Source organism: Odontesthes bonariensis, chromosome 17 (assembly GCF_027942865.1).
Source record: "Odontesthes bonariensis isolate fOdoBon6 chromosome 17, fOdoBon6.hap1, whole genome shotgun sequence".
Classification (NCBI taxonomy): domain Eukaryota; kingdom Metazoa; phylum Chordata; class Actinopteri; order Atheriniformes; family Atherinopsidae; genus Odontesthes; species Odontesthes bonariensis.
This window is the reverse complement of record NC_134522.1, coordinates 24308804-24380892: the sequence shown is the minus strand read 5'-3', so window position 1 is coordinate 24380892 and position 72089 is coordinate 24308804. Positions and strand designations below refer to the sequence as shown.

At 40.7% G+C, this 72089-nt stretch overlaps 1 protein-coding gene and 1 gene segment (V, D, J or C); both read right to left on the bottom strand.

The window, feature by feature from the left end:
• Positions 1 to 12657: 12657 nt before the first annotated feature.
• LOC142402510 (T cell receptor beta variable 29-1-like) lies at positions 12658 to 13195 on the bottom strand. The segment is given in 2 exon segments: positions 12658 to 13022; positions 13138 to 13195. Coding segments are annotated over 2 exon segments (423 nt in total).
• A 24921-nt stretch (positions 13196 to 38116) lies between these two features.
• LOC142366807 (M1-specific T cell receptor beta chain-like) lies at positions 38117 to 55275 on the bottom strand. 2 transcript variants are annotated; one of them, XM_075448787.1, is made up of 7 exons: positions 55214 to 55275; positions 54730 to 55035; positions 51981 to 51988; positions 41160 to 41202; positions 38883 to 39245; positions 38567 to 38673; positions 38117 to 38396 (listed from the first exon to the last, which is right to left on the bottom strand). In XM_075448787.1, the coding sequence occupies exons 1-7, from the start codon at positions 55260 to 55262 to the stop codon at positions 38370 to 38372; spliced, it is 903 nt and encodes a 300-aa protein (XP_075304902.1). In that variant the 5' UTR covers positions 55263 to 55275; the 3' UTR covers positions 38117 to 38369. The 2 variants fall into 2 exon arrangements, 1 of the variants encoding a protein (XP_075304902.1); XR_012766882.1 differs by lacking the exons at positions 38117 to 38396; positions 38567 to 38673; positions 41160 to 41202; ... (1 more) ...; positions 54730 to 55035; positions 55214 to 55275 and adding exons at positions 42581 to 42697; positions 42903 to 43423 and having other exon boundaries at positions 39156 to 39245.
• Between the last annotated feature and the right edge of the window lie 16814 nt (positions 55276 to 72089).

Here is a 72089-nt window from a genome sequence, read left to right as displayed (position 1 = left end):
ACAGTTGTTCCTCCTCTCAGTTTATAGATTAGCATGAAGGTCTGATGCTGCCACCTAATGGATATAAATTACATATGTGGAGGCATCTGAGTTGTAATACACACATGGAAAATGCACATGAGGTTTTTGTATTGAGCAGCAGTGATATGTTACACTGTGGTAACTAGCAGCACAGAAGTAAACTGCACTGCTGTTCAGGCTGAGTCCTTCAATTGTTAATGTGCAGGTTTCTCCTTTATTTGCACCTCCTTTAATCTGCATATTCACTCCTTTCTCTACATTTCCAGCACCATAGCGAAAGTATCCAAGGAGCTGCAGGTGTGTGTTGGATTGCTTGTACCAGAGGATTTGGTTGTAGCTATCAACTTGGTGTGAGCAGTTCATTTCGACTGTTTGCTTCTCTTCTTTGTACAGATCAGGTGGAGTCTGGCTGACTGTCACTGAGAGAGGAACCTGTGGAAAAGCACAAAGAAAAAAACACACAACATTATACGATGAAGGAGTTCTTAGAAACTAAGAATAGGATCAATTTGCATTTTAAAAAACACAATTGAAGTAGATTTGGTTCATTACCTGAGACCCACATAAGATGAAAGGTTATGCAGAAGCCTGTGATGATCATGTGGTGTTTCAAGGCTGAATCTAAGGACATCCTTGTTACTGCTGCCTTGTTTGCAGTTCAGCTGATTATTCAGCTTTCATGTCAGGGCTCTTATCCATCAGGAAATGTGTTTTCAGGTGGGCGGGGCCTTCGAGCATTGTTCTCCTTTCAAAGTAACACAATACACTACAGACATACTGCCACCTTACTGTATGAATATTACTGAAATAACAAAGAGCTGAACTGAAGCCCAAACCCTGGTGTTTGTCCAGTCTGAAACTCGCATATTTCCATCAACTTCCTGGATCACCTGTTTGGATTAAACTAACACACTGATGTGCTGCAAACTAAAAACAGCTGAATGAGGACATAATGTAAATGTTGGTCATCATTCCTAAACCTCACAGGCTGCATTGCTCTGAAAACTTTGGCTACTTGATCATTAAAGCAGATATCTGATAATAACAGGGTTTCTTTTTCAGTCTGAAATGAACTTATATTGAACAGACTGAACCACAGTAATTCCATGATTATGTGCCAAGATATAATCAGTGATGATTTCCTCCCCAAACTACAATCTTTCTATCCTAAACTTTCATGATATTGAAAAGAAAGACAACAACTAAAAGCTCTTGTATTTGAGCTTTCTTTAGGGCTTTAGTGGTCTTGTTTGTTCTAAATGGGGATATCTAATGTCAAGCCAACCAGACAGGCAACAGGAAAAGGAGAAAATGAATTATTTTGATTCTTCTAATGTAAAAGTTTTTCAGAGGTCCTTTGATAAATATGTTTTTAGCATGTTTAGCTTGTATACTTGAAACCTCAAAGATAGGACTGCACAAAACATGTGAGTCACAGAGTAGAAATAATCAACAACCAGAAGCAGCAACTACTGACTATCAATGGTTGAGCTTGCTGCAGTTTATAAAGAGAGGTGGGGGTTAAAGTCACTCCTCTACAGTAAGAACCTCCCATTTTAATCTCTGAGTATAATCAGAGGAGACCAACACTGGTTAGAATGCAGGTGCAAGGAGCTGAGAGCTATAAGAGAGATGAGAACAGAGAAATGTGGGATCAGGAGGTTTTTGTATTGAGCAGCAGTGATATGTTACACTGTGGTAACTAGCAGCACAGAAGTAAACTGCACTGCTGTCCATGCTGAGTCCTTCAATTGTTAATGTGCAGGTTTCTCCTTTATTTGCACTTCCTTTAATCTTCACATTCACTCCTTTCTCTACATTTTCAGTGCCTGCTAGCAAGTATCCAAGGAGCTGCAGGTGTGTGTTGGATTGCTTGTACCAGAGTATTGTGTTATAATCATCAACTTGGTGTGAGCAGTTCATTTTTACTGTTTGCTTCTCTTCTTTGTACACATCAGGTGGAGTCTGGCTGACTCTGTCACTGAGAGAGGAACCTGTTGAAAAAAGATCAGCAAAAAGCATTATCAGCACCGATGAAACCAGAAAAGTGAAAGAGAGATTTATTTATTTTCTAAAATCCTGATGCAGCATTAACCTTAAACAGAAATGTCTGAATTATTTTGAGGTCGTTACCTGAAAGCAGCATGGTGATAAAAGCAATGCAAAGAAGAAAGATGAGCATTTTCTGTTCTCCAGATGTTTGGTGTTGAAGAATTTAGTTTATTTCCCTTAATGCATCAGCAGTTATACTGATTATTTCCAGCTTCTTTCTGAGTCAACCCTCCAACAGCATCACCAAACATACATGAAATCATCAGATGGGTGGTGTCACAGCTGTTCCTCCTCTTAGTTTTTATATTAGCATGAAGGTCTGATGCTGCCACCTAATGGATGGAAATTGTACTGATGTTTGGGCCTCTCAGATGTAATCCACACATGGGAAATGCTCATGACATTTTGTATTGAGTGATATCAGTAACAGTGATATGTTCCACTGTGGCAACGAGCAGCACAGAAGTAAACTGCACTGCTGTCTTTCAATAGTTCATGTAAACTGCATTTTTCCATAATCTTCCTGATCATCTACAACCCTTAAGCAACTGAATGATTTAAGGCTTCAGATATTTGCATTACTTCTGGTATGTGGTCGTCTGAGCAGATAACTGATAAATAACAGCTTTACTTTAACTTTTCAGTCCAAAATTCATTCATGCTGACCAGACTGAACTACTATAATTTCATGTTTTTATGCCTACAGACAAACACAATTCAGTTGTATTAACTAATTCAAAACAATGGTGCACAGTCGTGATTTTATATTATTACAATATCTAAATTTTGTTGACTTGAAACTGCAAAGATACCCACAAATGTTCATTATAAGATGATCGAATAATAATTGTCTGGATGTCTTTAATCCTTTTGATAAATTGATGTTAGTATTTTGGGAAGGAAAAAAACCAATTCATTTAAACTTTGTGTTTTTTTTTTTCCATCTTTGGCCTCCTCACAACACTGCCAAGAATTGGGGGAGAAAAAAAAATCATGAAGTGGGATTCTGTGGCATGGTAGGGGGGTCAAATTGGTGTCAAAATAGCAACATAACAATAACAACATAACATTGTCAGATTCCAGGGTTCCATGGCGCGCTGCAGGTGTTCAGATCTGTATCTGGATGCTGAGTTTTTGTATTGATTCAGGGGAAGTTGTTGCACTGTGCTGACTGGCAGCACAGAAATACACTGCACTGTCATTTACTGAAACATTAGAAATAGTCAGGTTTGAAAATGCACTGCCATCTCCATCAAAGCTGATCTTTCCTTTTACGTCGTCCTCTGGATAGGGGAACTTCAGATTCAGATATCCCAGGTACCTCAGAGCTCTGTTTTTGTCTTGTTTGTACCAAAGGATGCGCTCAAAGCCAGACACATCATGCGAACAGTGGATCTCACTGACCACAGATTCATCAGCTTTCTTAATCATGAAAGGAGGTGTTTGGAGGACATTGTAGGCTTTAGAAGCACCTGTGAAGGAAAAAAAAGAACAGTTGGGATTTTTTCTTATTTATATACCATGAAATTAGAAACTCTTTTAGGTCTTTTCATGGTGTAGCTACTCACCATTATTCACAGGCAGGTGAAGTAAGTGCAATATGAAGATCAGGAAGAACATGTTTATGGTATTTAGAGGTGCTTTCTCTTTCTCTCCCTCTCTTTCTGAGATATGACCTTTTAGTTTACACTTTATAGGCAGAGGACGGGATTTTGTCAAAAGTGTAAATGTTGGGCGTGAACATGTGTTTGTTTCCTCACTTTATTTGACCAGATTTGTCTCCCCCTGCTGGTGTTTGTGCCATGTTCAGGGACAATATACCCACCCACAAGTTGTCATTTGGGGTTTTGTCATCATTTAAGTATGTGTCATTCAAAATGGCGATAAAACAATCTTCCATACTTTATATCACCATTTATAAACCACCACAGAATTGTTTTATTGATGATTTCACTGAACTACTTTCAATTGTGTGCACTGCTTTTGACTGTTTAGTCATAACAGGGGACTTGAATGTGCATGTGGATGTGAAACTGCAGTAACAACTCTCGTGTCCTGTTTGCTACAGTAAACAGATTAGCAAACCCTCCAGTTTCACTGCCTTCAAAACTCATTTCTACATCCAAGTGTAATGAGTTTGCAATATACTTTAATGACAAAGTTCAAGGCATTAAAAATGCCATAATTTCCACAACACAAATAACTACTCTGCAGCCAACTAGACACCTAGAGCTGATACATTTCACACCTGTTACTGACAAAACTGTCGAAGAGATCATCTGCTGTCTGAGTTCATCAACGTGCTGCCTTGATGAGTTGCCCACTAGATTCCTAAAGTCTGTGCTGAGCAGTTTGTTACCACAACTCGCTCATCTAGTCAACATCTCACTCCAGACTGGAACATTTCCAAAGGCCTTAAAAACCGATGTCATTAAGCCTCTTCTAAAGAAGAGCAATCTTGATGCCACAGTACTGAACAACTACCGGCCCATATCAAACCTGCCATTCTGTGGGGGTTCCCCAGGGGTCAATGCTGGGACCCGTATTGTTCAATCTGTACGTGCTTCCACTAGGCCAGCTAATACGCAGCTATAATGTGTCCTACCACAACTATGCAGATGACACTCAGATCTACGTGTCACTGACGGCAGGAGAACACGGGCCTGTAGATACACTGTGTCGCTGCATCGAACAGATCAGTGTGTGGATGCAAAACAATTTTCTCCAGCTAAACTCAGACAAAACTGAAATCATTGTCTGTGGCCCACAGAAACAAAGAGAAAGTGTTATCAGTCACCTTGAGACTCTCTCTCTAAAACCTAATTATCAAGTTAGAAATCTCGGGGTTATATTGGACTCAGACCTGAATTTTAACAGCCACATTAAATCAGTAACATCAGCAGCTTTTTACCATCTAAAAAGCATTGCCAGAATCAAAGGAATAGTGTCTAAACCAGACTTAGAAAGACTAATCCATGCGTTTTTCTCCAGCAGGTTAGACTGCTGTAACGGCCTGCTCACTGGGCTCTCTAAACGGGCTGTAAGACAGCTGCAGTACATCCAGAATGCTGCTGCTCGAGTCCTGACTAGAACCAGGAAATACGACCATATTAGTCCAGTACTCAGGTGTTTGCACTGGCTTCCTGTCGCTCAGAGAATAGACTTTAAAACAGTTCTGCTTGTGTACAAGTCTCTTCATGGTCAAGCGCCAAAGTACATCTCTGACATCTTAGAGCCATATGAACCAACTCGGGCTCTGAGAACCTCAGGGAGGGGTCTCCTGCTGGGGCCCAGAGTCAGGACTAAACAAGGTGAGGCTGCGTTTCAGTTTGATGCTCCTAAAATCTGGAACAGTCTTCCAGAAGATGTGAGACAGGCCTCAACTCTGACAATGTTTAAATCCAGGCTGAAAACAGTTCTATTTAGCTGTGCATATGACACATGAAAGTATTTTATCTGCACTCTTCACTTTTAAAATAATTAATTAATGATTATTTTCTATGTTTTTCTTTTCTTATTCTTGTCTTTTATTGCCTTCTTGTGATTTTATATAGCTGTAAGGCGCTTTGAATTACCTTGTGTACGAATTGTGCTCTATAAATAAAATTGCCTTGCCTTGCCTTGCCTTAATAATAATGAGCGTTTATCAGTTGAATGTTCCTTATTTCGGTGTGTTAGTAATACCACGACTTTTGGATTTCATGTTCATTCATTTCTTTTTCTCTCTTTCCCTCCACATTTGCTCCTGTTTTTGTGCTCTTCTGCTTGATCAGTGTGTGTCCTGAGTTCTGTTTGTGGATGTACTTTGATAACCTGCCCTGCCGTGTCTTTGCTTTCTTTGTCTTTCTCTCAGATAAATCCGATCCCTAGTTTAGTCTACGTCTGAGTCCGACACATTCCTTAACAGGACCTTGCTCGATTAGAGAAAAGGTGGGTGTTCATATCTCCACAATTAAATTTCTGATCGGGTTTAGATGAAAGACCAACATCAGCTGGAGAGGGTGATACAGGTGCACGGAGCTGGGAGCTGAACAGAAGAAGATGAAAGAATTCTATTGTTGAGAGGTTTTTGTACCGAGAAGCAGTGACACGTAGCACTGTGGTGACTAGCTGCACAGAAGTAAACTGCACTGCTGCTCGCAGTCAGCTCCTCAGTTGTTAATGTGCAGCTTTTGCCTTTAGTTGCACCCCCGTTTATCTCCACTTTCACTCCCGTCTCTGGATGTCCATCATTTACATTCATGTATCCCAGGAGCTGCATCCGACTCTGCTTTGATTGTTTGTACCAGAGGATACGTGTGTAGTCCTGAATATTGTGTAAACAGCTGATATTGGCCTTTTCTCCAGGTGTGCAGTACATCTCAGCTGGAGTCTGGTGGACTTGATCGCTGAGAGAAGAACCTGTTGAAAAGAAATATTAAAAAAAAAAAAAAAGAAACTACATGGAAACACTTTAAGATAGAGACAGACAGGATTGCAAATGAAAAGAGAGACCTGTTACATATTGTGGGGGATAACTGATGTGATCCTTTGATTGAAATGAACAATTCTCTGCAGCCCAATTTCCAGCCAAAGAACCATAAACACAGCTTCTGGAAGAGCAAATAAAACTACATTACCTGAAACTAGCATGAGGTTAAAAGTTATGCAGAAGAAAAGGATCATGATGTTGAGTTTACTGAAGAATTTCAGCATCAGAACATGTGATGCCCTGTGTCTATAACAGCATAAACTGCGATGCTGATCTATCTCTGAATCTGAAGAAAGCTCAGACAAACAGAACCCTTTTTTGGGTGGGTTGAGTAAATGTGCCTCCGCCCCTTCCGAACATTAACACCAATCAACCAGCCCCACACTCCTCCTTCTGTGGTTTGCTATGGCTGTTGATCTGAGTGTGGTAGCTTTGTTATCTTAGAGACAAAGAGGAGGGAGGACGATGAATGTTTAAGGCTTTAGAGTCCTTCGGAGGCAGAATTTACAGAGAAGAACTTAAACTCTAGAAGATGATGGGTTTTTGCTTGAGCTCATTTAGTCAAAGAGTACTTCTGTCTCAGCGATAGAAATTTAAATGCTAGAAGAAAATACAAATAAAACAGCGAGAATGATGCATTGTGGTACGTTTGTTTGCTTGGCAGTGAATAAACTGAGCTGATGATGTCACATGCAGCCCTGGCAGGTAACAGAGGTGAACTCTCTCTGCAGACAGCATGGCTGAAACTCATCGCTCACAGTTCCCTATCTATTCCATATAAAGATATAATAAAATGTCCAGGATCTACCTTCTGTTGTTAAAAAGCTCTGCAATGCCTCCACCTTCACCCTAACCTCTCTGCCTGTAATCTCTTTCTGCCCAGATAGTCTGGCAGCTGTACAGAGAGACTGAAATCTCATTCAAGTCTGGGACATTTTCCTGGAGTCATCAACGGCGACTCCACTTGAACTCGTCTGAATTTGGGATCTTAATCCAGGAATTATTTGGGCTTTGTTAAGGTCAACCAGCTTCTTCCACATGTGAACAACTTTCCCACTGGCACAGTAAATCATCACAATAGATGTTAAGAAGTGCGAGCAGAAATATTTCTGCAACACTTTTTAAACCAGCACCGAAAATACTTTTTTCAGTGTTTTCAAGAAGATAAGAAAATATGACCAGAGCAATAAGTTATACATCAGTTCTATTTGTAACACACTATGCATTTAATGAACCTGTCTATTTACATCATCAGTTCCACAAAGTTCAAATATTGTGTATTCAAACTATTTTACAGCATTTCAGTGAAAAACTAAACCTCAGCTGTTTCATTTATGCAAGAATTTTATTAATTATGTTGAAATTAGACACAACTTAACATAATAAAACTCGTGTTAAAATATCTTCTCTTTATAAGACAAAGGAGCAGCATTGGTTAGAATGATTGTTGCAGGTGTGGGGGGGCTGTGAGCTGCAGTGATGCCATCGTTTGAAGAGGAGGTTTTTGCACTGAGGATCAGTCCCATGTGATGGAGAAGAAAATGATCACATGTTGAGCTTTGTGTTTCCATGATTGTATCTGGTATGGTTATGTCCTCTTCTCTGTCTGAGGAAAGGCTTTGATGTGGAAAACAAACACAACACACAAGCTTAGCCTGTCATTCACCAGTACACACCAGTGAGTGTGTGAGGACATACTGCCATCTAACAAAAGAAAAGAAGTTGCATTCCTGCAGCTGTTTACAGTCTTTTATTTCCTATGCTGCATTTAACTCCTCCGTGCATATGGAAGCAGTACCAGATGCCACCTTACAGGGATTATCTCTGATATCATTACATCAGTAACATGTATGCTTCTAACAGGACACACTTGCTTTTGTTTGCAGGTTAAAGTCACATCAGTTGATGCATTAACTTGAGGAAGACGTAGTTATTTTTCCAATCTTAGTCCTCTTGTTCAAAAACACACAGATTTTGAATCAATACAAAGTTCCCGTGATATAGTTGGAACTCTCTTTGTCACCATCCTGCTAGATTCTGCTGCAGCAGATATTAAATCCAGAAGAAAGTGGAATTAGAAAAGGTGTGTGGTAGAAAGAGCTAACACAGCTGCGGCAGCTATGATACAGAGATAAAAGAATAGCGCTGAGGAGGTTTCTGTATGAGGAGCAGGCATATGAAGCACTGTGGTAGCGAGCAGCACAGAAGTAAACTGCACTGCTGCTCAGATTCAGTCCTTCAATGGTTAAAGTGCAGTTCTGGCCTGTTCTTGCACCTCCTTCCATCTTCACCTTCAGTCCAGCTTCAGGATAACTGCTGTCTGTGTACATGTATCCCAGGAGTTGCAGCTGTCTGTTTTCTGATCTCTTATACCAGAGGATTTGCTCGTAGCTCTGAATACTGTGAGAGCAGCAGATTCTGGCTGCTTCTCCTGGATTTGCCAGAATATGAAATGGAGTCTGGTGGACTTGATCACTGAGAGAGGATCCTGAGGAAAAAAAAACAAAAGGGAATGCATTTCAATGGGAATTAAGTCATTCATGTAATAAGATCAAATGGAGGGAAAAAAGAAGCAAAATGACTATTGTTTTGACATTTTTGTCATAAAAATTCTGATGTTATTACCTGAAACCAGAGCAGTGGTGAAAGTAAATAGTAATAGTACGGCATTCATGCTGTTGTGGTTGTTGTTTGGTTTGGTGATAGATTTCCTGTTGCTATGAGAAATATTCTCAGTGTCCCAGCAGCTGAACTGATCTCTCCTTTGAGGAAAGCCTCCTGTCAGCAAAATGAAGGTGTGCTCTGTGAGTGGGCGGGGTCACAGCAGCTACACAACTCAGCATCATATTCATCATGGAAGCCTCTGCTGCACCTCATCAAAGAACAGAATACAGGTGCAAGGAGCTGGGAGCCGTAGGAGATGCAGAACAATGATGAGGAGGTTTGGTCCTGAGGAGCAGGGATATGAAGCACTGTGGTACCCAGCAGCACAGAAGGAAACTGCACTGCTGCTCAGACTGAGGCCTTTAACTGTTAAAGTGCACGTCTGCTCTCTGTTTGCACTTCCATCCAGCGTCACATTCAGTCCGCTCTCTGGAACTCCGCTGTCTCCTGTCATGCATCCCAGAAGCTGCATCTGATTGTTCTTTGACTGTTTGTACCAGCGGATACGATTAGAGCTTTCAATTCTGTGTGAACAGCTGAATTCTGCTGCTTCTCCTGGATTTTTGAAGGTGTGAGTTGGCCTGGATAATTTGGTCACTTAGAGAGGAACCTGTGGAAAAGACAAGAAAAACAGGCCACAATATATTAATGATGAGTCTTCATAAGTGAGAGAGCCAGGTTTAACTCTGGATTCAACTGGAACTGTTCTGTCTTTAATGATTGTGCAAGATAAATGTTTTTCTTGGAAAAGTGTGGTTGTAGAAGTCTAAAAAGCCTTTTCTTTACTTTACCTTAAACCAGGATGAGATGCAAGGACATGAAGCAGACAATGAGGACCATCATTCTGTGTTCACCTCAGTTTGTTCCTACTTGTGTATCAATGAGTGCTTCTGCAGAAAACCACGGTGGGTGGTGTTACTGCGCCCCCTCCTCTCCTGTCAGATAAAACAAGGGTCCTGATTGTTGGTGAGACCGTTCTGTGTGATGTGTGGCAGCACCACACACCTCTGAGTCAGAGTCAGGGCTCAAAGACATGCTGTCAGCTCATCAGAAGGAGCAGTGACTTGCAATATTAATGGTAACACATAAAGAAGAGTGGATTTAATCTGACAGGATCAAACATGAAACAGCAAATCTCTATAAACTTGAGCTCACTGGTGTAACAAAGAGGGTAAATTCCCACCTGGTTAAACATGAAGTGTTTCTTCTGCATGTGTATCCTCAGTAATACAGAGGTTTGCTGTGAGGTTGGTTTTTGTGGAGCTGTACACCTGTGCTCTGTGAGAAACTTTCTTGTAATGTGACATTAAATACATGACTAATGCCAGCAGCATAAATCTGTCTGTCCCTCCGCGGTGAGCTTTCTGTTGAGTCCTGCAGACTTTTATTCACACATGCACTAAGGTCTTAACGTGTGTCACAACGTTTGACACGCAGGTATCCAGAACCCATATTTCTACTGAATAAATAATCAGATATTTAATCAATTTTCTGAGAGAATGAAAATAAGATAATAATATATTAAAGTGATGTTAATGAAACCTTTTGAAAATAAATGCTGATCATAAAATGAACCAAATCAAGAACTTACACAGAGTACATTTCAGTCAGGCAGAGAGAAGACCATCATATCTACTGTTTGTGATTCCTTCACTCCCAATTAAACTCATTTCTGCAAAAGCAAAACATCAGTTTAAACAGCTCTATGTATCCACATGTTTGTAAAGCCAACACAATTATTCATGATGAACTTAAATCCTTTTTCATTTTGTGTCGCATAAAAAGAAATGCAACACCACAGGATGTGTTGGGGAACACTGCCCCCTACTGGATGAAATGAGCTCTCTGATCAGTCATTCAGTGGTGGTTTACTTGTTGCTCATGTTGTTATCAGCAGGGGAATGATTGTTACTGTCTGCAGCAGAGGAGGTTTCTGTTGTAGCTGGAGGCTTCATGCAGCACTGTGCATCGCTGGCAGCACAGAAATATACTGCGCTGTCCACAGACTGTCTCAGCTTTGGAATAACAAGAGATGACAGACTGCGGCCATCACCGGTCACATTATAGGAGGTTTTGAATGAATCTTCAACAGCTAGAGAAGAATAGTGAGCATAACCAATCAGAGCCATATCAGTTTCCCCAGGAGACTGTTTGTACCACTGCATCATATAAAAATTGGTGTTTGAATGGCTGCAGTTTATCTGGATCTCTTCTCCATGTCCTCTGATCACAGCAGTGGGAGTCTGTTGAACGCTGTTTGGTGAGAGTTCTACAGGATGAAAAAGAGAGCAAACAGGTTTAGAGCAGAGAATAACTTTTACCGAGGATGATTTGATTTAATGTTACCTGTTAAACAGAACGGCAGAGCTGCTAAATGTACGAGGAGCCTGATCATGATCCCAGAGCAGAGAAAAACAAAAGGATAATGAGAAGTTCAAACTGAACAGAGCTGCCTGGATGGAAAGGAGGAGGAGGGATCAACACATGGGCGTCACATGTGATCAGTGGATCTGTGCAGCATCCTGCTGTGTGGGTTAACACAGGAAGAGGAGGCTTCAGTGATGAGATCTTTATTTATTTGCTGCCATTAACTGTGCTCAGATGCAGGTGTCCTCTTCTTCTGTGTGTTTATGTGGTGAATTCAATTTACTGGATGATTTCTTTCACATTAAAACATTTAGAATGCTCTTTTCAGGAAATGTGTTTGGCATAAAGAACGTGTTTATTTGACTCTTTAAACGTGATGTTGTGCATGCTTTCTGCCCTCCTATGCATTCATTGATAAGAACAGAAAACTAAACATTTTGGAAGAGAATTTTCTCCATTTCATCATTGGGGTGTTTAAAATAAAGAAAGTTACTGCCACTAATATCATGTATTTGCAGACCACCTGAACAGACTGACCCATCCAGCAGCAACCAGGAGGTCCGATGGGACCCATAACTCCAACATGGAGCCGAAGCATCAGACAAACTGTTTCAGAAGCTTTACAGCTTTTTGTTGAAAAGATTAATAGTTTTTGAAAACTGTAGTTTTACACCATCAGGAACACAGAGCAGAAAAATGTTATTTGGATCTGTTCAGCAGACATATCACTGTTCCACTGAGGAGTCATAAACAGCCACTTGTCTCTCACATGTTTTTAATTGCTGTCACAAAGCATGAAGCAGCTGTGAAGAGAACATTGGATTTGGTGCTTGGATGTTCATACTATTGTCATTTCCAGTATGCAGTACAGAAAAGGTCAATCTATACGAGGTCAATCAGAAATGAGAGTGATGAAAAGAAGGAGAAAATAATGACATATTTGATCTATAGAATTCAATGAGAGACTGAGCTCTGTGTTAAAAAGACATGGTGTTTGAAATATATCAAAATATATATGTTGAAAATATCCTGGACATGTCGTGTGCTCCCCCTTCAGGAACTGAAGACGTGATGTCTTTGGTTCACTGTGACACCAACAGCTGGGTTTTTGTGCAGCTCTTTGAGTCACCTGCATCACTGTGTTGGCTCACAGCACAGAAATACACTCCGCTGTCCTGAGGCTGCAGCTTCTTTACTGTCAGAGATCCAGTCTGAGCGTCCTTCTTCTCTGCTGGAAATTTGTCCTCACTGAAGCCGCTTTCATATCCATGTGGAGGAGATGTAGTGGTGAAAACTATCTGACTCATTCCCTCCCCAGGCAGCTGTCTGTACCAGTACATCTGGTAATAGTCAGCAGCCTTTGTGTGGTTACAGTGTATTGTTGCATTTTCACCCTGCTTCTCCCACAGTATGGGAGTCTGGTAGACATCACTTCCATCAACATAACCTGTGAGTACAACAGTGAGAGTTTCCAGAAGTGAACATCTTAATAGTTGACAGTTTCAGAAATATTTTCCTCTTCTAACTGCTGAATACAATCTGCTGATGTCACTGTACTTTACCTTGTATCCAGAGTACAAGCACCAACAAGCTGAGGAGACCCTGTCTGATAGAGGTCATGTTCTAAAGACGAGAGTCTCAGTTATCTTTCAGTGCAGTCACACAGATATGAAGAGATGCAGGATGGTGTGTCACTGCAGCAGTGACGTCTAATGGTGTCATCTGAGCAGGAGGCTACATTTCTCATCTGTGATGGGTTGAGCTGTTGAATTGTGAGGGATGAGGATCAACATGAAACATCAGTCAGCTCCTTAATGTTTTGCTGCCAAATGTCTTACTTTCAACATTTGATCTGTTTTCTATGTTTTATTGCACATGAAATCTTGGTTTTATGCAGTTTTGTAAGTTATTGCATACTTTTTGTATTTACATTTTACACAGCGTCCCAACTTGGTTGGATATGCGGTTGGTTCAATCATTTGAAAGACAGATAGTGAACTCATCTTGTATTTTTCTGTGATGTTATCTTTTTTAAGAAATAACTCTTCTCATATTCTTTTATTGTTTAAACTGTTCATTTGTTATATTCTAATAATATATGTTTGATTATTTTACTTCATTACAACATTTATAAAAAATTTTGGTTCATGAATGCACATACTCCTACACTGTACAACAGATACTACTACTACTAAGACAATAACAGCTACGACAACTGCTGATAATATGATCATTTTTATAGTTATGATTGTCATTTTAGAAACTCCACCACTAAATATTGATGGACCAAGGTCTCATAAGTTTTATTTACACTTTGTCAATTTTCTGCTGTTCTGCATCAGCATGGAACAGGCCCTTAAACTCAGTTAAAGCTGACAGGGGCACAAACGTGAATTGTTCAGAGCAATCTGCTTTTCTGCCATCTGTTGGGGCAGCAGCATTACAGCCAGTGACTCAAACTTAAAGAAGGCTGGCACTGTGCTGACGACTGCTCTGGAGATGATTGTGCAAAGAAGAATGCTGCAAAAGTTGCTGAACAATACTGCCCATCCTCTACATAACACAGTGATGAGTCATTCAAGTGTGCTTAGTCAGAGGCTTCTTCAGCTTTGCCGCGATAAGGAGATTCCTGCCAGCAACAATAGCCATATGCAACGGTTGCTTATGCTGAATAATTCTGAATTACATACTAATGACTATTATTGACTACTAAGGCTACAACTTTCTTTTAAAAAGAGTATTAATTTCATTCATTTAATTCACAACAGGATCAAACACCAATGGAGGGACATGTATGTGCCTTGTTGCTAACAAATATTGCTGGAACCTTTGCACGAGTCCTCCACAAGTCCAACATTTCTTTGCACAGAGGTTTTGGTGTCTGTAACCCAATAAATAAAGCTTGGCTTCAAAGTCAATGGCTCCTTGAAATGAACGCTTACAACATGAATAAAGTAATGTAAGTTGCACTCTCACGCATACCCAGCCTCTGTCTCTTTGAATGTGCAGTATTGATTTATAAACAAATCCATTCATTCAAAATTCATTATTATCATTTTATTTTAATATGATAAATACAATAAATGGAAAAAACAGTCCATGATATGACCTGAATCGTGCATATTTCTGTAAACATAGATACGGTGCTGACGTATCGTCCGCTTTTTAAAAATGATTCCGAGATCATCAGATATTCAGCGCTGGTCGTCAGCGCACGCGGGACGTCAAGAAACTTCATGCATTGAAACAATGTTTAAACAATACACGCATTATATTCAAACTTCATGCATGATTTGCTTGCATTTTATTGTATTTCAAGCTTGTACCACGTGACACAATCACCCGGTCATGTCCTTGAAAGCGACCTGTACGTGTCCATGTGTACACCAGCCGCTTCTATTCAGAGGCAACACGGGAAGCCGGGCAGCCTCTCCCATTCTCTGGTGAAATTGCCACATCTTCAATGTTAAATTGACGATAAAACAGTTATTCACAAAACATAAGATATGCCCAATACTGCATTTACTTTCATAACTACAACATGTTGTCCTGTAGCTTAATGAAGGGATTTGTTCTGAAATTGCCGCCGTTCACTGAGGAAATCATGTTATGAAGTCGCCATTAACAGCCAGGCTTCCGAGCCGAGGGCTGCCCGGCTTCAGGAGGGGGCGGGAGAGTCAAGTTTTTTTCTACAATTCTCAGTCATCATTGGCTAAATCGACAAAAAGTCATCACTTCCGAGGCTGCTCGGCATCTCTGGGGTTAGATTAGACGTGGGCGTGTCAATATGAGGGGCTGTGTTGTGATGATTGGAGTTATTATTTTTCCATCATGTGGCAGCCGAATTTTTAAGCGGAGAGAAGCACGCTGGAACTTCAGTCCCAAAGCGGATACGAAAGAGACTGGTTGTCTGTGAAAGTGCTGTAATGCTTTTAGTTGTTTCTTTCCAGAATTCATGCTGCCCATTCACAAATGTTACCTTTTTTAAGAATACTTTACCACCACCATCAAACTCTAAGTATTCATTATGACAGGGAAAAATGCTCCACAGATTCTGATCCAGCCACAGATCCAGCCATTTACAGGCCTTAGATTCCATCATACTTGATTTTGGCCTTGCTGTGTGAATTTTCAAAGTCTATATCTTCTTTCTGTGTATTTGCTGGGCATAGTTGTCATACTAGACACAGCTATGTTATAACTAATTCTTTTTAACTTTGCTATGTTCTGCTTTGGGATGGCACGAGCCACTACAACCCTGAAGGCGTAATATGGGCTTCCCCTGTTTTAAAAGTCAGCAGCCACCACTGGTGGACACATATCACCCGATACAGGTTTTCGGATTTTTTATTATGTTGTCAATTTTTTTAAGTTGTTTTTTTGGACATCCACTTTGTACCAGTTACTTATAACATAAAATGTCTTTATTTTTGTTTACATTCAGTATCACAGCAACAGTGGGCGGGGCATTCCGAACATGGCCTAATCGCCACCAAAACTCAAATGTAAACATTCCTTTGAAACCACAGCAAGCACAGACCAAATTCCCATGCTTGTATGACCATTGTTGGAGAAGATCCATTGAGTTGAGAGAAGATTTGCATTCTTTTGACCATAGACAACCTTCAGAAATGGCAGCTTCAAAAAATACCAAGAGAAGAGAGAAACCACTGTATACTGTACAGAAAAACGTTGTTCTGACTGGAAATTCAAGTGGATACCACATTGAGGATTTCCTCGGTGAGGGCGGTTTTGGAAAAGTGGCCAAGAGCACAAAGCTGGATACAGGAGAGATTGTGGCAGTGAAAATTGTACGAAAAGACCGTTTCAGAGAAGGCAGAAGAGAGGCCAGAATGCTGAAAAAACTCAGACAGTTTGACCCTGACAAGAACAACTTGGTGAAGTTCTGGGAGCACTTCAAATTTAAAGGTCACTTCTGTCTGTTTTTTGAAAAGCTGGATTTAAGTATTTTTGACCTAATCAAAAGCAAGAATTTCATGCCACTCCTTGTTTCTGATATCAGAGTGATTGCTCAGCAGATGCTGGTGGCTTTGGATGCACTGAAAAGCATCAGCATGGTTCATGGTGACATAAAGCCAGACAATATAATGCTCGTGAACCATCAGTCTCAGTCCTACAAGGTAAAGCTGATTGATTTTGGATTGGCTACAAAGACATCCAAGCTGTGGTGGGGAGGCACCCTTCAGGCTATTGGTTACAGGGCTCCTGAGATCATCCTGGGGATTCCAATGGATGAAGGTATAGATATATGGTCTCTTGGATGTACTTTGGCCTACATGTATCTTGGCCAGAATCTCTATCCTACACACTGTGAGTACGAGGCTGTAAGGATAATTGTACAGTTGCAATGTCAACCAACAAAGGATCTCCTGAAATCAGGATTCAAAGTAAAGCACTTCTTTACTCAGGTCCAAGACCCCCCTGACCGTATATTTAGGCTGAATACACCAGCTGAATACACAAACGCGACAGGTTTCAGTACAGAGGAGCTTCAGGGCATCTATAACGGTCTATACTCACTTGATGATCTGCCAAAGATGAACCCAGAGCCTTTGGATCCCTCTGAATGTACACAAGCATTTATAAGCCTGCTCAAGCAGATGCTGACTGTGGATCAGGGTAAACGGATCACTCCCAGAGAAGCCCTTGGACACTATTTCCTCACTATGAAACTCCCAGCCTCTTCCTTCAAAGAAAAGGAACCCTCTTATCTAAACTCAGAACAAACAACTTTGAAAAATTGTCATCGAGGGAAGACAGAGATGAAGTCAGCTGGAAAATGCTCCAAAGACGGCAGGTGGAATAGAAGAACCATTATAAAAGTGAGGCCCCTTTATCCTATTGATAAAGAATCTGAAGACAGAGCAGAGAGTGCAACAACCGTCAGCAAAGATGAACCATCGGTAAACGTCACAACTGCCGGGACCCATGAGAAGCTCACTGTGGCAGAGAATGAATCCACTACATGCAAAGAAGTGAAAACCTCTGAACTTGTTGAAGTAAAAACCCACAAGAAACCTTTCAAAAGGATTCAAAACTTCTTCTCCAGGATATTCAACTCCATCACAAGCTGCAGAGGAAAGAAGCGAAAGAGGACACTTTCACCAGCAATTTCCACCACACAGACAAGAGTTCCACTTTAATCCCACCATCAACAAGATGAGACCTAAAAAAACAGCAGTGTGTCTTATTGCAACAACTTGATGAATCGTGACAAACTATTTATTGTAAATTCTTCTTAAGGTATAAAATGTGTTGTTACAGCTGTCCTGTACAGGGTATATTTCCCTCAGACATGTACATTTTCAGACATTTCAGTAGTTTCTACAGACGCTGACTGTATTTAACCCAGTATCATAGGATGGTCTCTATGTATGAATACAATTGCTACTGCATTTTTTAAATCTGTGTTTAGTAAATGCCCATTTGCTGCTCAAAGTGTGTATTTTTTCTTATTTTCTAAGAGGTTTATGGCGTTACACAAAGCCACAAATCTGTTCGGTTTCAGGAATCAATCTCACTGCTGCCTTAGTGAAAACGATTTTTCCAACCTGAAGAACAAGAAGTGATTAGTACAGTATCAAATCAGATCAAATCAAATCAAATCAAATTTATGTATATAGCACATTTCATGTACAAACAATTCAAAGTGCTTTACATAAAATAAAAGCATTGCAGCAGGGAGTGGAAGAAGCATTAAAATACATAAAAGACAATAAAGAGAAACAAATAAAATAATCTAAATGAATTTCAAAACAAGCAACAGTCCAGATAAATTAAAAGATACCGTGCAGATTTCATGCATAGACACATGAGAACAGAAATGTTTTTAACCTGGATTTAAAAATGTCTACATTTGGTGAGAGTTTAATCTCCACTGGCAGTTTGTTCCACTTGTTTGCAGCATAACAGCTAAATGCTGCTTCTCCATGTTTAGTCTGGACTCTGGACTGGACCAGCTGACCTGAGTCCTTGGATCTAAGAGCTCTGCTGGGTTTATATTCTCTGAACATGTCACAGATGTATTTTGGGCCTAAACCGTTCTGGGATTTCTAAACCATCAGCAGGCTTTTAAAATCTATTCTGTGACTGACTGGAAGCCAGTGTAAAGATATTAAAACTGGTGTGATGTGTTCAGATCTCTTAGTCCGGGTTAAAACTCCAGCAGCAGCGTTCTGGATGAGCTGCAGATGTTTAATGCTCTTTTTGGGAAGTCCAGTTAAAAGAGCATTACAGTAATGGAGTCTACTGGAGATGAATGCATGGATGAGTTTCTCCTGGTCTTTTTGGGAGAGGAAACCTTTAATTCTGTTGGTGTTTCTGAGATGGTAAAAAGCTGCCTTGGTGACAGCTCTGATGTGGCTGCTGAAAGTCAGATCTGAGTCTATCAACACTCCAAGGTTACCAACTTGGTCAGTGATTGTAAGGGCCCGAGTCTCAAGATATTTACCAACGCTGACCCTCTTCTCTTTGCTACCAAACAGAATGATCTCAGTTTTGTCTTCATTTAATTGTAGAAAATTCTCTCTCATCCAGGTGTTTACTTCCTCCAGACACTGACACAGAACGTCAGCTGGGCTGCAGTCGTCCGGTGACAGAGACACATTAAGTTGTGTATCATCTGCATAACTGTGATAATTGATGTTAAATAATCACAGATATTTAATGAATTTTCTGAGAGAATGAAAATAAGATAATAATATATTAAAGTCATGTTAGTGAAACCTTTTGAAAATAAATGCTGATCATAAAATGAACCAAATCAAGAACTTACACAGACTACATTTCAGTCAGGCAGAGAGAAGACCATCATACCTACTGTTTGTGATTCCTTCACTCCCAATTAAACTCATTTCTGCAAAAGCAAAACATCAGTTTAAACAGCTCTATGTATCCACATGTTTGTAAAGCCAACACAATTATTCATGATGAACTTAAATCCTTTTTCATTTTGTGTCGCATAAAAAGAAATGCAACCCTACAGGATGTGTTGGGGAACACTGCCCCCTACTGGATGAAATGAGCTCTCTGATCAGTCATTCAGTGGTGGTTTACTTGTTGCTCATGTTGTTATCAGCAGGGGAATGATTGTTACTGTCTGCAGCAGAGGAGGTTTCTGTTGTAGCTGGAGGCTTCATGCAGCACTGTGCATCGCTGGCAGCACAGAAATATACTGCGCTGTCCACAGACTGTCTCAGCTTTGGAATAACAAGAGATGACAGACTGCGGCCATCACCGGTCACATTATAGGAGGTTTTGAATGAATCTTCAACAGCTAGAGAAGAATAGTGAGCATAACCAATCAGAGCCATATCAGTTTCCCCAGGAGACTGTTTGTACCACTGCATCATATAAAAATTGGTGTTTGAATGGCTGCAGTTTATCTGGATCTCTTCTCCATGTCCTCTGATCACAGCAGTGGGAGTCTGTTGAACGCTGTTTTGTGAGAGTTCTACAGGATGAAAAAGAGAGCAAACAGGTTTAGAGCAGAGAATAACTTTTACCGAGGATGATTTGATTTAATGTTACCTGTTAAACAGAACGGCAGAGCTGCTAAATGTACGAGGAGCCTGATCATGATCCCAGAGCAGAGAAAAACAAAAGGATACTGAGAAGTTCAAACTGAACAGAGCTGCCTGGATGGAAAGGAGAAGGAGGGATCAACACATGGGCGTCACATGTGATCAGTGGATCTGTGCAGCATCCTGCTGTGTGGGTTAACACAGGAAGAGGAGGCTTTAATGATGAGATCTTTATTTATTTGCTGCCATTAACTGTGCTTAGATGCAGGTGTCCTCTTCTTCTGTGTGTTTATGTGCTGAATTCAATTTACTGGATGATTTCTTTCACATTAAAACATTTAGAATGCTCTTTTCAGGAAATGCGTTTGACATAAAGAACGTGTTTATTTGACTCTTTAAACGTGATGTTGTGCATGCTTTCTGCCCTCCTATTCATTCACTGATAAGAACAGAAAACTAAACATTTTGGAAGAGAATTTTCTCCATTTCATCATTGGGGTGTTTAAAATAAAGATGAATACAGGAACTCAGCGAGTACCTGGTCACTGTTGATACCGGCTCCTCTGAAAGTTACTGCCACTAATATCATGTATTTGCAGACCACCTGAACAGACTGACCCCTCCAGCAGCAACCAGGAGGTCCGATGGGACCCATAACTCCAACATGGAGCCGAAGCATCAGACAAACTGTTTCAGATGCTTTACAGCTTTTTGTTGAAAAGATTAATAGTTTTTGAAAAGTGTAGTTTTACACCATCAGGAACACAGAGCAGAAAAATGTTATTTGGATCTGTTCAGCAGACATATCACTGTTCCACTGAGGAGTCATAAACAGCCTCTTGTCTCTTACATGTTTTTAATTGCTGTCACAAAGCATGAAGCAGCTGTGAAGAGAACATTGGATTTGGTGCTTGGATGTTCATACTATATTCATTTCCAGTATGCAGTACAGAAAAGGTCAATCTATACAAGGTCAATCAAAAATGAGAGTGATGAAAAGAAGGAGAAAATAATGACATATTTGATCTATAGAATTCAATGAGAGACTGAGCTCTGTGTTAAAAAGACATGGTGTTTGAAATATATCAAAATATATATGTGGAAAATATCCTGGACATGTCGTGTGCTCCCCCTTCAGGAACTGAAGACGTGATGTCTTTGGTTCACTGTGACACCAACAGCTGGGTTTTTGTGCAGCTCTTTGAGTCACCTGCATCACTGTGTTGGCTCACAGCACAGAAATACACTCCGCTGTCCTGAGGCTGCAGCTTCTTTACTGTCAGAGATCCAGTCTGAGCATCCTTCTTCTCTGCTGGAAATTTGTCCTCACTGAAGCCGCTTTCATATTTATGTGGAGGAGATGTAGTGGTGAAAACTATCTGTCTCATTCCCTCCCCTGGCAGCTGTTGGTACCAGTACATCTGGAAGTAAGTAGCATCCTCAGTGTGGCTGCAGTTCATCGTGGCAGACTGACCCTCGTTCTTCCACAGCAGAAGAGTCTGGGTCACATCACTCCCGTCAGTTAGACCTGCAGGAGTCAAAGTCACATTGTGTTACAGAAGCTCCAACAACTCTTCTGTATGCAGTTTAAAAAGAACAAGATGAAAATATGATTATGAATTAAAAGAGAAGAGAACTTCTTCTCCTTTCAGTCCTCAGCATCATCATGTGCATAAAGTACCTGCAATACAGAGCAGAGCTGAGAGTTTGATCAGAGCAGCTGGGATCATTATTGTGTTGGGAGAAGACTGAACTTGGAGACCACAGTCACTGTCAGTGTGTGTGATGGCAGCTCTGACATCACAGCACAGATATGAAGACTTGCATATGGGAGTGTCACATGACTGTGAGACATTGTGAGCTTGTACTTGAGCTCCTCCTACAGGAGAGCAGATAAATACAGATGGGAACAGTGTGCAGAGGTTTTTGTTCAGTGTTCATGTGTTTGGATCACTGTGTTGACTCACAGCACAGAAATACCAGCCTTTATCTTCTGGCGGCAGATTCTTTACTGTGAATGTTCCTCTCTCAGCTTCAGTCTTGGTGGCTAAGAATTTGTCTTTGCTGAATTCTACAAAGTTGTGATCTATTTTAGCTGTAGTTGTGAACACGATAAGTTTCATAGTTTCTCCAGGCAGCTGTCTGTACCAGTACATCTGGAAATAGCCTCCACCCTTTGAGTGGTTACAGTGTATTGTTGCATTTTCACCCTGCTGCTCCCACAGTATGGGAGTCTGGTAGACATCACTTCCATCAACATGACCTGTGAGTACAACAGTGAGAGTTTCCAGAAGTGAACATCTTAATAGTTGACAGTTTCAGAAATATTTTCCTCTTGTAAATGCTGAATACAATCTGCTGATGTCACTGTACTTTACCTTGTATCCAGAGTACAAGCACCAACAAGCTGAGGAGACCCTGTCTGATAGAGGTCATGTTCTAAAGACGAGAGTCTCAGTTATCTTTCAGTGCAGTCACACAGATATGAAGAGATGCAGGATGGTGTGTCACTGCAGCAGTGACGTCTAATTGTGTCATCTGAGCAGGAGGCTACATTTCTCATCTGTGATGGGTTGAGCTGTTGAATTGTGAGGGATGAGGATGAACATGAAACATCAGTCAGCTCCTTAAAAGATTTGGCTAAGTGATTATTTCTGAGCACATTTTTTGGCATGTATCAAGGCTCCGTACTCGGACCTATTTTATTTGATTTTTTTGCAACATTGTAATTCAGACCACATCCCTGCACCAAGTTAGCCACTTACATGGCTTCTGGTATCCCTGCTATGCAGATGATATCCAACTGTCACACTCAATCTTGACCCATAACAACACGATTACAGCACAAACCTCAGCTTGTCTCTCTGACATCACCACATTGATGAAGGAACTCCACCTTCAACTAAGACTCTCTGACACTGATCTGTTGGTCATAGGCCAGATAATCATTTGTCCAGTGGAACATCTGATAAAAAACTCCAATTCAACTATTTTCCAACAAACATGGTGAGAAACCCTTAAAAAACTAGGCTGTGCTTGATTTAGTGGTACGGCCCATGGTCATCTCTCACCTCGACTGTTGCAGTTCTACTCCAGCAGGCGTCTCAGCATGCACAGGGAAACACCTACAAATGGTACAGAACCTGGTGAACATCAAAATAACAAATGCCACTCCACTACTCACTGAATTCCACTGGCTACCCATGGCAGCCCACATCACATTCAGGTTATTAATGCTTCCTACAGTGTTCCTAGACTCAATGTTTCCCCAATCCCTTGGTTTTGTAATCTGACTCACAGATTGTCTGATTTTGACTCCTGCCTTGAGCACAAAGAGGTCTAGAGCTCCCCCTACAGATAGATAAAGACGGTGATTTCCTCAGTTTGCCATGTGACACCAACAGCTGGGTTTTTGTGCAGCTCTTTGAGTCACCTGCATCACTGTGTTGGCTCACAGCACAGAAATACACTCCGCTGTCCTGAGGCTGCAGCTTCTTTACTGTCAGAGATCCAGTCTGAGCATCCTTCTTCTCTGCTGGAAATTTGTCCTCACTGAAGCCGCTTTCATATCCATGTGGAGGAGATGTAGTGGTGAAAACTATCGGCCTCATTCCCTCCCCTGGCAGCTGTTGGTACCAGTACATCTGGAAGTAAGCAGCACCCTTTGAGTGGTTACAGTGTATTGATGCATTTTCACCCTGCTGCTCCCACAGTATGGGAGTCTGGTAGACATCACTTCCATCAACATGACCTGTGAGTACAACAGTGAAAGTTACCACAAATGAGCATTTTACCAGTTAACTGTTTCACCGGTGCAGACACCATCTAACTGCTGAAATGAATCTGCTAATAACATACTACTTTACCTTTGATCCAGTGAGCAAGCACCAATAAGCTGAGGAGCCGATGTCTGATAGAGGTCATGCTGTAAAACTCAGGGTCTCAGTTACAGTATCTCACTGTGTAGTCACAGATATGAAGAGATGCAGGGAGGTGTGTCACTTCAAGGTGTGACCTTCTCTGATCCTGTGAACCAACAGGAGGCCACGTTTGTTATGTGGGAGGAGCTTAACTGAAGTGAACACAGCTGTGAAACCAGGAAGATTAGACTGTGTGAAGTATGAATCAGCTGATGGAGAAGTTCTGTTATTGACGTGCACACTTGTAACACTTTGAAATATTGGAATGAGCATTTTTCTGTCCTTAACAAATATTCAAACAAGTTAAACGGAGGCGGGTTTGTGTGTGGTCGGTACAGGAGTTCGTCAGTGTCTTTGGACATGTTGACGGAGCTGATGGTGCTTTAAAGACAGAGGCAGATGTACTATTTGATATACTACAGATATAGATATACTATTTGGGGTTTGTCACAGAACTTCTGAGCTTTTTGTCTATTTTGTTTGTTTCACTGTCTGCACATTCACCAGTTTTCTTCACCGTGAAGTTAAGTTTGTGAATGACTCACCGTTGGTGTAGAAGACATCTTATTTCACAATGAAACAATCGGTACCTGTGAGGAAATGATAAATAAGAAATCTGATGATCCTGTAGAAGTCTGACATGAGTGCAGTCACTCTGACGTCAGCAATGAAACACAGGAGTTAAATCATGACAGGGTTTCTCCTTTTAACTGAACTGAGAGTGATTTCATGAGCCAACCAATGTGATGTCAAGAGAGGAGTGGCTTCCTGTGGCTGTAAACCAGACTGATGGCTCCCATTGCTGCTGCAGTTATCCATCATTTACCTGCATTCTTAAACTTTTGCTTTTTCAGAAAACATGAAAAAGGCTCATTACATGAAATGACATGAAACCTAAGATTTAATCCCCCTTTTCTTTTTCTTGGCAAACTTCATTACATTAGAAATTCTGTTTGTCTTAAGGATCTAGCATTTATACCCTCACACCCCATTATAATAAAACCACTCTTTTTTTGCTGCTGTTACGGTGGGACGTGTTCACAAATGAACATAAATGTATGTTTTAAATAAACCAACAAACCAACAATAGGCACACACATATGAACATTATGTTACATAGTGTCCAGTAGTAATCACTATAGGTCAAGGCTGAACCTCTTCAGTGGATGCTCTGAACAATTGGATCTTTTTTTCTCTCCTTAACCAGATGTGCATAATGAACTTTGTGGTATGTTATGATCATCTGACTGATCTGTTTCCTCGTCATTGTTATCTTTGCTACCATGATCACCGCTTTACATTTATATTTAGTCTTTTTACGATCAGTCAACCTGCTCTCTTTGCAGTTGTGATTCGGGATGTTTGTCCAGTGAACATCAATGACTATTGTAAGTCAAACACTCATATTCCCATATTGCAAGTGCTCGTGTCCGTGGCACCTTCTGCTATTATAGCAGGCAGTGTTGTCATTGCAAATTTCACTTGTATATTAGTAGTGGAAGCACTACTGATGGATGTCCATAAAAAAAAACAATATCAGAGACACCACCTTTACCATAATACTTATAGTGTGCTTGACCTTTTCTGTCCTTTTCTGTCCCATTAGGACAAAAAGGAACCTAAAAGAAGCCAATAAACACACAACTACTGAAAGGAATAGCTAGGATCCAGGAATCATTGATTTTTTTTTGTTAATGAACATCTCTGTTTTTCTGGCTATATGTTCCAGACAGGAACAGCATTACCTAACCTTTACATGCCAGCCATTTTGTTATGCCCTTACCAGAACTTACAATCCAGTAACTAGTCATTTTGTAGGATATGTTAAAACGTGTGCTAACTTCTTTTTATTGGTTGGAATAAAGAAGGTAAGCAGTTTCTTTAAAAGCAGTCTCAGAAAGACCCAACACAGAATACGACACCAGAAACAAGCAAATTACCTTGTGCTTATCTTTCAAATTGTTCCATTCTTTTCTGCCTGTTTGGGGGTAATGTGCAGCCCACTGCAATTTGTGATTGTCTCTTGGTCAAATTCACCTCACCACCTCTGTAGACATATAATAGACATACAATACATATATAGTAGACATATAAGACCAGCATTCAAAGCTAATACTAGTATATGCTTGTGGACGAATTGTGCCAGCCAGTAAAAGGTTTTAACGGGCTACTTGCCTCTCAGTCAAATCCTGGGTTTCCTATGAGCACCCTTAATTAAAATGTAGTGTACATTTTAATTCCATTTTAACAAGTGCATATAATAGGAAACAATTGCAAGCAAACAACCCATTTTTATTGATACAGGCAGCTCAGCTCAGGTCAGCAACATCTGAATAAAAAAAATGTAAATACCTCTACAAAGCCCTGAACTTATTGATCAATGGATCAATAATATGCCATTGATCGATTAACAGTAGAGAGCCCTGATGAAGACATAAGACAAATATGTTTTATGAATTCTTCTGATATTTAAAAATAAGAATTGAAAGAGATGCGCTTTCTGTCTCGCACAATGTTGTTTTGAGACAAGACCCCGATTAACCGCCTCTGAAAACAGTTCTAAGTTTAAAATAGGTCATGTCTGCAAATAAATGGCAACAAGTGCACAAATGCCAATAAAAGCTGTGATACAAATCCCCATCAGATCGGCTCCTGACATTTGGACCACATCTGGCCCACACCACACTTGCCAATGCCGTAACTGGAAGTGCCAAAAGTAGCCCAGATTGGGCCCTAACGTATCTGTTAACTGGGCTCTACCGTGAGTCAACCATCTTGTGGTGGCGTTCAGAATTTCAACTGAAACTTCTCATTCACGACATAGTGCATAACATACAGAGGGGAGATATGTTCACTACATGGGTTCAAAGAGGATATCATGCATTGCACCCTGAAGCCAGGAGCTGATTGAGAGCGCAATAGTTAACACTAGCTGGAGCCAAAATCTACGGCTCAATGCAATTGTTTTCTTACCCATTGCAAATGCCTGGTGAGAAATAATACCCCTCAAACGTTTCAACCATGTAGAGGCTCATCTCTTTTGCCTGACACCTGGTATTTATTTGTAAAATATGCACATGAACCATTCTTAAAACTGAGTAAGTTGTCATGAAACCCATTTAATAAGTAATAATAAATGCATCTGAGCTACAACATTGTGGACACTGAGACTGGAAAGAAACAAAAAAAGGAAATTCAAACCGATATTATATGTTGAAACATTTTTATTTTAATTGTTGGATATACACACACACACACACACACACACATATAAAACACTGAGATCAAACAGCTAAATGTGTTCAGCAAAAGGCTTCTTTGGTTTCCCTGCAGTATGGACTGGTACATGAGGCATTCCTGCCCACATCAACAGTTTCATACAATGAATCTCAACATAACCTTCAGTTCTTTTTTGCATTTCAAGTTTGATTGTTTTTTTGGGAGGCAATAATGTATTTTTTAACAGCATAATTTCACTTTGGGATCATTCTATTGAATGGTATATTGATATTCTGAACAAAACAATACCTTTCAGATCATCATGACTGATTCTTTTTATTTATTTATTCATGTGAATCACTGATCATTCACTATTTTCCTGCAATAGCTGTCACCCTAATGAAGGAATGTTCTATTCTATTCTGTTCTATTCTATTCTATTCTATTCTATTCTATTCTCTAGAATTCTAAGTCCTCTGATTGCTTGATGACTTTTTACTCTGACAGAACATTTCACCCAGGCTTATACATACACTTACATTTACTTTTATAGAAGTAACATCTTAGACACCATAATGACAAAACAAAGTGAAGACTTGATTCTTAGAATTTTTTGTTTTTAATTGTTGTATTTTTATTGTTGTTGTCATAAATAATGACTTTGTTTTTTATCTTTTTGCTGAAAAGGAAATCATTTTCAAATTTCGTTAGATTAGATGAAGGCCTGATATGCTGCATAAGAAATTTAAGAATGAAAAAAAAATTAAAAGTTAGTTTAAAAAAATATATGAAAAGAAAGGAAAAGAAAAAGAAGAAAAAAAAAGAAAAAAAAGAAAAGAAAAGGAACTTTATGAACCAGTCATCTTTATGTTCTTCCTCAAAAACATGACGGCTCTTTCCAAAGATGTTCCAATCCTGGAGAAAAACCTCTCTATCTTGGTCTTCTTTTTGGGCAGTAATGTCAGAGGGCCCCTGTTTTATCATTGTGACCAGTCTTTGCTGTGTGGTCACAGCGGATTTTTCGGGTTCGGGAGAGTCTGGTATACACCCCAGTAAAATGAAGTCGGACGGTACGTTGGATGTTGACTCATGCTCTAACTTTAAAATAAATTTTTTGTCCGGTCTCTCGAATGACTTTTTCAGATCCTTCTCCATGCTGTCAAAGTGCTTCTTGAAGATAATTTACTCTCTCTTCTATCTCTTCCTCTGTGAGTTTGGTCAAATGTCGGGCATCTTCACAACTGTCTTGTGGTGCATTGAGACAGCTGGAGATACTTTTAGGCAAGGAATCTCCAAGGTCTGCTCTTATTGGTGTCGACCTAGAATCTGCCCCATCTGTATTTTCTTGAGAGCCCTGCTGAATTTTGGGAAGCAAGACTCTCAAGAGGACTGTTGACACCGTCTGTACGATGTCTGCTAACATCCCTGCAAGAATGGCTTGCATTTCCAAATTGAAGTTCCACTTACCAGCAAGGCCCACTGGGCTGCTGTAACTTTTTCCAGATGTCTTTTAACAATTGGTAGGAGATTTTCCTCTGTAATTGGTACGGTGTCCATTTGCGTCCTAGTTTGTTCCATTTTTGTGATCTTTCCTCTTCTCTTTCGGTGTGAAATAAAATTCTCTTAAGCTGTCCGTGCAATAGGTCTGAAATATAGTTACATGTGTAACAGGGCCTGTTACTTTCGTCTGCGGCACAGTGCGTCATTCAATGTGCGTCAGAACGGCGCTCTCTGATGTTCTTTGTGACGTCATTGACGTCGATGTGCTTCAGAGCTTAATCATTTTTAGATTAGATGGAAGGCGTGATATGCTGCATAAGAAATTTAAGAATGAAAAAAAATTAAAAGTTAGCTTGAAACAAAATGTGAAAAAGAAAAGGAACTTTATGAATCAGTCGTCCTTAAGTTCTTCCTCAAAAACACGACGGCTCTTTCCAAAGATTTTCCAATCCTGGAGAAAAACCTCTCTATCTTGGTCTTCTTTTTGGGCAGTGTTATCACGTTTAGCTGGTATTTGAGGGTTATAATCAGAATTTTGTCAAAATACGCACTGTCTGGTGCCATTGCTTTATCCAGTAGATTTAGCGGTGAGCCAAATCTTTTGATAAGTTCTTTAACTACAGTCTTGGTTATGTCGTTCAGATTTTCTTCGTTTAAGGGGATGTCTTTGGAGTCGACTTCACCCTTTACCAGGTATAAAAGCCTTTCTTTGATTACTACAATATCGGGAATTAGGTGTTTGTTTCTGTCTTCGACTTTTGACAGAAGCCTCAAAATCAGTCCAAGGACAAGGCTGTTTACAAGACTGTCTGACGAGCTGTCAATTACCTCCACTGGAGCTTTTGGCGATTCTTCCTCATACTGTCCAGAAGATGAGTGTTCAAAACTCTCAACATTGGTAACTTCAGCTGCAGTCAAATTCTGTTCATTGATGTTTGTTATTTTTAAGTTCTCGTCCAAATCTTCTTTAAATTTTCTGATTTCACAGAGATCGTGAGGTAAAGGGGAGGGTGATGCCGGGACTTTAGGGGACTCTGATCTATCTTCTGGTGACTGCGACCCTTTTTTAAGAAGGTTTTCAATATCCGTGAGTGCTCCTGAAACCTTCTCTTCTGCGTTGTCTGATTGTTCTGTCACCAGCCAAAGAAAAACTTGCCGAAGGAACTTTCCAACAGCATCTTCTGTGATGGAATACAGAACCTCAGGAGAAACGGCCCTCTGTGTTCCATCCATTGTCTTTTTGATTTGAGATATTACCGAGTCGGATAGACATTTACCTCGTGGTACGATAGGGAGATGATAAACTTGTTCTGCCATGAGATGAGTGTACATCTTATCAGTTAATTCCTTTGAAAACTTCTGTACTTCATAGCAGTGTGAGACGTTTTCCAGTTTCTGCTGTAGGTTTTCATCTGAACAATTCAGTTCCGTGATAAAGTTATCCAGATTAGCTTTAAAGGTGCCAAAAGTAATGTCGGAGGGCCCCTGTTTTATCATTGTGACCAGTCTTTGCTGTGTGTTCACAGCGGATTTTTTGGGTTCGGGAGAGTCTGGTATACACCCCGGTAAAATAAAGTCGGACGGTACGTTGGATGTTGACTCGTGCTCTAGCTTTAAAATAAATTTTTCGTCCGGTCTCTCGAATGACTTTTTCAGATCCTTCTCCATGCTGTCAAAGTGCTTCTTGACAAAACTGGAGAAGAAAGATCGCTTGTTTACTTCTGGCTCTGTTGCGGTATCCGTGGGTCCAGGGCTTGAGGCAAAAAAACTTCTTGCTTTATCAATGATCAGCTCCATGTCAAAGTGAGGTCCACGTGGAACACTGCTTCCAATGGATTCAGCGGACCTCACAGGTTCTGGAGTTTGAACGTTTTCCATTATAATGTCTACTATCTCAGCTGCTGCGTGAGTGGGGCTGATGGGCGAAACATGTCCACTTTCCTGATTTAGACCTGTTTCAGATCCTGACCACTTCAACAGGATGTCACTCACACCTTTGGTGGTTGATTCCGTGAGAATGTATGATGTATTGCTTTCGTTTGACTTACAGGAGTCACTATCACTTATTTCAATGCATTGTTTAGGCCAACAACATTTCTGTTTCAGCGTCAACAAGCATCCCCTTAGCCATTCGGCAGCATGACAAACCATGTGGCTAAGACGATTAATATTTGACATGAGCCCACTAACAAAAATGGCAGGCTTCGGGGGTAAAACTTTTGTCTCTGTTGCTTCATTGAGAAGAGAATTTACTCTCTCTTCTATCTCTTCCTCTGTGAGTTTAGTCAAATGTCGGGCATCTTCACAACTGTCTTGTGGTGCATTGAGACAGCTGGAGATACTTTTAGGCAAGGAATCTCCAAGGTCTGCTCTTATTGGTGTCAACCTAGAATCTGCCCCATCTGTATTTTCTTGAGAGCCCTGCTGAATTTTGGGAAGCAAGAATCTCAAGAGGACTGTTGACACCGTCTGTACGATGTCTGCTAACATCCCTGCAAGAATGGCTTGCATTTCCAAATCGAAGGTTCCACTTACCAGCAAGGCCCACTGGGCTGCTGTAACTTTTTCCAGATGTCTTTTAACAATTGGTAGGAGATTTTCCTCTGTAATTGGTACGGTGTCCATTTGCGTCCTAGTTTGTTCCATTTTTGTGATCTTTCCTCTTCTCTTTCGGTGTGAAATAAAATTCTCTTAAGCTGTCCGTGCAATAGGTCTGAAATATAGTTACATGTGTAACAGGGCCTGTTACTTTTGTCTGCGACACAGTGCGTCATTCAATGTGCGTCAGAACGGCGCTCTCTGATGTTCTTTGTGACGTCATTGACGTCGATGTGCTTCAGAGCTTAATCATTTTTGCCCTCGTGCAGAACTTTCACACACGTGATAGATGGGTAGCCTCGGGTTAAAAAAAAGAAAGAAACAAAGAAAAAAAAATAGATGATAAAGGGTCGATAAGATTGTCACGTGATCCAAATGCTGGAGTTGTACCAGGAGGTTATGGAGGATTCTCAGTGGGTCAATTACAAGTTGGATTGTTGTCTGTGGTTATACAGATCAGAGAAAAACGTCCCGTGTCTACCAAGACATATTATTTTTATTATCATTATTAGTAGCAGTGTAATTTCTGAGCGCCGGCGTCTTTTCTCATTTTCTTACCCACGAGCAATAAGTGTAAGCGACACCTACAGAGAATAACTGCACCCAGCCCTTTCTGTTGAAGCAACTTTTCAGACAGCTGCTGTTGTTAACAGCTGGAACTAATGATCACAACAAGCGAAGAAACGTCCGTTGGTAGGACTCGCAGATCTGCTGGTAATGGTGTGTTGTGCTCTTATCACTGTACAGGTAAAGCTTGTAGCCGTTATGCTCCGCCATGCTCTGCCGTCGCTTTCCAGCAAAACCAAACCAAACTTATTGAGGACACGAGCAGAAATGAGCTTTTAATGAGGCAAATAAATCTGCTCTCCGTTTACACGTTCCACTTTCCACGCAAGGGGACTGATCACTGTAGTTTTTCCCCCAAATGCTTATACACAACTCTGGAAACAACGTGTCTGCTTCGAAACAAAGTCAATATTGCACAAAATATTGCGCTCAATGTGCACCACCATCAAAAACACATGCTCCAGAACTGTATTTTCACGTCAAAATTTGCACACATTTTATGGGTCGCCACAACAATCCATGTGTTTCAGACTGCACTAAAAAGATTTGACACACAATTGTCATGTGCTAAAATGTGTTTGATGCAGCACAATGAACAGAGCACAGTGTTTATTCATTGAAAAAAAGAATAGGCCACATTTAGAAACACATAGCATGTTAAAAACAAGACGGAGCTATACAGATTAGTTCAATGCCATACAGGAAGTACAAAGAAGATGTGTACAATTATAACTATAAAGGAAAGCTGAGGCAAAAGATTTTCATTAACTTCACAGCAAAATTTTGTCTTTTGCCAAACAGTGCTGGAAAAAACTTCCTGGAGCAGCTTATCCAGCCCCGATAATCCTCAACCCGAATGTCTTCACAGGCATCTTCCGTTGCTTCAAGGGCCGACATTCGCTCACATGGATGTAGATCAGAAACTTTCCAAAGCCACGGGGAAAAGAATTCCTCAAATGGGTTCAAAAAGGGGAAAATGAGGTTGAAGGGCTAAAGCAGAAAAGGTTGGGTGGTCCCCGAAAACATGCTTGAATGTCTGCTGACCGATGAGAATTGACCCAGACCACTTTTTAATGTCTTCCTTGTTGGGGGAAGAAGAAGAAAGTCATTAAAATGGTCCAGAAAACTGAGGAGATGGGCAAGTATTTAATGGTCCAAGCATGATGATGGAGTACGTAAGTGATTACGAAAGTGTTCTGAGTAATGTTCTTTCCACAAACTGTAATGCTCTGCGCATGCGTTTGTAATGCAGAACGATGCTTGCCACCGTAAAGCGTGAGAGAGTGAGCCATGATTGTGCCAAGTGTGGCTCATATCTCGTTTGAATTTGTCTGTCTCTTTGGACGAGCCCTTCCTCTTGCTCTACCCTTCTGTTGACCTCTCCCTCTTCCTCCTGCCGGATGCTCCATGGCTGATGTTTCTCCACACCTACAGTTTCTCTCAGCAGCCAAAACACTTTATTTATAGGAGTTATTTTTCACCAGACTTTATCATTTGACTCGCATATAAAACAGGTTTCTAGGACTGCCTTCTTTCATCTTCGTAATATTGTTAAAATCAGGAACATCTTGTCTCAGAGTGATGCAGAAAAACTAGTCCATGCATTTGTTACTTCAAGATTGGACTACTGTAATTCTTTATTATTGGGCTGTCCCACATATTCTCTAAAAAGCCTTCAGTTGATCCAAAATGCTGCAGCCAGAGTTTTGATGAGAACTAACAGGAGAGATCATATTTCTCCAGTTTTAGCTTCTCTTCATTGGCTCCCTGTTAAATTCAGAATAGAATTTAAGATTCTTCTCCTCACATATAAAGCTCTTAATGACCGAGCTCCATCATATCTTAAAGATCTCATTATAATATATTTTCCTAACAGAGTACTTTGCTCCCAAACTGCAGGTTTACTTGAGGTTCCCAGAGTTTCTAAAAGTAGAATGGGAGGCAGAGCCTTCAGTTATCAGGCCCCTCTCAGTGGAATAAGCTGCCAGTAAATGTCCGGGAACCAGACACCCTTTCCACTTTTAAGACCAGGCTTAAAACTTTCCTTTCTGATAAAGCTTATAGTTAGGGATGGCTCAGGTGATCCTGAAACATCCCATAGTTAAGCTGCTATAGGCCTAGACTGCTGGGGGGCCTCATCTGTCACACCTTTCCTCACTTTACTCTCTTTATGTATATGTGACATTATTGTGGTCATTAACTCGTGTTTCCCTGTTCCAACAGGTATCCTTTGAATGGTGTTACAGTGCCCCCCCCCCTTCTGTCTTCTCAAACCCCAGCTGGTCGAGGCGGATGGCCACCCTTCCTGAGTCTGGTTCTGCCAGAGGTTTCTTCGTGTTAAAAGGGAGTCGTTTCTCTCCACAGTCGCCTCAGGCACGCTCAGGACGGGAGATTGGACTGAAGACAAGTTTCGGTGCAATCTGTTGGTTTCCTTAGCTAGGAAATTGTTTTTGAAATGGCTCTATATGAACGAATTGGATTATTTTATGAATAATTATGATTACAATCAATTGAATTCCAATTGGCTTGAATTTGACTTTATTATCTAAGTGCCTTGAGATGACATTTGTTGTATTTGGCGCTATATAAATAAAAATGAATTGAATTGAATATGAAGAGACCTTGTTTAAAGATGATGACGTCCATGTTTCATCAGCCTCCATCAGTGCAGTCCAGTTCTGTTGAGCTGCAGGTGGATGTGCCACATGGCATTCATGGTGTAGCATTGTGTGATGTGATCTTATGAGCTGTTCTGGATCTTCAGTTTTGTTTATCATGTGGCGCTGCTGGGGCTCTTAAGTTCTATTCCTTTTTGCAGCCGTGTACTTTAAAGTCTAGTTTGTTTGAGTTCAGCAGTGATACACAGCTTTAAACGGTAACTGTCGAGGCTTGATTTATTTATTATATTTTTTCTCTGCAATGCCATCTGAACGAGTAAACACTTGAAACTGAAGAGTGAAATTGCTACAGTTTCCTAAAGCAAAGGTGTTCAGTAAGCTGAACGAAGTTTTTTGTGCTCTCAGAGGAATCTGCAGCTCTGAGCAGATGAATGAATACACAGCACTGTTATAATGCCAAATACTGGAAATGTCCTCTGTCTCTGTTAGCCCTGTGATGAATTAACAACCCCTGCCCTGAAGGCAGCTGGGATATCTACCAAATCCCCCCCAGTATTGGCTTATTTCGTTTGTACCAATCCAATGTTGAAATGCTGGACTGGGAATTCTCAACCATGACCTTTATGGCGAGCCATTTTAACATTTAAAAGCTACGTTTGACGATCCAGAATTGACATTGTAGATATCAACAAGGTCTTTCTGATTATTGCTTTTGTGTAAGGCAAAACTGAATGACAGATATCTGCAACCCATATCCAGTCTGGCTTTAAATGGTAGAATGGCTTGCCATGTGACCTTACGTTTGTGATTCACTGTTGTTATTATATATATTATATATAATTATATATATCTAATTCAGAGACTTTGCATTTTGAGATCGAGGTTCAGCGGTTTGCAGCTCTGACTGATGTGTTGCAGGTTCATCCAGCAGATGGCACCCTGACATCTGGAGTCTGGGAACATGAGGATGCTGACGTGTACTTCAGCAGAAAACAACATCCGAGTCTTGTATGGAGACAGAAAATGAGGTGAAGATTGCTGCTTGTGCTAACTGTTTTCTAAAATTGACAAAATTCCGTCGATTTTCATCCGTCCAACAAACATCACAACAACTGTGGCTCTCTTCAACTCTCTTAAAGTCTTTTCTTTAACACAAGCAGAGATCAGGGGCACTGGCCACCGCACACATGTTGCACGGCATAAAGCTGATAAAGCAGCAACGCAGTGTGTGTCTGTAATGAGATCTGTCTTGTGAGCAACCTTGACTGGTACTGTGATGTCCCAGTTTTCACTAAAGATTCACAACAGTTGGAATGATCGACCAGTTTTATGTAGGATTCCTTCACCTGTTTGAGAGATAGTTGAGTTTAAGCTTTAAGGTTTCATTTCCTCACCATGAATTATCCCGTGTGAGCTCAGAGTAACTGTTTTAAACCTGAAAAGCCGTATAAAGTCAACACAGGTTGACTTTATATTGATTGTAAATGTGAAATAGCTGAATAGCTCTGTGTTTTTTTTAAAGGAATCCACTGAAACACAGCCTCACTGCTGATTCTGTCTGTGACTTTATTTGATTGTAAAGACATGCTGATTAAAACCTGTCAGTTCAAAATGCTGCACATGAATCACATGACGTGATGCTCACTTTTCACCACAAGGTGTCGTTCAGCATGACAAAGTGAGCACGCGAGTGGGACTCTTTCTGTCTTGTTGCTGGAGTGTGTTAACCTGCGACATCATATCTGCTGTTTGATGCTGTCTGTGAAGTTCAGCCAACATCATCTGCTCAAACAAAGATCAGTCAAACAAACATCCTCCAGCCTGCTATTTCAGTTCTCTTTACTGCTCCGCTGTGGTTGCTGCAAACAATGGTGGCACGTTTTTCTAAGTTTACAGTCTTTTAAAGTCATGGTTTATTCAATCTATATTCTAGGTGTGACGAATGACGTCTGTTTAGGAGTCACACGTGAGAAATTGAACATGTCGATGTGTAAACTTACAGATTATTAACCATCAACCTTTATCAGGGGAAGTTTTTTTATCTGTTAAAGAAAAAGAAAGCGTGTCTCCTTTAAAGTATGATGTCCAATTTTTATTCTTTATTTAAATCTATTGGTTCAGTTTAGGAACCAAGTAAACATGACCGTGATATTAACTCAAATACAACGGACTGAAACTGAAACATTGCTTTTCTGTGCACATTTCTTAGTTTATGTCCAACTAAGAAATGAGCAAAATCTCATCGTGAAAATGTCCAACTGATGCAGGAGTTAACGTATCTGAGAGCGCTTATTTCTTACGTCATTTACATCTTCAAATATTGTTGATTTGGAAAAGGAATAATCATGTTTACAATGTTTTAACGAGGATCTTTTGCAATGAACCCACGAGGTGACGGTATTTGGACATAAAATGGAGATTTTAAAAAGATTAAGCTTTGCAGGAGGAGATATGATGTGAGACACACTATGTTTCTGCTGTAGCTTCACAGATGCTGTTTCCTGTTAAAATCTGAGTACCAACAAACATGTTTGTTCAAAGAAACAAATGGGAGAACAAGAAAATAAATGCCCTCTCTAGTTTTAGTACCACTAAGGGCGTGAAAAATCAAAATAACGTGTTGTGGGACACCTTAAAGGCAAGTATTTGGTAAAATGTTGAGCTAAGGTTTCTACATTTTGTGAGATTTATGAACATGACTGAGGAGGGAAATGCTAAGAAAACGGTCTCTTTTTTATGCTTTAATACGGGCAGCTGTGTTTAAACTGCAACAGAATTCATTTAATGTTTGTTCTCTGCATCAGCATGAAACATTTAGTAACAAACTCCTGCCCCAGATCTCAGTAAACAGCTGCTGTTTGTTATAGAACTCAGACACATGTTCGCTTTTTAGCTTCGGTTGTCACGTAAACGGAAGTTTTTCCAACTGTTAGCTCAGAGATGTGCAGTGTGTGTGTGTGTGTGGGTGGGTGCTGGTGCACACATGCAGGTGCACGCAGACAGCCGGAGGTTGTGGTGAAGTGGAAGGTTTCACCTCCGTGCTTTCTCAGCACAGAGAAGGAGCTGCAGGCTGCTCTGTGACCACATCCTGTCCTCTGCTGTCGCTCTCTGCTCCTCTGCAGCTTTCACGCCCCACTTAATCTTCCTCTTCAACAACAGCTCTGACCTTCTTCTCCAAACACACGAGGACCCTAAACGTCTGTTGTTATGTTACAGTAAAAGAAATGAACTTATCTTTTTAGAGAAAAGTTGAACATTTAAATGAACCTGCTTTAATTAGGTTAAAAACACATTTCAGGATCCAAAGCATGTGGGTAGAACATTACTCACAAGTAAGAAGAACAAGAATAAATTCCAATTTCTGTGAGTTTATTGGAAAGCCTGGCTAATGACTCACTTAAACCGACATGAAGAACTTTCCTGAGCTGAGATGTTTCCACATTGTGTTCTGAAAACGAAACAGATTTCTCAGAATAAGAGTCAGATAAGCCTGCAGCTAAAAATATCTGACTCTATCTCTGGAACACGTCATGTTCAGTGTAGGATGATAGACTGTTGATGCCAGAGTCAAAAAGATTAACTTGCAGGTGTTTATTTAGAAGGAGCATTCATTGGAAATAGTTGAAGGAAAACACAAAACAAAAGCTTTTATACTGTAAGAAGAATGTGCACATAGTTCCTCTGTATTAGCAGGATTTGAGCAACTCTCACATGAATGCAAAGCCACAGCAACACACTAACAGTGTGTTCTGTGTTGTACAGATTTGATTTACAGACAGCAGAATAATCCATCTCCTGCTGAGTGTAGATCCAGGCCTCAGTTCAGTTTTCACTTCTTCTGTTTTCCTGCTGAACTCTGCAACACAAAGACGAGACATATCGTCCTTTCAGTCATCAGATTTCATTCATTCACACATTTAAGTCCTTTAATCTCAAAGCGGATTTTATGTAGAAGACAGTGAATGCTAAAATAAGCAGGGTGTAAGCTGGATAACTGATGTAAGCTGCGGTTCATGTTTAACCAACCTGAAGTTTCCACACCAAAAAGCTAACAAAGGCTCCGTAGATGCAGCTCTTCACCATAAAAACACCGTAGGAGAGTTTGGCGCTCTGTGTGACCCTCAGATATTTCTCTGCAGGGAGGTCAAAGAGGAAACATCAGTTAGTGGAGACTGATGATCAGTGCAGCAAACAGTTTAAACTGTTAACATCGCACTCAGTGGACAAAGGAAAACATTTACCTCTTGACATGCCTCCATCTGAACCACCTGATGAAGAATAAAACCAATTTAGTCAATGAGAGATATTTTCTCATGGCATAAAGATTCAGATTAGCTCATACCTGTAGGTATCATACCTGTTTCACCATTAATTGAATCAGAATATGGCGTGGTGGCTGTTCCATTGAAGAAGTGGACGTTGCAGGTGAATTGATTGTCAGGTTGAAACCAGACATCAGCAGGGACCCTCAGCCTGCTGGTGATTCTGTAGAACTTTCCTTCTCGCACGGCGGCGCTGTCCGTCGCCACACCTTCATTTTGTCCAACTCCACTGACTGTCCAGGACACGTTGACATGGTCTGGGTAGAAACCAGTGGCCACACAGACCAGGGTCTTCTTCCTTTTCTGGTCTTTTTTGTTTCTGCACTCTTTCTGTGAAGGTGGAAGGACTTTCACTGATGGGGGTGTGACACTACGTCCTGATTCTGAAAGTCAGAGAAAAGAATTCATTCAGATTCCAGTCAGAGCTGCATTGTTAAAAGCTTCAAGCCGACAAAGCAGTTTTATAGCTAGAGACGAGAAGCCAGTGTGCTCATAACCCTTCTTTATGTTAGAACCAGTGAACATCAGTTGTTTTCATCATAGAAATGTTTCTTTGAGTTAATTACTGTAATGATCTCACCCAGAACTGTTCGCTTGGTTCCTTCTCCACAAGCAGCTGCCAGAGCACACTGCTGACTCACATAGAAAAGCTGACCCCTACCTTCTATTTAATCTGGCTGCCAGAATATTTTCTGTCCTATCAAACAATCAGCATTTATCAGACATTTATTCTTTGTAAAGTTCTATTTAGGAAGTGAAATAATGCTATTTTGCAAAGACACACCGTTGGATCTTGTGAGCACTTTTAGTCTTCATTGCAAACTTCCTTCTTTAAGTTAATGGATTAAGCAACACAATAGTTGAACAAGTATAACAAAGTCTGGGGCCTGAGCCAAATGTTGCCTTTTTCCACTGAACTGAGGGATTTACACGTCTGTACAGACTTTAATACTTTTTTATAACTTTTAGAGGCATCTTTCTTTTTTCTTTCAGGTTTTTAAGATTTTCTTCTTCTGACAACATACCAGCATAACAATCCCAAAATAGTACAGCAAAATATTATTTACCCATCAATCCTTTAGCAGATTTAGGTTGCAGAAAGAGCTGAAGAAGCGTGAGATTTGATCCTTTTCTTACCCAGTACAGTCAGTTTGGTGCCTCTGCCAAAGTAAGCAGGCTCGTAGTTGTTCACACTGATAAACAGCTGCATAAAAAACTGCTGAAGTTTCAGCGCTGAGAGCTGCAGACTGTCTTTGTGCTCTTTTACAGACACTCCAAAAACCTTTTTCCCAACAAAACATGTTCTAAATCAATGCTTTTCCAAAGCCTGATCAGTTTACAGCCATTTTAAAGAGTGATCGAAGTTCAGTTTAAGTCAGAATAAATGATTTTCCATTATTTCTGTCAGTGCATTACATTAGCAGATACTGAAGATCTTTCCTGTCTTACCTGAAATGGTGAGTTTAGTTCCAGCTCCAAAGTGAGCTTCTGACTGTGAATTCACAGTGTTTCACAGAGCTGATAAGAACTGACTGAGAGAGGAAGAATCTGGGCGTAGAGCCAAATGTTTTAGAGCTGCAGCACTTTTACTGAAGAACTCTCATTTTTACTGAACAAATAAACATGTGCATTTTTGCTGACTGCCATCGTATCAAAGGTCTATTAATTCTGTTGTGAATGTGGCTGACAGCTCTGACACACAGAGAGCCAAAGAGTGGAGCTCAGCTCAGTTTGTTTGTTGGAAGTTTTCTTACCTAAAACAGTGAGTTTAGTTCCAGCTCCAAAGAAAGCCTCGCTGCTGGAGCACAGAGACTCTCGACTGGAACAAAAACTCTTCCTGCTTCCTCTCTGACACTTTAAACCAGCTTTTTCACCATTTCACATCTCACCAGTTTGACTTAATTTACTTCATAAGTTGTGATGTATTCAAAGTTTCAGAGGCATCGAATTGTTCCTCCAGAACATTTAATAAACGTCAAAGTGTTTTCTTACCTAAAACAGTTAATCTGGTTCCTCCACCAAAGTAAGCCTCTGAAGCACCAGAGTCACAGTGCACATGATCAGTGCTGAAAACAGCTTATCAGCTGATTTGACTTTACTTCTTTGCTTTCTGCTTTTATAATAAACAGAACTTCCATCTGAATGAAAAATAATCCACCAGCTGCTGATCTATATTCATTTTTTACAAGCTGTTTATGACCCACACAACATCTCTCTCAATGAGAAACCTGCTCGGTTTTGACATATTCTATTTGTCTTGTTATTTGTATGATAAGAAATTTGGAGGTTTTACTTACCAAGAACAGTCAGTTTTGTTCCCTGACCGAAATAAGCTTCGTACTGACACAGCGTCTACGCTTCAGAACAAAAAGCACTGAAGTGAAACTCCAATGAGCTTAAATGTCCCTTCAATAGAACATTCTACCACTTCACTTTTTACAGACTTAATACACAACGTGCATCTTACCTAAAACAGTCAACTTTGTTCCTGCACCGAAGAAAGCTTCATTAACACCAGAGTCACAGTGCACATGATCTGTGCTGAAAACAGCCCAAGATGCTGCTTTTCTTCATCTCCTGTTTAGTTTAGTAATAAATCCAACTTTCACTTAAAACAGTCAGCTGCGTCCTGTATTTACAAGAGCTGAAAACATCTGAATCTGCAGTGTGTTAATCTTTGTTTTAGCTCACAAAGAACTGCTTTGTGCTAAGACAGAGTTTAGGCATCAGGGCAAAAAGCATTGAGCAGCACCTTCAATATTCTTGATTGAAGGCTTATATATTTACAAAACACTCCAAAAGCAGTTCTGATTTTAACTGGATTCGGTTTCTTACCTAAAACAGTCAACTTTGTTCCTGCACCGAAGAAAGCTTCATAACCACCAGAGTCACAGTGCACATGATCTGTGCTGAAAACAGCCCAAGATGCTGCTTTTACTTTGCTTCTTTGCGTTTCGGCTGCCTTTTAGTGGTTTTCATTTGGACCATCGTTTTCATTTGACAATTTTCTAAATCTAGGACCAACATTTGTTTCATTACAGTCTGCTTTTTGCAAGTTTGGTGCAACACTAAAACTTTTCTCCTCTTCAAACCAGCTGCTGTAACTTATTTATTACATGTGAGTTCATGAGAAGACTTTCAGATGTCTTACTTACCCAGAACAGTCAGTTTTGTTCCCTGTCCGAAATAAGCTTCATAGTTGGCACAGAGCTGCAGCTTAATATCAAAAAGCCCTGAGCTGGGCTTAAACTATAGATACCAATGGATGTGATGGCTGTTTCTGCACTGATTCAGTTTAAGATCTTGTTTCATTAGTTTTGTTTGAATCGTCCTTCACTCACCTAAAACAGTGAGTTTTGTTCCTTTTCCAAAGTAAGCTTCGTTGTTGTTGTCACAGTGCAGCAATACTGAGCAAGAACCTCTTTCTCTCCCTGATTTATCTCTGAAAAGTCTTTACTGATGCTTCTGTTTATACTAAGGCTAACTAACCAAAGTGCAATCCATCAAAACACAGTATTAAAGTGAAATATTTACCTAAAACCGTCAGTTTGGTTCCTTGGCCAAAGTAAGCAGGCTCAGTGTTGGTCACAGTGCTCTGAGTTCAGCTCAATAATGCAGATTCTTTTATCACAACAGCTTTTTCCTTCCCTTTCATTCCAACATTTCCACCAGTTTAAGTCTAATACAGTGAACAGAACTTGTAAGAGCTCCAACTTACCCAAAACAGTGAGTTTTGTTCCTTTTCCAAAGTAAGCTTCTGCTCCAGTGTCACACTGAAAGTCTCTTCCAGCAAAAAGTCCCCAAACTGTCCAGAATCCTCCTGTTCAGACACACTCTGATAATCCAGAGGATAAAGAGGGTTTAAACATTCAGGCTGAACTTCATCATGTCAACATTTGTTTTGTCTTTGTCAAGATGAGCAAAGCAAACTTCCAAATGTTCCACATATGAACTGCAAGATCTTCAAAAACTTCCTTCTGATCAAATATCTCCATCTAAAGTGACTAATCAATGGCCAACTGTTCCACCATCCTACGCACCTTCAGATGAACCATGTTTCTGCTCTGTTAAGCCTCCTAAGTTGCATGTAGCCGTCTACACAATGGAAGTTAATGGAAGCAGGTTTTTGTACGGCGGCTCTATGGGATTGTATCACCGTGCCCCCCTGTCCCCACGGTGAAAAAGCATCATACAAAAACCTTGTGTCTCTTCGGCTCTCTCCTCTCTGCCTCCCCCACCCAGCTTCTCCTTATCTCAGCCTCCATCTGTGTGTGTGTTAGGTGTGTGTGTGAGAGCAGCTGTGCAGGTCGGGCCGACTGATGTCTGAACGCGCTCCGACCTGACTGCTGCTATTTCTGTGACAGCTAAGAAAAGAAGAGAGAACAGAGGAAGGGAAAGGGAAGCTGCTTTTTGTTGCTGTTTGTTTAGCTGCTCAGAGGAAGTGACATCTCTGCTGGTCACAGCTCTTCATCCAATCAGTTGTCAGGGTGGGACAGTCGCTCACACATGTGACAGAAACTCTAGGTGGTCTTTTAAATGCCTCTGTCTGTCAGATGTATAAATCTTTCTAAATTTAAAGCAGAAAATGCTGTCCTGAGTAAAAATCTTGCCTTTCTTGCTGGCTAAATGACAAAGTGTAAAATGTAAGGTAGCCTCTCTTTGACAGTGATGAGGAAACACACATTTTTCTTTTCTTATTCTGCTGTCAAACTTCAGCTAGCATAGGACTGTTTTTGTCTTTACACCCTTTGTTTAGGTGCACATAGGTCCAATCCCAGTTCTTCCCAGATTTGATTGGATTCCCATAATATTAGAATGAATTGTATTCTAACTGGCTTCAGTTGGACTGAATCTTTGACGTTCCTTTGAGATGACATTGTTATGATTTGGCGCTATATGAATAAACTGAAATGAAATGTGCTATTACATTTAACAGTGTTGCCACTGTGCATAATTTCTTCACTTTGTGCTGAATCCATCAATAACTAATATGTGCTCATGTCAAAGTTCATATTTTCTCTAAATGAAGAACCTGACAGGTCACCAAAGTTGAATGGTTTTAGGTTTTCATAAAAACTGACTAAAAGTACAGCTTTACTACAATAAAGCTTTGATCAATATTGAAAATGAGTTTGTATCTCATGAAATAATCTGTGATTTGGAAGAATATCTGAAGCTAAAGTTTAACCGTACAATAATGATAAAAGTTTATGTCCCTTAACTGTTACTGAAGTAAAGTAACTCTGCTGTGAGCTCATTAAACACAACATTATTTATTTATCTTCAGAACATTTAGCGGATTTGATCTACATGGTTCCTCCTTTTTGCATGCTGACATTATTTTCCTTTCACCAACAGTACCCAGTGTGATCCTGTAGAGGTCAGCGTATGATAACTTCTTAAAGTTGATCCACTTTTACCTTGTCGGGCTGCACAGAGAATCAAATTATTCAGGAAGCTGCAGATTTTATTTAGTGACAAAAATGAAACACTGTGCAGAGCAGTAATGTCACATGGGATGCAGAAACCTAACCCATTAACACCTGCTCTTTTATCTGAACACATCAGCTTTATGGGCTTTCAGAAACCACACCAAACCATGGAGAGACAGCTCTCCTGCTTTTAATGAATGTGCTCTTTTACATGGAGTTATATCATGGTGTGTGTTTTAACATCACTAAAGTTAGTAGCCAACATGTTTCTTATGTCAACATAATCCTGCACAGAGCACTTCTCCTCATTTCTTCTTCTTTGCTTTCTCCTGAGGTTGTTGTTTAGCTGCAGAGGCTCTTTGAAGCACTGTGCTCTACTGGAGGCACAGTAAAACACAGCGGAGTCTCCAACCTCAGGAGGGTGTATCTGCAGAGTGGAACTCAGCAATGCAGGTCTGGACATGGTGTACTTGGATTTGTTGAAAGGTGCTTCAACATCCCATGAGTCTTTGCCAAGAGAGTATGTTAGCAGCTCCAGTCTCCCGCTCCTTTGTCTGTACCAGTACATGTAGTAATACTGATCATCATCTTGTTCACACTGAAAAGTCACAGTGCTGTCGCTTTCTCTGCTGACTGCAAAGGGCAGCTGGTGGATCTTTACACAGAGGGAGAAATCTGAAAAAGAAGAAAAAGACGAGTAAATAAACAACAGGTCATCATAACTAATAAGTGTGAAAAGGTTTGTTGAAAGCACTGAAAGGAAATGTTCTTACTGGAGAAGATTAGTAGTGCAATACAAAGGATGTTCATCATCACACTGGTTGTGATGAAATCCTCACTGTGCTCAGTCCCACTGAGGAGCTTCAGCTTTAACCTACAGCAGCCTGTGAAATACGCTCAGATCCTCCCCGTACTTCTCTGTTTGAAGCAGGGAAACTTCCCACCGGCTTTCACATGCAGCTCTCTCTTTACAGCAGCTTAAGATTCCTCCACTGCAGCTCCTCAAAGTCATATCTGGACGGATGATTTGAAAAGAGAATTTGGACTAATTGTTGAAATATTTAGAATAGAAATAAAACTTTGTAACTGCATATGATGCGTGTGGATCTTTGCTGCAGATTTTGGTTCATTTTCAAAACGGACCAAACTTCACTTTTCTTCTGTTGAAGTTGACAGAGACATTATTCTTGTCATTCGTGCTGCTCAGTTTTTCTTGCCAGGATATACAACAATAAAGAACATGCTGGTTGAATATTATAAGGTTTATAAGTTTTTTCATCATTGCAGGTAAGAATGAGATTTGATGCTGATAGCAAAGCAAAAAGCAGGAGCAACCTTGGAAGTGGAAAGAAATTCATGAAAAGATTCATCTGAAGTTTAGGTTGGGTGCAGATAATGGACTGGATAACCTTTTAAAATGATCTAAGTTTTTTCCTGAAAGGCTCATTGAATGACAGATTTTCTAATATTGGGGGCCAAACATAAATGCCAAAGTTGTGTCAGATTCAGATGTTTTGAGTTGTTAGTGACTCAAGACACCCAAATATATGCTCTCCCAGAAAAAAAGGGGATTTTGTTCCCCACAATAAGTAAGTACGTCCCTGAAGCTTCTGTTGGTCAAGGCAAACATCTGAAGCAGCAGTTACACTGTGACTGCCAATGTAAAATGTAAGAAATCCTCCCAGTAACATCCACATGGGTCAACTGTTCACCCAGGAAATGACTACCTATAATCATATAAATTCTCTTAGAAAAAAGAAATAAAAAAGAAAAAGACTTTACTTATTTAATTTTAGATCCAACTTTAATGCAAATAGTTATTTTCTGATTTTTTTTTTTTTTTTGGTATTAAACATATGAGCAGTTTTATGAGAACTCCTAATTGGCTGGTCTGAGGAACTTGCTTATTGATGATGATGATGATGATGAGAGCTAGGAATCAGTTGGATGTGCTCGGTTAACGCAGAAAATTCAAAACATCCCCAGCTACCTGCTAAATTATCTCATCTGTCCAACTCCATATCCTCTTTGGGACCAATTTATTGTGACAAACCTCGTGTAAACTGACCATTTGTAAGCGACTGCATTCCTTTAATTGTTCAGTCTGAGCAGAACTGCATGAACAACTGTCTTTTCCTGTTCAGTTCATACTGTATTTCAATGTATTTTCCTGGACTCCTCATCAGTGAAACTTGGGCCTGAGCTTTCTGTGCTTCTGCAGAAGGCTTACTCCACTGAAATACTTTCCCCGTTTACAAATGTTACAATTTACTAAATTAAGCTAATAAACTAAGGTAAATTTAGCTAAAAAGTATTGGGATTTGGTGGGAGGAGTTTGCTTAGCTGAGCTAATTGTTGCTGCCCTCTGACAAATGATGTAAAGTGAACCAGGGGTTCTTACAACAGGTTTCATTCAGTTTTGATAGATTTTTCACCCTCTTGCAAGGCTTACATGGAGACATTTCAAATGTTAGAGCTTAAAAATGACTGAAGAAACAAGATCCATCTTAACATAAGCCTTTAGTCCTGAGATGTCAACAAATTGTTTTGTTTGAAGAAGAAACGGGACCAGATATTGGGATCCATTTGTTGAGCATATTTAGGGGTTTTGTAAAGGTGCAGTTTGTAGAAATGTGCATCTTCATCATTAGGCGTATGGGAACAGATGAAATAATCAAGCATAACATTAAAAGCACTGTCTGTAGCAGATACCCCAGCACACCTGTAGATGTTTCTTTTTTATGCCCTGGCTGGTCAGAGCTGTTCTGATGGATAAGGGAACCTACTCAGTATCAGGCTGGACTGATTGGTGGGCCTTCTTTGTGTCAGCCACTCAAACATAAAAAAAAAAGGTCTTTCTCTTCAAAATAGTAAACATCTACTCCTCAGGATGAACAAGAAACTTATAACTAATGTAAATGTCAAATGTTTGCATATTTAAAAAAATAGAAAATCGAATATGAGACACATGGTGGAGCAAAAATGTGGAAGAAGTTTCCAGAAACAACATAATCAGGTGGAGAAACATCATAACATCTGTCAGAATCTTGCTTATCCACTGTTTGATAACAAAATGAGCAGCATGTCTTTTTTTTACTTTAATTACTTATTCTAGCTTTGTGAAAATTCTTGGTATATGTGTATGGAGGACTTAGGCACTTGCTCGCATGATGCAACCTCCGCTTAAGATGTTGAAAACAGCAGAAAAAGGAGCAGGTTTTAGTGATGTTTTCTCATTAGACCACATCACTGTGTGCTGGCAGCGCAGAAATACACAGCAGTCTGACAGGTTTGCACTGCTAATAATCAGACCTCCTGTTTGGATGTCTTTCCTTGTAATCTTAAAATGAGTTGCAAAGTGCTTCTCATACACTGGGTCAGAGCCAGTATAGCTGTATCCAACTAAATCAATCAGACCGCTGTCCTTTTGCTGGTACCAGAACATTACAGAGAGAGCATTATCATCGTGACTGCATTTGAAATCCACGGTTTCCTTGTCGTGGACTATTATCGGATGGGATGGCTGGAATTTCACACTCTCTGCTTGATCTGCAGATAAAACACAGATTAAAAAACAATTCTTTAAAGTCCTTGCTCAGTGGATTAAGTAATTGATGAAAAATTGAATAAAACAATTAGCTAGTTTTGTTTTGTTTTTGTTAATTTCAAGGCATGATAACATTACATGGAAGTGTGACCCACCTGGTGTGTGTTTCACCAATCCTGCAGGTATATCTATAATCTAATCTCCAAGAGGAGACTGGCATTAAAATGAAGCAGCAGAATACTTGAAATCCTTTGATCCTTTCCGTAATGACTCACACCACAAGAAATATGGCAACTCAATTTATCAGAATATGAAAGGAAATATCGCTGAGCAAATATGTTAAATCTCAGTATACTCAATTACATAAATGAAAATAAAAAAAATAAAAATAAAATGTACACGTTCAGTCTTTTTTTATCTTGAGTGCACTCAAGTTTCAAGTTACCACCCTTTATGGGAGAGACTGTCCATCCTGGATAACAGGTGAAGAAGGCTGTAGACTGAGTTGGAGTGATGGGGACTGAAGATGGTGGAGATGATGACTGAAAATCCAGCAAGCAGGGATGAAGGCAGGGGCGGATTGGCCGTCTGGACTTCCGGGACTTATCCCGCCGGGCCGGCCGGCCTAAACATAATGTCAACGGCCCTTGTAAGCCGACTGGCAGCCCGTGGTACTTAGTACTTGTGCACTGAAGTGTTCATATTTTAGTGCGTATGGCATATTAATTACGCACTAAAACATAGTGCCCGAAGTGCACAAGTGCGCCATCTGAGATTCAGCCCTAGTCTACTCAAGTGATGGCAAGCATCTAGGTCTGTTTCTGGCAAGTCCTTCTCCTGCAGTTCTGGAGTCAAGTGCAACATGGAAGGCAAACGAAAAGAAAAAGGAGGTGCTGAAAAAGCCAGGATTAAAAAGAAGAAAAAGTTGGAGGAGGAGGTATCTAAGTGCTCAAAAATTACGGATTTATTCCACAATCCACACCGGCAAAGTACAGGTAAATGACATTGTTGCATTGACGTTGGTGTGTGCTAGTCAGGTTAGCACACAAGCTAATTGTGTGTATTTAACATGATGTGTTAGGACCTAAATACTCAATGACATACTCAATGGATTTGCGCATTTGTTTGTTGGTATGAATTAGCTATGTTCAATTTCCTCTATAATGTTAGCATTGCCACTACTACCAGAAAGTCAAATAAGCAAAGTTATGAAAACACCGTCGTGTCACCAGAGGAAGAAAATTGGCTAGCAAATGAAGGCAAGCAAGCAAGGTTCATGCAGGCTAATGGTTTAATTTTTTTTTTTTTTTTCAAAAATGCATGTTCACTTGTTATATCCGAATTGAGCTATTTGAATATTGAATGGTTTCAGGAGAGTTGTTTTGATCTAAATGGGCCACATATGGAACGAAAATGTATTAATTATTATTATTATTAATTAATCATTCCAATAAATGGGAACTACTGTGGTATCCTGAGTTAATATTTCTTACATGCAGTACTATACCCATCCCCACACCAGTGTACCCATGTCACATGAGATATATGTGCAGACAATAGAGTAATTAGTTAGACTATATTGAAGAAAATAAACACGGAATAAAACAATACATCGCAGGCAGAGTAAGTACGTGGCTGGCAGCAGCAGTATTCACTTCTTCTCCTCCCAGGTTCCCGTACCGCCCATATGCCCCCAGTATGCCACCTAGTGGCGCCGCACAGAATACAACAAATGCTTTTATACGCTTTTAAATCTGCACTAGCATTAGGAGGTGTAGGCCACCAAAACAATTACAATAGATTTTTTTTTTGGTATGAGGCCGGCAAGGGAAAAATTGTCCCGGTGGAAAAATACTTCCCAATCTGCCCCTGGATGAAGGGGAATGATGAAGTGGAATCCAGGAAGTAGCAAGATGGAGGCAGATGGTGCAACTCAATCCACATCTATATATCAGCTCAACAAAAAAAACAAAAACAGCCTGCACAAAAAGTGCAGGAAATCATTAATTGTCCACATTGAGTGCATGTTTTTTCTTCCTCTCAACCGAGTTACATGCAGTACCACACAACAATTCCTCATATCACACATAATAAAAACATAAAGGTTACCGCTACTCTACAACCACGAAAGTGGAGAAGAAAACAATGAAGAGCAGGAACACTGTCATCAATGATACTGCTGCAGTATTCGGATAATTTTAATGTTTTAATTCAGTTAAAAGAGGTGAATGTCTGAAGCCCCTGGCATCACCACTTTTTGAGTCTCTGCCCTCTTCTTTGCCTTCACGTATCTGTCCCGTAGCTTCTTCCACACATTCTTACAGAACTCTCCCTCTTTCCCCAAAGTTCTGGCAATCTCAATCTCAAAGTTTTGGGAGTTTACGTTGGTCCCTGTGCTGTTTCACTGCAGTTTCGTACAGGTGCTGTAAAAACGCACCTCCTGACTGCCTGGTCTCACATTGGTCCATCCGGTTTGTCATTCTCGGCGCAGCCAAGTTACAAAAATCGACTGGTGCACGACAACGCGATGCGCCGTCTTGTCAAGGCAAGCGCCAGGCCTGAAACGTCATTTTGACGTCACAGTCCGCCACCGCCGTGACAGACGCGTCAACTGTAAATCCAGCTTAACTCACCAGGATATCCATGAGCCACGTCGTTTAGACGGGTCAGTAACTCTGTAGCGGTCGGATGACTTCTCCTTCAACGTCAAAAAACTCTTCTAACGTAGCCTTGCTAACGTTTTACTTTTCAACATGTGGTTAACTGTTGTCACCAAATAACAGCTGTCTGCTGAGGCTTCTAAGCTCAACTGTCTCTATCCAGGTTCGAGTCCCGCACCGGACTGCCCTTTGCTGCGTGTCTTTCCCCTCTCTCTGCCCCCTGCTTCCTGTCTCTCTCCAACTGTCCTATCCATTAAAGGCATAAAAAAGCCCCAAAAAATATATAAAAAAAAAAAATGTCCGTCTCTATCGAACTAGAAAAAAACTCGTCAGTGTAGTACAACTTCTATCTCTGTTCCACCACTAGGTGGCAGCAGCAAAACTGAGAACATAGATATTTCGATACAAGAATGAGTGTTCAGACCACCTGGTTACAGAAGCAAGATGAGAAAAGAGAGGATGATGGTGGGATGCATCCTGCTGGTTTGAGCTGCTGCTCCAGTGCCAGTCTGTAAAAAGACACGTCTTTATGTGCAAACACACACACACATCACATGTACAAGACAAGCTGAGGGTTTTGAGTGAGGGAGCAGCATTAAACCACATCACTGTGTACTGGCAGCGCAGTAGTAAACAGCCGAGTGGGACAGATCCGCCTTCCGTATAGTCAGAGCTCCTTCCACTGCGTTTCTTCGTGTCAGCTTGTACTGTTTTTCAAACTGACCTTCGTAGGTCTGAGAGCTTTCATACCCGTAGTCGTTACCCGATGAGCGTCATTGAGTTGTTGTCCCAGTTATGCTGATACCCACTGCACGAAAAGAGGGATTTGTGTCACTGTGGACGGCAGTGAACTTCCGCGAATTTGCCTAATTTTCGGACGCACCTGGGCGCTTGCAGGCAGACAAACTTTAAGTTTGTTGAGCGAGAAAATCGTCGGAAACGAACCCGACTCGCGGCGGGCTCTCACAGCGGGGTGCTAATGGCCCAGCGATTAGCACCCCGCTGTGAGACTGCCTGGACCTCTCACTGGCCTCGCTGGTATTGGACAAAAAAGGCACGTGATTACATAAAAAAAGCTCCTGTAAAGCTGTCCGCCCATTGGCCAATAAGGTTAATATATGCATACTTTATATGGGCATATCATTCAGCAATTATGATTAATAATTGTGATTATGATTACTAATATTCCTGGGATGTTTGTGTACTTCATATATTCACGTCATTCTTATAAGCTGCACTATGACTAGGCTAATGCAGGCATGAATGACGTGATTCTATTGAGAATGAAAAAGAAAACTTTTTTTTTTTTTTTTTAAAGCGCTTTTATTGCCACACCACACAATGTACATAGCTTACATTGTAATAAGAACCATATTGATAATAAAGAATTGAAAACTATATACACACACACTGCTGTAGCCTACGATATACACAATAAGCCTAAACGCCGCCGTTTGGAATCCGCATTCTTCGCATTACTCCGGTCCCTGCAGGGTCTGCGGGAGTTGTCAGACGTCCTCATCCTGGATCAGAAGCTGGCTTCTGGGAGCTGTTGGAATAACCAATAAATAATCCATGCACAGCATATTGACAACTTGTCTATAAAGTAACAAAAGTCATATTGACAGCGTATATGTTCTTACTCTCTTTCACTCTTCTGTGGTGAGACTGTGAGTATTTCGGGTTGGCTTCAAGACGCGCCTGTAGCACAGCACACAGGTCCGTCACGCAGCTAAAAAAAAACAACAAGAGGAATGAATAAAATGACCAGTGCTTAAAAGTATCAGTGCCAGCCGTGGTAAAAGCCAGCGCCGCTCACCCTCGATAGTGTCCCCGTCTGCCTCTCTGAAGTTCGGACTGTTTGCCACCGCCTCCTTCAAGCGACTCGTTACATCCATATTGTGAGGTGACAGTAGCCTGTAAAAACAACAGGCCTATGGTTAATAAAAAAAACTGCATTAACGTAACATCGGGTCCAACTCAACTAGATATTGGGAGAACATTCACTTATTCTTACCCTTGACCTGGATTATAATGCCACGGTGAGTTATGCAGGCGGCGAACTGCTTCCTATAAATTGAAAACACGAAATTCATTTTTTTAAATAAAGCAACTCACACTGGTTTTCACGTGATGGACACAATTAAGTTGAGTTTAGCCTAAAGCCACAGTCAATAACCTACTCTTACCGCGATTTTCGGATTCTGTATCCGCCTTCTCTTGGGGGTGCGCTCTTCAACTTCTCTGGAATGTAACTCCAGTCCGTTCTCGACGGCCATCTTACCTCCAACCTAGCGAATCTCTGGTCGATTCCCTCCAGAACCCTCTCCACGACCGTATCCACAGTGCAGGCCACCATACGAGACATCCCGGTCATAGCATTCAACAAGACTTTCATTTTATCTGCCTGTAAGCAAGTGAGTAAGTAAGTTTAATATACAGCACATTTAAAATCAGCGAGAACTGTCCCAAGTGCTGTACAGTGTCAACAAGACTAAAATTAAACAATCAAATGGTCATGTGCAAGTAGAAAAAAACACACAAACCTGTAAACCCGCAGAGAGTTGCTGGGGAGTTGAAAGCTAGTCGTCTTCGCATTACTCCGGTTTGTATTCCACAAACCAGGGCAGTTTTCACAGCACGGGACCTCAGCGATTTCTGTCTCCCTTTCTACCGCCAGATCTGCTCCTTAAACTTTTTGTTTACACTGCACGACACAATGTTTGTCATACGTGATTGAACGAGAGCTTATGCGAGCCGTTAAGCTCCACCAATCATATGCGTATACGTCATTACACGGAATACTCGCGAGACAACCTCCCGTCCTTTTGCTATTTAATGTTGTCTGACCACAGCTGGCAATTTGCACTGTTTTGACACAAAAATGGACTCTGCAAGGACAAAGAAAAGACCTCGGCGATATTGTGACCATTGTGACACCGAATTAAGCCACACACAATAAAACACTGAGCGCACTACTGCACATTATGTATACAAGCCAGATTTCTATATTTTTATTTCTATATTTCTATTTTATTTAAGAAACCTTTTAGAATATTGCTGTTGCATGCTTATTTTATCTTTATCTTATCTTTATTATTATACATTTGGACATCCAGTGCGGGCAACAAAGAAAATAATTTCATTGTTCAGGGAAACACGTTTCTAACTGCACACATGACAATAAACCTTTGAAACCTTGAATCCTTGAATTTTGCCCACAAAAAGCGGTTACAAAAGAGGTGTTTGGGAGAAAAAAAAACAGATATGCATCACCTGTCACCAGCAGACAGCGTGCACCTCTTCTTTTTCAAGACAACACAGCAACAAACTTGGCTGGAGTTGGAGGTGATGGTCAGGAACGTGTAGAAACAGGCCTGCCCACCCCCCACCTCACCTCACCCCACCCCACTTGAAAATGACTGTGGCAGCTCCTGACCTGATCACTGGCATTTACATATTAAAGGCTCTCCTAAGTAGGGGAGGGGAGGGGGGCATGGGGGAGCAGTTGCCAGGTCAATTTGCGACAATTTGGGCCAAGTTTTCACTTTTACCACCGCAAATGCAGGGGCTCAACGTATGCGGACATGTAAGGGGCCACATACATCCGCAAATCCCTCTTTTCATGCAGTGACCAGAGCATCACTGTGAGGGCGTTATCGTCATGGCTGCAGTTAATGTGGACCTCACTGCTCTGCCTCACTATGTGAGGAGAAGACTGGTGAAATGTCACAGCACTCACCTGACCTGTGGAGAAATCAGCAGCAAACAGTGGCTCAGTGCCAAATCTGCATTAAACAGGAAAGTTCAGAGGAACATTTGAGATCTTACATGAGATCCAGATGAAGAGGAAACCAAATGTTGGCATAGATGAGAGTATTGTCATGTAGTTATGTTGGGGAAGGGTTGATCGGGGTAAAGACGGAGGGCGTTGTGTTTTTTTTGGCTGAGATATCAACCCATGCTCATGATGAAGGCTGCATGCCATGTGCTGTGCCTCCACCTATTGGTTGAATATATTCAGCTTGTTATTTCTTGCCATTTTCTTACATCCTGTCTTTAGGAGTTAGTAACAAAGAATAGATAGTAAGAGTTTCAGTTCCAGTCTTTTCCACAGTGTGGTTTTCTTTCTTCCTTGGTTTGACTATGAATGAGAGTCAGGTGTCAAAACAATGAACAGCCTCTCCACAGTATGTTCTTGTCACCGTCCTGAGGTCTTCCACAGCACTGTGTGGCCTGGCAGCACACAGATAAACAGCTTCATCTGCCTCCTGGAGGCTGGATATTGTCAGAGACCACTGCTTCTCCTTCAGTTTTGCTGCCTGAAAGCCGGATTTGAATCCTTCTTCAAAGGTTGCAGTGCCAGCTAGTACTATCACCATCAGCTGAAAAGCTTTTCCCCTCAGTTGTCTGTACCAGTACAGGTATTCATAATCAGAGTCATTTTGGTAGCAGTGCATCTCTGCCGGACCACCGGGACGGCTGGCGATGTATTGCGGCCACTGGGTGATCCACACAGACCCTGACCCTAACCCTGACACAACGAAAGGAGAAAGAAAGAATCATGAAGAATCAAATCCACTGCCTGAATGCTTTGAAGAAATAGTTTTCTTCAGGGTTAAAATGATGTAAATATGGAGCAACTGAAATTTCTCTATCACAGACCGACTAAGAGTAAAGTGGGATGTGTTTTTTCTTTGTATCAGTTTTACCTGCAGCCCAGAATACAATGAATGCCAAGGTGGTAAAGCTTGGAGCCATCAGGACTTTAGAAGAGGGAACCAAATGAATGGAAAGTCAGAGGGCCAACACCTGACATCTGTAGGGAGGAAATGACATCAGCACATTTGCAACGATAAATACATCAAAGAGAACAAAGTGAGCTCATTTTTCATTTGGTGGCCACAGGTGCTGTTTGGTTTCCAGTTTTGAGGTCAATCATTTGTAATAATACTAATAATTTTTATCCACATAGGAGTCTTTCATTCATCTGCCACATTTCTCTTTTGGCTTTGCAGCACAGAGAAAGAAGCCAAAGTCTCAGTTCTTCTGCAGCGAGCAGCTTGATGCAGGGGCACGTGTGTCGCTATGAGCCACCAGCTTTTTGTAAAGGAGCCAGACGAGCTGAAACACTGTGCTGACTCGCTGCACAGAAATACTCTGCAGTGTCTGACAGGCTGGCGTTGGAGATTACAAGCTGCGCTTTGGCCTTTGAATGGCCGGTTATGGTAAAACGGTTATCAAATGTCTTCTCAAGATTTGGGTTTTCATTATAAAGGTTTCCAATCAGGTCCATGGCCCGTTGGCCTCCTGCTGCTGACTTATACCAAAGCATGTAGTTATAGTTACTATCTCCATGGTAACATTCTAGACTGGCCTCTTGTCCAGGCTTAATCAGAAGAGCCACAGGTGATTGCTGGATGACAAGTGATGATAGAACAATGTCTGTAAAATAAAAACAGAATCAGAATGTAGACACACAGCAAAGGTCTGCCGGAGCAATGAGAAGGTACACACATCTCATGATTCTTACCTGCAAGTAAGAACAAAGAAAAAAGCAGCGTGAACATTTCTGACCAGATAGACTAAAATAAACAAGGATAGAATTGATATAATCTGTGGCTTCTGACCGAAAACACACTGAACTGGAGATCTTCTTTTCCTCTACATTTGTAATGAGAAGGGAGGAGCTTCCAGCTACTGTATCCATGTCAGTGTGTTATCACTGCTCTCTGCTGTTCAGTGTGTTGATGCTGATTTACACAGAGCAGACACTGGTGTGGCTAATCTGACAGAATGTACAACACCTCTACATATATACCATGTAAACGTACAATTACCACTGCAAATTCTCTGAAGTGCCCTTCTGAATTTATCCATGGAATAGAAAGTCACAAAAGGTCATTTGTAAAATATTCGGCCCTGTTGGGAGTCTTTTTATTTTATTTTAATTATCCATAATTTGATATTTTAATTTGATTTATTAGACCAAATGATAATAACAATGACACAGCATTATTCTGTAACATCTGAACATTCTGGTTTCATAAAGCACAGCTGACATTAAAATGCATTAAATTAAAATAACATCTCAGTTCCTCTGGCTTTTATAACTGCTTTTATTATTTGAGGTATAAATTATAAACTAAACAAATTCCGGCATCACCTCCTCGCCAAACGCAGATTCAGGATTCATCCCTTAATATCTCTTTCATCCAGTCATCCACACTCCATCACTGCTTCTCTCCAGCCCACAGCAGCCTTGTTTTCTGCTGTTTAGGCGTTTATGATGGTTTACGTTTGGCTTTTAGATTCTCACAGTTCAGACTTAAATATTGACTTTTATTTGTATTTCATTTCTGTTGTTGTGAATTTTCTGTTCTAACAGCGTGTTTTTTTAAATGACTTTTTTTATGATATATTGCTCTTTTGTTTTCTGTCCCAATGATGTCTTCCTTGGTCAACCTGTGTGTTTCCCTTTTGCAACCTTCCCATTTAGTTTGTATTTGCTTCAGATTGTGGACCCAGCTGAGTGGGAACAACCAACATCTTTTGTCAGAGACTGAGCTGAATTACCTTCTTGAAGGAGTTTTATGATCCTTTACAGTGTTTTCACTAATGACTTTCTGGTTGAAGGATTTTTTCCCATCATTAATCTCTGGAAGCATGGGGGACACGGGCTGCTTCGGGCAGCTGTCGTTGAGGTGGATTGTTCGCTCAGTGCTCTGGGGCCTCTGGGGTGTCCGCTGCGTGGGTGGCAGGGTGGGGTGGGGTTCTTTACCATTGGGGGGCTGCTCCTGTGTGCTCAGGGGCCCTGAGGTAATGTATACTATGTTGGGAATGGAACAACACAGCAACACAATTCGACTAAAAACTGTGGGAACGCTCACAAATTTGCGTGTCATCCTTTCGCCTCCGTTCCAATTCATATCGTATGTAACCTGAACTCTGGCCAACCCCCCCGCTCCTTGTCAGGAAGGCTCACCCCCTCCTCGCCCCTTTCTGCTCCTCCCTGCTGCTCTTGCAGATGGGCACCTTGGGTGGGTGCTGGGGGAGGTTGTCTGGGGTGGCCCCTCTGCCGGGTGGAGGTATAGTCCTCGGGCACGCAGGGCTCTTGGTCCTGCACTCGGCTGCTGCGGGTGGCTGGTGCCTGGCGGGGCCCTGTCCCCACCCCTGGTTCCCTGGCTCCTTTTCTCCATAGTTGTGAGGGTTCTACCCAGGAACTTCCTCTGCTGTCCTCTGGGCTGGAGCATGACTTTCCTGCGATAGGCTGCCTGGCTCCATTGGAGCTGCCGGTAGCCCGGGTCTGGGGGCCCTTCCTGTCTGCTCCTGATTTCTGGAATGGGGGATGTTTGCGGCCATATATATTCAGTGACCATAGTTCACTCTGACAATGCCTCTAACTGAATGACCCTAGAGCCAGAGGTGGATATCAGCCACGCCCGTTAACGCCCGTCTGTGGGCTTCAGCTTTGCTGATGCCGTGCCTCTGAGTACAGCAAAGAAAAACAACTCTGCGAGCACTCTCTTTTAACTGGAGACTAATTTGAATGTTTAGACTCCGATTTTAGATTTGTTTGAGAAATCTAATTTAAGAAGTGCTTCCTTATTTCTTCTCGTATGATTGAGCGACATTTTCTCCTCTTGATCTGTTGAAAATGTCGTCAACGATGACACTTTGAATGACGACACTGTTTTGTATTATTTTATATTTTCAGTTTTCATTTCTACAAAGAATAAAAACTGAATGAATGTCCTCCCAGAGCATTTGTTCCATATTTTTTGCCAAGGATTGTGTAACACTATGGGTTGTTTCGCTGTAAATGACCATGAACTATCTCCTGCAACCTTGTGACTTTGTCTGTAGAGCAGGAAGTTGAACCATGGAAGGTAACATTATTGTAAGGCACTCTAAAATGTGAAACATGGTATGTTCGAGGGAGGAAAACTGCTTAATTACACCAAGTTTCACATGGAAGCATTTGATCCAGATTTTCCTGATCATTTCCAGAAGTTTCTTTTACATCCATACTTGCAACAGTTCATCATGGATGTTTTACTGTTGTTTTTTAGATTTTTACCACAGAGTCACATGGATTTAGAGGTTTCCTGTTGGTGTCCCATTATCTGCCAGATCATAATGCAGGTTTTTGTATGAGAGAATCACTATCTTCCTCACTGTGCATACTTGCTGCTCCAAAATATTCTCCAGCGTGTTCAGAGGGTGTGAGTTTCAGAATGTGAAGATGAGCCACTTTCTCTCCATCGCCACTCACTGCAAAGCGGCCCTGAAATTGTGCCTCAACTGTAGGTGTTTTGTATCTCATGTAGGCAATCAGCTTCAAGGAGGTGTCTCCCGGTGAGCGCTGATACCAGAGAATCGTGTCATAGCTGGAGATGTTGTGTGAGAGGGTCAGGTTGACTTCGCTGTTGGCTTTCCCCAAGACATGAGCCGGACTCTGAAAAACTTGATTTTCTTTACTGGGGTAAATTCCTGTCATAAAAAAAAAAAAAAGTTATTCAGTGAAGATTACATTTGTTTCCACAATCCTCAAAGTTTTCTTGTTCGACTGCCTAAAAAACAGTTATCAAATCAAAATCAAATCATATCAAATTTATTTATATAGCACATTTCATGTACAAACAATTCAAAGTGCTTTACATAAAATAAAAGCATTGAGTTAAGTCATACCTTTAATCCAGCATACAGTGATGATGCTTATAATGAGAAGAGATGGCTCCATGTTGCATGTCAGGAACGAACTGGAGTCTCTGCTGTACTCTGTAAATCAGAAGGAGGAGCAGGAAATGGTGTGTATAACTGAGAGCTCTTTTACATCAGCAACTTGTTTTTTGTGTATTTTTCTTCAGGACTAAAGGATGATGTACGTACTGATTTAGAGGAATATCTGTATGATTTAATATTAGTATTTATTGTTCATAAGAGTCCTTCATTTACGTGTTTATGTGTAGTGTCTCCCTGATATTATACAGACACTGTATTGGCTTTTAAGATAAAGAGCAGTGTCACCTAGTGGTGAAGTTGGAGATGTCAAACATCTCAGGTGGCAACTCTTAACCCCCCACCATCTCGTAATAAATTGTACATGGTAACTTACAGTATATCAGTTGGCTAAATAATCTGCTGAAGAGAGAACAAGCAACTTCAACGTCAACAGATTAGATGGACAAGAAAAAATGCAAGATTAAATTACATTTCATGTTACCTGCTGAGTCATAAACTGATCTGCGTTCACTTCTTTGTCGCTGGTTCTTGTGTTGCTGTAAGCATCAGTTTTGTCTGTTTAGGCTGGTTAATCACCACTACCTGTCATATCAGATTTAGGTCAGTGTGTGTCACTACTGGTATTTATTTGAACAAACTCTTTCCATTGTTATAAATCAGAGGGAGAAATTAACCCTAAAGATGATTCCGGTTTGTGTGGAGAGTCTTTATTAATCCCTTTGGGAGGTTCCCTCAGGGAAATTAAAATTATTTATATACAGAAATGTACAGGAGAGACAGAAGTGGAAAACACCTAAAACCAGTAACTGTATAAAGATAAAAAAGATCATCATAATAATAATGATAATGATAATAATATAATATAAAAGTAGTATACTAGTAATAGTAATGAAAATAGTAATAATAATAATAATAACAATAACAATGATGCAAATAAATAATAATACGTATATAAATCTAAGTATAAAGTAAGATTAAAATAATAAAAGTAAGATTATTGCACACCACAGAGATTATTGCACGTTGGTTGGACAGACTGACTGACTGTCACCTGTCCTATAGTCCCTCTGTCCTGCTGTTACTTCTGTTGTAGCAGAAGTCTGCGGTGTACAGAGTGAAGAGGATGGGGGACAGTACAGTCCCCTGTGGAGCTCCAGTGCTGCGGACCACAGTGTTGGATGTGATGTCCTTCAGCCTGACGTACTGTGGTCTGTCGGTGAGGTAGCTGGAAATCCAAGCAACCAGGCAGGGGTCCACTCGCATTCTGGTCAGTTTTTCCTGGAGTTCAAGGGGCTGGATTGTGTTGAAGGCAATGGAAAAGTCCAGGAAGAGAATCCTGACAGTGCCGCTCCCCTGGTCCAGACATCATTTAGTGGCTAGAATTGTACCAAAAACACACTTGAAGTTCTCTAAGTGATTGTGAAGTAGTTTTGGCAAAATGTCTAGAACAGCTTGCAAAAAGAAAACTTTCTACACTGGTTTTGTGAGAGAACTTGTTACAATTTCTTAAGTGATTCTTTTCTCTCGATGTCACTGAGGTAATGATTTGTGATATATTATGTAATAATAAAGATTTGTGTTCGATTTGGGATGGCATCAGAGGAGGATTGATGGACCTCAAGACCCAGACTAACTCGTGGTGCAAGAACAAAAGAGAACTTTGGATCAGGATGCATTTGGATGCATGTCCACATTCAAAAGATTAAATACTTTTTCAAATAATTACCTAGCACGCAACAAAAAAGAAGGCAGAACGTTTTCTTTGATCAACACAGAGCATTCATTAAAAGCTTTTAAAGAACATATTATTTATGTTTCACAGGTTTGCGGATGTTAGTTGATACAGTCAGAACAGTCTCAGCTTCTGTATTCATGATGAGGATCAAATCATGGCTCAAATGAGTGATGATGTGATGAAGAAACCAAGTGGAAGGAGGGAGTGGCTTCACATATTCTTGCTACTGTAGATTGCCTTCCTGGATGTATAAATCGTGCTAAAGTGAGACACCAAGTTAAAGTGTACAGAAACAGTGTTACTGAAGTGAGCTACGAATGCATCAAACTGAAAGGCAACCACATAGCAGCTGCTTTGGGAGCCCCTCTAAAAAAAACACCTGCAGAAGAAGACTTGTGTGCAGTTTTTGTAGAGTTCAGAGGGGATTTCTGTCATTGTGCTTCTCGTGCTGCACAGTAGTAAACTGCACTGTAATTCACTCCTGCATCTGGGATGTGCAGAGATCCATTCTTTGCTGCGTCTCCACCCAAATCTCCAGCGAGACTGAAACCATCTTTATATTTGTCTTCCATTGTGACAGTTTTGAAGTACAAATGTCCAATGAGTTTCATAGCTGTGTCTCCAGGTGACTGCTGGTACCAGAGCATCACTCTGTAGTCAGTTTTATTGTGGCTGAAGAAAATCTGCATTTTGTCACCAGGATTTCTGATGAGATCAGAGGGAGACTGACGGACCTCAAGACCCAGACTAACAGCTGGAAAAAGAAAGACAATTAAACAGTTTAGATAATGATAAATGGTAAATGTCATGAATTTAGTGATTTCAGACAAATGATTACCAGACAAGCAGCAGAGAAAGAGCAAACGGATCATGTTGACTGTCCCAACATAAAGGTTACTCAAAAGTCAAAAAGGTAAATCAAACAATGTGTCACAGAGTTTAATCTGATCAACACAGTGCGTGACCCAAATCCAACTGATGCTTTACTGATCTGACTAAAAACAAGGGAAGTCAACTCAGTATCAGCTGCTGACATCACACCAAGAGCTGGGAGGAGCTTGTTCAAGCTCAATTCAATTCAATTCATTTTTATTTATATAGCGCCAAATACAACAAATGTCATCTCAAGGCACTTAGATAGTAAATCCAATTCAAGCCAATTGGAATTCAATTAATTAATAACAATCATAATTCATAAAATAATCCAATTCGTTCATATAGAGCCAATTCAAAAACAATTTCCTAGCTAAGAAAACCAACAGATTACACTGAAAACTTTTTGTTTTTCGGTCCAATCTCCCGGCCTGAGCGGCGTGCCTGAGGCGACTGTGGAGAGAAACGACTCCCTTTCAACAGGAAGAAACCTCTGGCAGAACCAGACTCAGGAAGGCTGGCCATCCGCCTCCACCAGCTGGAGTTTGAGAAGACAGAAAGGGGAGGGGAGGGGAGGGGAGGGGAGGGGAGGGGAGGGGAGGGGAGGGGAGGGGAGGGGAGGGGAGGGGAGGGGAGGGGAGGGGAGGGGAGGGGAGGGGAGGGGAGGGGAGGGGAGGGGGTGGCGGCGGCGGCACTGCAACACCATTCAAAGGATATCTGTTGGAACAGGGAAACATGAGTTAATGACCACAATAATATCACATATACATGAAGAGAGTAAAGTGAGGAAAGGTTTGACAGATGAGGCCCCCCAGCAGTCTAGGCCTATAGCAGCTTAACTATGGGATGTTTCAGGATTACCTGAGCCATCCCTATTCAAGGTAAACACAAGAAACTTGTGCTAGCGAAAAAAAATAAAAATAAATAAAGGACCAGACTCAGTGAGTAATCTTGTTCAAGTTGTTCAAGATCTAATTTAAACCCACTGATTCAGAAAATAAGTTAACTGTGAGTTTTTGTATGAGGGAGTGTTGGTTTGCAGGTGATGTGCATAGCTAGCTGCACTGCACAGTAGTACCCTGCAGTGTGTTCAGCCTTAAGGTCCACAATGAACAGAGAGCCGTTCTTTGCCGTCTCCCCACTCAGATCTCCAGTTATATTAAAATGTTTTTCAAAAGACTTCTAAACTTCTATGGTGCTGTGGTACACATGACCAATGCCCTGCAGAGCTTGGTCTGCAGGGCATTTCTGGAACCAGTACATTAGTCTGTAGTCAGTCTTTTCATGGCTGCAGACCAGCTGGATTTTGTCTCCAAGATTTCTTAAAGCAGCTGGAGGTGTTTGGTCGACTTCAACTTCCAGATGAACACCTAGAAATAGAAAAAAAAGAATTCCTGTAAATCTGCTGAAGGTATTGAAAAAGTGAGATTTTTTATCAGTAACAAAGATTACCTATGAGCCAAAGTAAAAGAGAAAGAGTCAGCCTGATAAAGGTGTGTCTTAGTGGACACACAAACAAGACTGGCTTTAACTTGTCTCTGCGCACTTATTCTTACAAACGCCCCGCCCCCTTTTCAAACCTGACAGTTAAAACTGAAGAAGTATTCCTGGAGCTCCAGCACCATCTACTGGAAAGACGTAAAAGTCAAACAGATTCCTAAGTGCATCCTGATGAACTGGCAACCGGTCTTTGTTCAGCTGCTCTCACTCATTTTCGTCTCATCCCTGTGAAGAAATACACGCCGCTGTTGTGAGGCTGCAGCTTTTTCACAGTCACAGCCCCGGTATATTTGTCTTCAGATTCCCCACTGAAAGCTGTGCACAGAATGAGGGTTCTGGTCCTGGACGCTGCCTGTACCAGTACATCTGGCTGTGACCTTTACCTCTGGTGTGGCTGCACTTCATCTCCACTGAGTGGGAAACATAACTCCAGCTGATTTCAGGGTTCTGACTCACATCCTGACTGTGACCCGTCAGAGGAAAACAAAGAACTTCAATTACTTTGGCTCTGTTCCAAAAAGTTGCTATGGGGATTGCATGCAAACATTTTAAATGTAAAAATCTAACAATTATGATTAAAAATGATCATTTGAACAGATAATTGTGACAAATAAGAAATACATATACATAAACATAAAATAACAAATGTAAACTATGAAGCCTACACATCCCTTTTATCATGTGAACCTGAGCCGAGCTATAAAGATAGGACTACAAATCGAAATATGTGAGCTATTATAGAGTTTTAATATTCAACAATATTTGCAGCCACTACTGACTATCAATGGTTGAGCTTGCTGCAGTTTATAAAGAGAGGTGGGGGTTAAAGTCACTCCTCTACAGTAAGAACCTCCCATTTTAATCTCTGAGTATAATCAGAGGAGACCAACACTGGTTAGAATGCAGGTGCAAGGAGCTGAGAGCTATAAGAGAGATGAGAACAGAGAAATGTGGGATCAGGAGGTTTTTGTATTGAGCAGCAGTGATATGTTACACTGTGGTAACTAGCAGCACAGAAGTAAACTGCACTGCTGTTCAGGCTGAGTCCTTCAATTGTTAATGTGCAGGTTTCTCCTTTATTTGCACCTCCTTTAATCTTCACATTCACTCCTTTTTCTACATTTTCAGCAGCTACAACCAAGTATCCAAGGAGCTGCAGGTGTGTGTTGGATTGCTTGTACCAGAGGATTACGTTATAATTATCAACTTGGTGTGAGCAGTTCATTTCGACTGTTTGCTTCTCTTCTTTGTACAGATCAGGTGGAGTCTGGCTGACTCTGTCACTGAGAGAGGAACCTGTGGAAAAGCACAAAGAAAAAAACACACAACATTATACGATGAAGGAGTTCTTAGAAACTAAGAATAGGATCAATTTGCATTTTAAAAAACACAATTGAAGTAGATTTGGTTCATTACCTGAGACCCACATAAGATGAAAGGTTATGCAGAAGCCTGTGATGATCATGTGGTGTTTCATGGCTGAATCTAAGGACATCCTTGTTACTGCTGCCTTGTTTGCAGTTCAGCTGATTATTCAGCTTTCATGTCAGGGCTCTTATCCATCAGGAAATGTGTTTTCAGGTGGGCGGGGCCTTCGAGCATTGTTCTCCTTTCAAAGTAACACAATACACTACAGACGTACTGCCACCTTACTGTATGAATATTACTGAAATAACAAAGAGCTGAACTGAAGCCCAAACCCTGGTGTTTGTCCAGTCTGAAACTCGCATTTTTCCATCAACTTCCTGGATCACCTGTTTGGATTAAACTAACACACTGATGTGCTGCAAACTAAAAACAGCTGAATGAGGACATAATGTAAATGTTGGTCATCATTCCTAAACCTCACAGGCTGCAATGCTCTGAAAACTTTGGCTACTTGATCATTAAAGCAGATATCTGATAATAACAGTCTGAAATGAACTTATATTGAACAGACTGAACCACAGTAATTCCATGATTATGTGCCAAGATAAAATCAGTGATGATATCCTCTTCAAACTACAATCTTTCTATCCTAAACTTTCATGATATTGAAAAGAAAAAGAAAAACTAAAAGCTCTGGTATTTGAGCTTTCTTTAGGGCTTTAGTGGTCTTGTTTGTTCTAAATGGGGATATCTAATGTCAAGCCAACCAGACAGGCAACAGGAAAAGGAGAAAATGAATCATTTTGATTCTTCTCATGTAAATGTTTTTCAGAGGTCCTTTGATAAATATGTTTTTAGCATGTTTAGCTTGTATACTTGAAACCTCAAAGATAGGACTGTATAAAACATGTGAGCCATCACAGAGTAGAAATAATCAACAACCAGAAGCAGCAACTACTGACTATCAATGGTTGAGCTTGCTGCAGTTTATAAAGAGAGGTGGGGGCTAAAGTCACTCCTCTACAGTAAGAACCTCCCATTTTAATCTAAGATAAGATAAGATAAACCTTTATTGCCCCAAAGGGAATTTGTCTTGTACTTGGAAGCAACATACAGTATAGCACAAACAGCACATACAGAAAACACACAAGACGTACATATGCAGACAAGACAGAATGAAAGACTAATAAATAAATATATAAAGAGCAAGAATTGGGCATTCCAGGTGCCTAGTACTGAGTACTCTGACTATAATCAGAGGAGACCAACACTGGTTAGAATGCAGGTGCAAGGAGCTGAGAGCTATAAGAGAGATGAGAACAGAGAAATGTGGGATCAGGAGGTTTTTGTATTGAGCAGCAGTGATATGTTACACTGTGGTAACTAGCAGCACAGAAGTAAACTGCACTGCTGTTCATGCTGAGTCCTTCAATTGTTAATGTGCAGGTTTCTCCTTTATTTGCACCTCCTTCAATCTTCACGTTCACTCCTTTCTCTACATTTTCAGCACCATAGCGAAAGTATCCAAGGAGCTGCAGGTGTGTGTTGGATTGCTTGTACCAAAGGATTTGGTTGTAGCTATCATCTTTGTGTGAGCAGTTCATTTTGACTGTTTGCTTCTCTTCTTTGTACAGATCAGGTGGAGTCTGGCTGACTCTGTCACTGAGAGAGGAACCTGTTGAAAAAAGATCAGCAAAAAGCATTATCAGCACTGATGAAACCAGAAAAGTGAAAGAGAGATTTATTTCTTTTCTAAAATCCTGATGCAGCATTAACCTTAAACAGAAATGTCTGAATTATTTTGAGGTTGTTACCTGAAAGCAGCATGTTAATAAAAGCAATGCAAAGAAGAAAGATGAGCATTTTCTGTTCTCCAGATGTTTGGTTATGTTGAAGAATTTAGTTTATTTCCCTTAATGCATCAGCAGTTATACTGATTTTTTCCAGCTTCTTTCTGAGTCAACCCTCCAACAGCATCACCAAACATACATGAAATCATCAGATGGGTGGTGTCACAGCTGTTCCTCCTCTTAGTTTTTATATTAGCATGAAGGTCTGATGCTGCCACCTAATGGATGGAAATTGTACAGATGTTTGGGCCTCTCAGATGTAATCCACACATGGGAAATGCTCATGACATTTTGTATTGAGTGATATCAGTAACAGTGATATGTTCCACTGTGGCAACGAGCAGCACAGAAGTAAACTGCACTGCTGTCTTTCAATAGTTAATGTAAACTGCATTTTTCCATAATCTTCCTGATCATCTACAACCCTTAAGCAACTGAATGATTTAAGGCTTCAGATATTTGCATTACTTCTGGTATGTGGTCGTAAAAGCAGATAACTGATAAATAACAGCTTTACTTTAACTTTTCTGTCCAAAATTCATTCATGCTGACCAGACTGAATTACTATAATTTCATGTTTTTATGCCTACAGACAAACACAATTCAGTTATATTAACTAATTCAAAACAATGGTGCACAGTCATGATTTTATATTATTACAATATCTAAATTTTGTTGACGTGAAACTGCAAAGATACCCACAAATGTTCATTATAAGATGATCGAATAATAATTGTCTGGATATCTTTAATCCTTTTGATAAATTAATGTAAGTATTTTGGGAAGGAAAAAAAACCAATGCATTTAAACTTTGTGTTTTGTTTTTCCATCTTTGGCCTCCTCACAACACTGCCAAGAATTGGGGGAGAAAAAAAATCATGAAGTGGGATTCTGTGGCATGGTAGGGGGGTCAAATTGGTGTCAAAATAGCAACATAACAATAACAACATAACATTGTCAGATTCCAGGGTTCCATGGTGCGCTGCAGGTGTTCAGATCTGTATCTGGATGCTGAGTTTTTGTATTGATTCAGGGGAAGTTGTTGCACTGTGCTGACTGGCAGCACAGAAATACACTGCACTGTCATTTACTGAAACATTTGAAATAGTCAGGTTTGAAAATGCTCTGCCATCTCCATCAAAGCTGATCTTTCCTTTTACGTCGTCCTCTGGATAGGGGAACTTCAGATTCAGATATCCCAGGAACCTCAGAGCTCTGTTTTTGTCTTGTTTGTACCAAAGGATGCGCTCAAAGCCAGACACATCGTGCGAACAGTGGATCTCACTGTCCACAGATTCATCAGGTTTCTTAATCATGAAAGGAGGTGTTTGGAGGACATTGTAGGCTTTAGAAGCACCTGTGAAGGAAAAAAAAGAACAGATGGGATTTTTTCTTATTTATATAGCAAGAAATTAGAAACTCTTTGAGGTCTTTTCATGGTGTAGCTACTCACCATTATTCACAGGCAGGTGAAGTAAGTGCAATATGAAGACCAGGAAGAACATGTTTATGGTATTTAGAGGTGCTTTCTCTTTATCTCCCTCTCTTTCTGAGATATGACCTTTTAGTTTACACTTTATAGGCAGAGGACGGGATTTTGTCAAAAGTGCAAGTGTTGGGCGTGAACATGTGTTTGTTTCCTCACTTTATTTGACCAGATTTGTCTCCCCCTGCTGGTGTTTGCGCCATGTTCAGGGACAATATACCCACCCACAAGTTGTCATTTGGGGTTTTGTCATCATTTAAGTATGTGTCATTCAAAATGGAGATAAAACAATCTTCCATACTTTATATCACCATTTATAAACCACCACAGAATTGTTTTATTGATGATTTTACTGAACTACTTTCAATTGTGTGCACTGCTTTTGACTGTTTAGTCATAACAGGGGACTTGAATGTCCATGTGGATGTGAAACTGCAGTAACAACTCTCGTGTCCTGTTTGCTACAGTAAACAGATTAACAAACCCTCCAGTTTCACTGCCTTTAGAACTCATTTCTACATCCAAGTGTAATGAGTTTGCAATATACTTTAATGACAAAGTTCAAGGCATTAAAAATGCCATAATTTCCACAACACAAATAACTACTCTGCAGCCAACTAGACACCTAGAGCTGACACATTTCACACCTGTTACTGACAAAACAGTCGAAGAGATCATCTGCTGTCTGAGTTCATCAACGTGCTGCCTTGATGAGTTGCCCACTAGATTCCTAAAGTCTGTGCTGAGCAGTTTGTTACCACAACTCGCTCATCTAGTCAACATCTCACTCCAGACTGGAACATTTCCAAAGGCCTTAAAAACCGATGTCATTAAGCCTCTTCTAAAGAAGAGCAATCTTGATGCCACAGTAGATACATTCTGTCACTGCATCGAACAGATCAGTGTGTGGATGCAAAACAATTTTCTCCAGCTAAACTCAGACAAAACTGAAATCATTGTCTGTGGCCCACATAAACAAAGAGAAAGTGTTATCAGTTATCTTGAGACTCTCTCTCTAAAACCTAATTATCAAGTTAGAAATCTCGGGGTTATATTGGACTCAGACCTGAACTTTAACAGCCATATTAAATCAGTAACATCAGCAGCTTTTTACCATCTAAAAAACATTGCCAGAATCAAAGGAATAGTGTCTAAACCAGACTTAGAAAGACTAATCCATGCGTTTTTCTCCAGCAGGTTAGACTACTGTAACGGCCTGCTCACTGGGCTCTCTAAATGGGCTGTAAGACAGCTGCAGTACATCCAGAATGCTGCTGCTCGAGTCCTGACTAGAACCAGGAAATACGACCATATTAGTCCAGTGCTCAGGTCTCTGCACTGGCTTCCTGTCGCTCAGAGAATAGACTTTAAAACAGCTCTGCTTGTGTACAAGTCTCTTCATGGTCAAGCGCCAAAGTACATCTCTGACATGTTAGAGCCATATGAACCAACTCGGGCTCTGAGAACCTCAGGGAGGGGTCTCCTGCTGGTGCCCAGAGTCAGGACTAAACAAGGTGAGGCTGCGTTTCAGTTTTATGCTCCTAAAATCTGGAACAGCCTTCCAGAAGATGTGAGACAGGCCTCAACTCTGACAATGTTTAAATCCAGGCTGAAAACAGTTCTATTTAGCTGTACATATGACACATGAAAGTATTTTATCTGCACTCTTCACTTTTAAAATAATTAATTAATGATTATTTTCTATGTTTTTTTATTTATTTGTTTTTATTTTATTGCCTTCTTGTGATTTTATGTAGCTGTAAGGCGCTTTGAATTACCTTGTGTACGAATTGTGCTCTATAAATAAAATTGCCTTGCCTTGCCTTGCCTTAATAATAATGAGCGTTTATCAGTTGAATGTTCCTTATTTCGGTGTGTTAGTAATACCATGACTTTTGGATTTCATGTTCATTCATTTCTTTTTCTCTCTTTCCCTCCACATTTGCTCCTGTTTTTGTGCTCTTCTGCTTGATCAGTGTGTGTCCTGAGTTCTGTTTGTGGATGTACTTTGATAACCTGCCCTGCCGTGTCTTTGCTTTCTTTGTCTTTCTCTCAGATAAATCCGATCCCTAGTTTAGTCTACGTCTGAGTCCGACACATTCCTTAACAGGACCTTGCTCGATTAGAGAAAAGGTGGGTGTTCATATCTCCACATTTAAATTTCTGATCGGGTTTAGATGAAAGACCAACATCAGCTGGAGAGGGTGATACAGGTGCACGGAGCTGGGAGCTGAACAGAAGAAGATGAAAGAATTCTATTGTTGAGAGGTTTTTGTACCGAGAAGCAGTGACACGTAGCACTGTGGTGACTAGCTGCACAGAAGTAAACTGCACTGCTGCTCGCAGTCAGCTCCTCAGTTGTTAATGTGCAGCTTTTGCCTTTAGTTGCACCCCCGTTTATCTCCACTTTCACTCCCGTCTCTTTTTTGGGTGGGTTGAGTAAATGTGCCTCCGCCCCTTCCGAACATTAACACCAATCAGCCAGCACCACACTCCTCCTTCTGTGTTTAGCTGTGGCTGTTGATCTGAGTGTGGTAGCTTTGTTATCTTAGAGACAAAGAGGAGGGAGGACGATGAATGTTTAAGGCTTTAAAGTCCTTCGGAGGCAGAATTTACAGAGAAGAACTTAAACTCTAGAAGATGATGGGTTTTTGCTTGAGCTCATTTAGTCAAAGAGTACTTCTGTCTCAGCGATAGAAATTTAAATGCTAGAAGAAAATACAAATAAAACAGTGAGAATGATGCATTGTGGTACGTTTGTTTGCTTGGCAGTGAATAAACTGAGCTGATGATGTCACATGCAGCCCTGGCAGGTAACAGAGGTGAACTCTCTCTGCAGACAGCATGGCTGAAACTCATCGCTCACAGTTCCATATCTGGGGTAAAGATATAATAAAATGTCCAGGATCTACCTTCTGTTGTTAAAAAGCTCTGCAATGCCTCCACCTTCACCCTAACCTCTCTGCCTGTAATCTCTTTCTGCTCAGATAGTCTGGCAATTATTTGGGCTTTGTTAAGGTCAATCATGCATTTCTAATTTTTATTCTTTTATGTTATGTTGTTGTTGTTGTTATGTTATTGTTGAGTGTTGTACTTTGTGAGTGAAGTTGTACCAGAGTCAAATTCCTTGTTTGTTTAGTCAAACCTGGCCAATAAAGCTGATTCTGATTCTGATTCTGATCAGCGTCTTCCACATGTGAGCAACTTTCCCAGTGGCGCAGTAACTCATCACAATAATCTTTCTGCAACACTTTTTAAACCAGCACTGAAAACAAAATTGTCAGTGTTTTCATAGAAAAGAGCTCATGAAAACATTCAAGAAGATAAGACAGGAAAAATATGACCAGTGCAATAAGTTTTACATTAGTTCTATTTGTAACACACTATGCATTTAATGAACCTGTCTATTTACATCATCAGTTCCACAAAGTTCAAATATTGTGTATTCAAACTATTTTACAGCATTTCAGTGAAAAACTAAACCTCAGCTGTTTCATTTATGCAAGAATTTTATTAATTATGTTGAAATTAGACACAACTTAACATGATAAAACTCGTGTTAAAATATCTTCTCTTTATAAGAGAAAGGAGCAGCATTGGTTAGAATGATTGTTGCAGGTGTGGGGGGGCTGTGAGCTGCAGTGATGCCATTGTTTGAAGAGGAGGTTTTTGCACTGAGGATCAGTCCCATGTGATGGAGAAGAGAATGATCACATGTTGAGCTTTGTGTTTCCATGACTGTATCTGGTATGGTTATGTCCTCTTCTCTGTCTGAGGAAAGGCTTTGATGTGGAAAACAAACACAACACACAAGCTTAGCCTGTCATTCACCAGTACACACCAGTGAGTGTGTGAGGACATACTGCCATCTAACAAAAGAAAAGAAGTTGCATTCCTGCAGCTGTTTACAGTCTTTTATTTCCTATGCTGCATTTAACTCCTCCGTGCATATGGAAGCAGTACCAGATGCCACCTTACAGGGATTATCTCTGATATCATTACATCAGTAACATGTATGCTTCTAACAGGAC

Bases quoted from the DNA above. Each gene is read 5' to 3' on its own strand.
- LOC142366807 (XM_075448787.1), bottom strand. From the start codon at position 55,262: ATGGCTCCAAGCTTTACCACCTTGGCATTCATTGTATTCTGGGCTGCA. The intron at 39,246-41,159 runs GTAAGTAAAACC...TCTGACTTTCAG, and splicing joins AACAAAACTGACTGTTCTTG to AATCAGGACGTAGTGTCACA. The intron at 38,674-38,882 runs GTATGAGCTAAT...ACCTCCCTGCAG, and splicing joins AACAGGTATGATACCTACAG to AGAAATATCTGAGGGTCACA.